This window comes from Amphiura filiformis, unplaced genomic scaffold, assembly GCF_039555335.1.
Source record: "Amphiura filiformis unplaced genomic scaffold, Afil_fr2py scaffold_21, whole genome shotgun sequence".
NCBI lineage: Eukaryota > Metazoa > Echinodermata > Ophiuroidea > Amphilepidida > Amphiuridae > Amphiura > Amphiura filiformis.
In genome coordinates, this window is record NW_027305485.1 from 1,599,925 (window position 1) to 1,672,013 (window position 72,089).

Below are 72,089 nucleotides of genomic sequence, written 5' to 3' on the forward strand. Positions count from 1 at the left end.
ATCAGCAACTGATTTCCTATAGTTTGGTAATGTCAAGTTCAATTTTGTATGTATCAAAACATAGCATTTTTGGACTTTTCGACATACAAATAATTTACCTTGATCGTTTACATGTACAAAAAAATACAATATCACCCAACTTTGCTAAAGCCAGGGTATAATGAATTAAATGTATTTAGCTCAGTAGTAGTGTTATTCTCTAATATAAAGATTGCTATCTTCTGGTACACTATACTTTATCCTTTAGTTGATAAGAATTCTGCAATCTCATTGGTCAAACACCACTTGGATAAAAATTCGTATTACCTGCGTACTTCTCATTAATATACAGGCAGGTAATATTTCCCGTATTACCTGCGTAGTCCTAACACGCACGCGCATGTGAAACATGACTCGCGATATCCTAAACTGGTGCGCATACTTCACGCGCAGCATGGCTACACTGTCAAAAAGCAAGCAAGAAACTGGCCTACCTTTCAGTAAGATTAGGCCTATAAAACTAAATTCCTTTAGCAAAGTTTATGAACAAGTCGGAAGCTAATAGAATTTATGTTCAATAAAGGATAAAATCGTTACCCCCTGCTTGTTCTCACGAAATAGGGCAAATATCTATGGTCTGGTGCCATATTCCATTCAGCCTTTTGCTTCATGGAATACGGCACCAGACCGTAGATATTTTCCTGTATATTGTGAACAAACAGGGTAATAATATCAAGGGCTCAGGGCAAGAGTACCATATTCCAAAATTGCCATTTTGAGAAAAACAATAAAACAACATTATCGTTACTCCATTTTGTGGCACCGAATACAAAAGACCCCCTGCAGAGCCAGTGAAAACTTTATGGAACTCCACTGGAGTTAAGATGTTGTTGCTCTGACACATTCAGTAAGCCTGATTTTCAACTGTGTATCGGGTGAAACTTTACCATATTTACCAAGGTGGAGTTATTTTGTGGCTGTCAAATGGACGGTGTTGCTTGTTACATTTTCATACCAAATTCTCCTTTTTGTCAAAATTGTTTGAGCTGAGCTGTGGTATTCTTAAAATGCAAACATTTCTAGTGGCATTTACTTCACACTATACGATTCTTATAAAATGCGAACATTTGTAGCGACATACTGTAAACGTTCGCCTAATGGCGCTATGGGCTCCCTTGACATAACTGGAATTTTAGACACAAACTAAAAGTGCCCTCCCATAAAAATCTCACCAGCCAATAAGGGCACATACCCTTAATTCCTGTTGGAATTTTTAGAGGAGGCAGCTCTCTATTTGAACATGAAATTTACCCCCAAGGCAAAGGAGCCCAGAGGCGCCATTAGGCGAACGTTTACGGTATACTTCATTATCCTTATTTGTTTTTATCTAGGTGACTACATCCATACTAATCTTGTTTATTTAACTGTCTTTTTACAATTTCAACAGAATTGCTATTCTTGAATTGCAGCATAAAGACCCTGGTAGGTTGGTGGTATCTCGGTAACGGTAGTATTAGGGATTTCAAAGTCTCTCTCACTCCTCTGATAAACTGGATGATTTCCATGATGGTTGTTGGTGCTCAAATTCGACATTCCAATGTGTGTTGAATGATAAGGGCTTTTGTCTTCTGAATGTGAATAGGTCTGGGAATTTGGGCTTGGTTGCCTATTGAAAATAAAATAAGGCCAAAAAAAAAAAAGTTGTTGTGTTGCCCTCAACCGTCCGACCCTAAATCCTGAAAAAATCAGGGTCGCAATTTTTTTTTTTTTTTTTTTTGAATGATGATTTTTACAGATTTGTTCAAAAACTCAATGTTTTTCACTTAAAATTAATATTTTATTGAAAGACTAGTCTTTAATTGATGTCTAACAGGAATCCAGAAGTCAAAATTGACAAATGTCCCCTAATTGAAGAAGCATTATTTAATATTTGAGGGAATTTTAAAACTGAAGGTTTAAAAAAAAAATTTAAAAAAAAAAAAAAATCCGACCGTCCAACCCAAATTTCCCATTTTCCCACTTGAGGGCAACACAACAATTTTTTTTTTTGGCCTAATGATGATATAATAATAATTAGACTAGAATTATTGTTACGGGGAAAATTGAATTAATGAAAAATGCCATTTTTTTGTTCCAAATTAGCAAACCTTAAATGGTCTAGATATATAATGCGAGCATAGCAAGCTGGAAAATTTACATATTTTAATGTTTCTGTACTTTTTAAAGTCTTTTTAGAGTGTGTTACTGAAAAGGTGCCCTGTAAATGTGTGCCAAAAATCACTTGCTCCCCCCTCCTTTTTGACCTGACAAAATCTTTTACCCCCCCCCCCCTTGGCCCAGTGCCCACAAAATCTGCCCCAATTTTACCCTTCACTCATAATTATTGCACAGCCCCTAACTGACTACACCATGCAGTCCCTTGAGCATACATCCATTTTCAAAATTAAAATTCCATGCTGCTACATTTCTGCCCCACACCCCTTTGAAGACTGTCATGCTATTGTGTTAACTTTTTAAAGCTTCTACATAACACAATAGCATGATAATCTTAATTAAAATTACCTTTTACAGAAATGCTTAGTCAGCATGGTCAGCAATAAACCGATGGTTAGGATAAGCAGTGTACCAAGTACTGCAACGGCTATAATGATAGCTAGCCAAGGCATATTATCACCTAAATAAAAAAGGATGATGACAAAAAATAATTAAAGTGGTGGATAGGATTCTGCAATATATATACATGAAGAGCTCTGTTGCAAAAGCCCTCACATCCACCTCTGGCTGAAAATTGAGTTACTGGCATGACATTACAGTGTGGGTAAAAATACACATGTATGTATAATATTAGCATTGAATGTTCTTTTAACCAAAAGGAACTATGTTTGAAAAAAAAAATTCATTGTAATTAACAAAAGTTGTAGCTTCAGAAATGCTCAAAAATGACATTTTGCCATATTTAATTAAAAATTCATAATAAAAAAAGTAAATGAGATATTTCAATTTTTCTTTTACATTTTGAAAGCATTAGTCAAGTTACATAAAGTAGTGTAAACAAAAGCGGTAAATTATTTTGTTGCAAAAGCCCTTACATCCACAAAAGGTGCGATATAAAAGAAATAAAACAATAAATAAGAAGGCTTGAAAATTGTACCAAACCTATTCTTTAGTTCAATACTTTATCCAAACCCAAATTGAATCAAATCAAACAAGTAATACTTGCACAATTAAAAAAAGCTGTTTTTTTTCTTCAAAAAGTCAAAAAGTGGATGTAAGGGCTTTTGCAACAAAGCTCTTCATACTACTGATACTCTCATTTCCATATCTGTTGTTTTATTCTGTGGCTTTAAGGGTAAAACATCTGTATCTAATGTGATATTATACTATTATGTCTGTAGCTGTCTGTCACATATCTAAATGTCTGTCCCCAAAGGGTAGCTATCATGGATATCCTGGCAAAGGAGTGAAAATATTTGAAATTGTTTTTAGAAAAGTGAAGGATAATTCAATAAAATTGTCAAAAAGTTATTTTATATACTAGGGGAGAAAACAGCAGTTACAGTGTCGATAAACAAGAAGCTCAATGAAATGGCTTGTACAAGTAGCTACATGTAGCTACAAGTGTCTGGACAGACTCCTCAACATTAACTAAACTTTTTTACTTTTATTAGGGCTTATCACTTACAGGGTATGTTATGCACAAAATCCTCCTCATGTCATGACACTATCTGCTGCTGGAGAAGGAGGGTTCCAGACACCAAACTGCTCATCCCACCACCACCCATTCAAAGTTGGTGGCAGTTGCAGCAGACTGAGTGAACTGACAGGGCCTGGACAACAGGATGTAGTATAACTTGGGCTTGATAATACTAACATCTTCAAGACTGTGCACGTCTTTAAAAAAAGATTGATGCAGATCAAGCCAGGTAGCAGCAATACCCGACCATAGTCTTCAATCTACACTTTATAAAAATGTAAAAATCTGATTTTCAATGTTTTTCTGATTTAGTGAATCATTAAGGGATCTAAAATGAGCGATTATTGCGTTTCGACAGTATTTTTTGTGGGACATGAGAGCACCTCAGACCTATCAATTGCATTCTGAATACGAAGCATGTCTTTCTGATATCAAATAATTTTCATTTTTGAAAATCACAATATAATACAAATTTTATGACAAATTATAAAAATTTGATATTTTTCAAATTGTTGATATATAACAGTCCTTGAAGTAAATTATATAAATCTAATGACATATTCTTAAAGTGTATGTAGCAGGGAGGAAAAGCCGACGGTCAATTGAAAATTTTGACCTTTCATATTGAAGATATGGATTTTTTTCCCAAAAAGACCTAATTTTTTTTGGGTGTTTTGGGAAAAAATCCATATCTTCAATACGAAAGGTCAAAATTTTCAATTGATCGTCGGCTTTTCATCCCACCTACATACACTTTAAGTATAAATCACCAGATTTATAAAATTTACTTCAAGTACTGTTAAATATCAAAAATATCAATTTTTAATGATTTGCCATAAAATGTGTATTAAATTGCAATTTCAAAAATCAAAAATTTTGATATCAGAATGACATTCTTCGTATTCAGAATGCAATTCGATATGTCTGATGTGCTCTAATGTCCCAAAATAAATACTGTCCAAACGTTCATACCCCAGCCCTTAAGAAAACTTACACTCAGTTGTTTCACATCTTGTTCCAGTAAAACCATCTGGACACTGGCAAGTAAATGTGTTGACTCCATCAACACAGAATCCACCATTGACACAGGTTAAGGGTGAGCAGTCATCTATATCTGTAAAAAATACATAAGTATAGTAAAAACTTTTGATTGAAATAACACTGAGGTGCTAATACGGTACTGTCTGGCCCCAATTTAGGCCCATCTATTTTAAAAAGTAAAGCTTACCCTCATCACATCTTGTTCCAGTAAAACCATCTGCACACTGACAAGTAAATGTGTTATTGACTCCATCAAAACAGACACCACCATTGACACAGGGATTGGGTGAGCATGAGTCATCTATATCTGAAACAAATACATAAATATGAGTAAATAGTAGACACTTTTGAAACAATACTTATACTGTCAGTGTTGTCTGTCACCAATTTAGGCATCCCTATTTTAAAGAATAAAACTTACCTTCAGTTGTTTCACATCTTGTTCCAGGACACTGAGAAGTAAATGTGTTGACTCCATCAACACAGACATTGACATAGGGACTGAGCAGTCATCTATATCTGAAACAAATACATAAATATGAGTAAATAGTAGACACTTTTGAAACAATACTTATACTGTCAGTGTTGTCTGTCACCAATTTAGGCATCCCTATTTTAAAGAATAAAACTTACCTTCAGTTGTTTCACATCTTGTTCCAGGACACTGAGAAGTAAATGTGTTGACTCCATCAACACAGACATTGACATAGGGACTGAGCAGTCATCTATATCTGAAACAAATACATAAATATGAGTAAATAGTAGACACTTTTGAAACAATACGATACTGTCAGTGTTGTCTGTCACCAATTTAGGCATCCCTATTTTAAAGAATAAAACTTACCTTCAGTTGTTTCACATCTTGTTCCAGGACACTGAGAAGTAAATGTGTTGACTCCATCAACACAGACATTGACATAGGGACTGAGCAGTCATCTATATCTGAAACAAAAACATAAAAATAGTAGACACTTTTGAAACAATACGTATACTGTCAGTGTTGTCTGTCACCAATTTAGGCATCCCTATTTTAAAGAATAAAACTTACCTTCAGTTGTTTCACATCTTGTTCCAGGACACTGAGAAGTAAATGTGTTGACTCCATCAACACAGACATTGACATAGGGACTGAGCAGTCATCTATATCTGAAACAAATACATAAATATGAGTAAATAGTAGACACTTTTGAAACAATACTTATACTGTCAGTGTTGTCTGTCACCAATTTAGGCATCCCTATTTTAAAGAATAAAACTTACCTTCAGTTGTTTCACATCTTGTTCCAGGACACTGAGAAGTAAATGTGTTGACTCCATCAACACAGACATTGACATAGGGACTGAGCAGTCATCTATATCTGAAACAAATACATAAATATGAGTAAATAGTAGACACTTTTGAAACAATACTTATACTGTCAGTGTTGTCTGTCACCAATTTAGGCATCCCTATTTTAAAGAATAAAACTTACCTTCAGTTGTTTCACATCTTGTTCCAGGACACTGAGAAGTAAATGTGTTGACTCCATCAACACAGACATTGACATAGGGACTGAGCAGTCATCTATATCTGAAACAAATACATAAAAATAGTAGACATTTTGAAACAATACGTATGCTGTCAGTGTTGTCTGTCACCAATTTAGGCATCCCTATTTTAAAGAATAAAACTTACCTTCAGTTGTTTCACATCTTGTTCCAGGACACTGAGAAGTAAATGTGTTGACTCCATCAACACAGACATTGACATAGGGACTGAGCAGTCATCTATATCTGAAACAAATATATAAATATGAGTAAATAGTAGACATTTTGAAACAATACGTATACTGTCAGTGTTGTCTGTCACCAATTTAGGCATCCCTATTTTAAAGAATAAAACTTACCTTCAGTTGTTTCACATCTTGTTCCAGGACACTGAGAAGTAAATGTGTTGACTCCATCAACACAGACATTGACATAGGGACTGAGCAGTCATCTATATCTGAAACAAATACATAAATATGAGTAAATAGTAGACATTTTGAAACAATACGTATACTGTCAGTGTTGTCTGTCACCAATTTAGGCATCCCTATTTTAAAGAATAAAACTTACCTTCAGTTGTTTCACATCTTGTTCCAGGACACTGAGAAGTAAATGTGTTGACTCCATCAACACAGACATTGACATAGGGACTGAGCAGTCATCTATATCTGAAACAAATACATAAATATGAGTAAATAGTAGACACTTTTGAAACAATACTTATACTGTCAGTGTTGTCTGTCACCAATTTAGGCATCCCTATTTTAAAGAATAAAACTTACCTTCAGTTGTTTCACATCTTGTTCCAGGACACTGAGAAGTAAATGTGTTGACTCCATCAACACAGACATTGACATAGGGACTGAGCAGTCATCTATATCTGAAACAAATACATAAATATGAGTAAATAGTAGACACTTTTGAAACAATACTTATACTGTCAGTGTTGTCTGTCACCAATTTAGGCATCCCTATTTTAAAGAATAAAACTTACCTTCAGTTGTTTCACATCTTGTTCCAGGACACTGAGAAGTAAATGTGTTGACTCCATCAACACAGACATTGACATAGGGACTGAGCAGTCATCTATATCTGAAACAAATACATAAATATGAGTAAATAGTAGACACTTTTGAAACAATACTTATACTGTCAGTGTTGTCTGTCACCAATTTAGGCATCCCTATTTTAAAGAATAAAACTTACCTTCAGTTGTTTCACATCTTGTTCCAGGACACTGAGAAGTAAATGTGTTGACTCCATCAACACAGACATTGACATAGGGACTGAGCAGTCATCTATATCTGAAACAAATACATAAATATGAGTATAATTATAGTAAAAACTTTTGAAAGAATATTTATACTGTCAGTGTTGTCTGTCACCAATTTAAGCATCCCTATTTTAAAGAATAAAACTTACCTTCATCACATCTTCTACCAGTAAAACCATCTGGACCCTGGCAAGTAAATTTGTTGAGTGAACACATATTCTGCCATTTAACACAGGGACTGGGTGAGCAGTTGTCTATATCTGAAACAAATACAGTGACGTTCTCTTTCATTTTGCAAAGTATCAGCAGTCAAATTTAGCTAATTAATTAATAATTAATTAATTAAAGTCATAATGTACGATCTTATAATATGAATTTGGTTAATTTTTTTCAAACCTGATTTTTTTGCATATTTGTAATGTTTACACATGTCACAACTTGCACCTAAATGGAATCAGCCAGATTTGTTGTGTTTGTAGGTAAACAGAGCAAAGTTCGACATAAAGTCATAATTCAAGAAATTATGACTTTATGTCCGCCCATAGAACTGCGTGTTAGACGGCCAAAATAACAAGCAGTGTTTCTTTCACGTTACCTCGTTATTTCAGCTCAAAATGGACAGAAACCATTCCCGATCATTATTACTTGTATTATTTCAGCATTTTGAGTATATGACAAATTTAAAATTTGAAGGAAATTGTACATTAAGCCTTTAAATGTGGCGTATAGTTAACAAAATGGAAATTTGGTTGTTTCCATAGTGGCGTGTAGAGCATATCGGCAAAAGCGAAAAACATTGCATGACATAGTCGCGTACACCTCGCTACATTCCATAGTGACGTATCGGACCTATACGCCACTATGGAATGAAGCCGACGAAAAGTAACACCATAGGGATTACACAGCGAGCGAGGTGGCGTAAGGTAGGCGTTAGGTTAGGGTATTGCATTTTGCGTGTTTTCCATAGTGACGTGACGTATAGTTTTCAACTTTTTGTTTTCAATTTCCCAGTAATAATGTGTCTTTATTTGTTTTGAAAGTTATATAAAGATAAATTCTATTTAGTTTACTACAGAAATTTCACATCAATTACAAGATATAATGAATGTCTGATTTACACTACTCGATTATATATTGGCATTTCTTCAAACCTGATTTTTCTCGAAAAGTTGTTTATTTGCAGTGCCCCACTATACGCCACTATGGAATACAGCCGATGATTTGTCTGGAAATATGCAGTTTGCCACAGAAGTAAATCATTATGGAAATACATGACCCATACACTGGCATTTATGTTCCCTCTATAGTCCCCATTTTGCATTATGTTTTACCATAGTGGCACTCAAAGTCACAGTGGTAATTTTGCAGCATATTTCTGCTGCGGCTAAATGGGCCACTTTCTGCGACACAGTTCCGACATTGTGAACGTGCTTTACCACTGTGACACTCAGTCATGGTAGCATATGTTGTCTCATTGTTGTGCTGCAGCTAAATAGCTCCCTGCACCAAAAAATGTTGAAAACAAAGCCCCAAAGAAAATTAATCATTTGTCTGGAAATATGCAGTTTGCACAAACGTAAATCATTATGGAAATGTGCGACCCATATACTGGCCTTTATGTCCCATCTATACTTCCTGTTTTACATGTGTTTATTATAGTGACATAGTGGATATTTCTGCTGTGGCTAAATGGTCCACTTTCTGTGACAAAGTTTTGAAAACAAAATCACCAAAGAAAACTAATCATTTGGCCAGAAATATGCAGTTTGTCACAAACTCACAATGGTAAATTCATATTGGAAATGTTCAAATGTGTGACAATGTACTGGCCTTAATGTACCCTCTTCATTTCACCACAAGTTTGGTAAAGTGACATCAGTCTAGTAAACAAGTTTGGCAAGCAGAAAATTGCATATCATCACCCTGCTACGATAATTGCTTAACTCACTTTTCAGTCAAATTGAGATATTTGCCTAAATCATGTGTCTATTAACATGTGCACCTGCTGTAATAATGCCATTGACATTGACCAATCATAAAAATCATAAAGGAGATTTTGGGGCGAGTTTTGACAGGTGACAAATGGTGAGTTTGGCATTTTAACACCTGAATTTATGCCTCACTCAGCTGTTTGTCTGAAGATTTAGCTCTGATTTCTGTCAATGAAAGTCTCATGTATCAGTTATAAATCACCCTTATTATTTCTGAGAATTCCTTTACATTTGTCTCATTACGTATGATGCATGCTTGAACAATATATTGTACTTATTTTCAAAATTACAAAAAATGAATAAGGCAATTATCCTAGCAGGGTGACGATATAATATGTGACACGATCTGGTCCATGGAGGCCAAAGGCATTTCCAAAATTAAGTTACTATAATTATTACCTTATTCAAACATAATTACGCTATCATATAGCCTATATTGAAAACAATAATCAAAATTCCAGTTGAGTCAATAATGATTTACTTCATTATATTGTTATACTTACTGTTTTGGCAGAGAGTTCCATCAAATCCAGGGCTGTCACCATGGGGGTGCCAAGCGATCCCTAAAGAAGGAAAGAGAGAAAGGAAGAAAGAGAGAAAGGGAGAGAGAAGGGGAGAGGGGGGGGGGCCAGGGAGGGGGAGGGAGAGCGGAGGGGGAGAGAAAGGGGAAAGTGGGGGAGAAGGAGAGAGTTTTAGATGTGTCTCTCACATCGTGTGAGAGAGGGTGAAAACTACAATAAACCACAATAAGGTGGTCATATATTGGGTATACAAGAATGTTGGCAAGGCGCGTCAAAACGGTGTCGTCCGTGATAAGTGCATGACAGACTCATGATAATTCTGCGTTGAAAAAGTCAATAATGCACACTGATACAGAGCCTAAAATGTACCCCCCCCCCCCAACGTACGGCAAATTGTACATGCATGGGAGCTACCATTGGGGTCCTGGAGACCACAGAATGCATCCAGGATTGCTTTCTAGGCGATGCTGGACACATACAATGAGTGAATGCGAGACATAAGTGCAATGGGTGCTTGGTAGTGTTCAAGGCCTGGGTTTCCAGGGGGGCACTCACATGTTAAGGTGGTACGGGTATGTGCGGCAGTCAAGGGTCCCTTTTTCAGGCTCTCTGGCAGTTCCTTAAGCCCCACATTTGGATCTGCTCCAGTTCTTTGAGCCTCAAATTCTGACAATGTAGCTCTTTTAGCTCAACAGCCTATAATTTGGCCCTAATTTCAGTTCTTCAAGCCCCTATTTTGCCCAAAAATCAGTTCCCAAAGTTTAGCGCTCCGCGCCGCACACAAAAGTGCCCCCGGCTGAAATGACTGACTAGCCCCATATCATATAGGTACATGATGTTAACTTACATACTCTCACCTGATACCAATATTCTGACTTACTTGTAGTATTACTTGTCCCACAGTGAGTCCCAGCAAACCCTGCCAAACACACACATGTAAAATAGCCTCCTTTCTGGGGATGTGTAATACACTCCCCGCCATTCTGACATGGATTCACTGGATCACAACTATTGACAGCTGAATTGGAGAGGAAAAACAATAATTACTTTAGTGGTAAATATACATTGCAAGTACTTTGGCATGAGTATGAGTACTTTCAAGAGTACAAGCACAAGTACAGTAACATATCACAAGTAATAGTAGAGAGGCAACTTTCTAGCTACATAGGGTTCCGGCCGTGCATCATTTTTTGACAAAGTTGCCAGCCGGGTTAGAATTAATCGTTAGAGTCCCCTCTATTTGTTTAATCCGGCTGGCATTTCTAAAAAGTGACGAGAAATGTGTTTTTTGTGACTTTTTTCCCAATTTTTACCCCAAAATGTCAAATCTAAAAGTAGCCATAACTTCAAAAGAAAATTACACAGACATTTGACAGGTCACAGTTTTGGCATTCAATTTCATAGATGCAAACGTTTGTCTTCCGGGTGGACTAGGATTTTTCTAAGCATTTGGTGGGGCTTCATAGCCGTATTAACCTTGTGTTTCTTATAAATTCTCTGGATTCACCATTGCGCATTGAGTATGTGACTGACTACATTTGCACAAACATGTGGCTTATCCTATAGTATATTATCACACGAGAATCCTTGATTTAAAGTGACCAATGAAAATATATTCAGTTCAAAATAACTTATTTATTTCACAATAAACCCCTTGGAACCCAGGCCAACAATTATGTGTTTATCCAATCTATACAGAAACCACCGTTTAGGCATGGGTTTGGTAGGCAATCATTTACACCTAAACAAACAAGTATTTAACCAGGGAAACTTTACTGGGATAAATTATTGGTGCTTCTGTGTGCCTATACTTTGTGACACCCACTTATATCTAAACTGCTTAAAAGGGAAATTTAACAAATGATATGTCTTAATTAGTAATAGGCCTACCTGTGTAAATTTTTAAAAAAACACTTAATATGATCATGTTGATATGATATTAAAATAAACTGGCCTCAATTGATATATGCATGGGTATATTACTGCATTAAATAATAATACTTTATATATCAGAATCACAAGCTGGCAAAACAGTTCTATATATACAAACAGGTTAAATACAACTTACCTGTTGTCATTTCTGCCAATGCACCAATTTCAGTCCTTACGCCACCGATGATAGCATCAACGCCTATCTGATAGTTTGTATTAGCGTTCAAGCCAGTGATAGTCTGTGGAGATCCTGTGGACTGCAGGACTCGTACATCAGATTTATCATCACTTATGATAGATACCAAATAACCAGTTGCTCCGGCAACATTGTTAAAGCTTATATCCATGCTGGTATCTTGTACATTAGAAGATTGAACATTGCCTGCAGTTTCTGTAAAAATTTTTTTTTTAAATAGATTTTGAATTTTATGAATAAAATGATGAAGAAAGAAGTAATATTATTGATTCCAGATTAAGATGTTATTTATAATTGCAGTGTACCAATATTTGTGATACTTGTGGATACCGTAAAAACTTGATAGTTAGTATATGTGCTTACTATTAAGCGCTTTTAAAACATGCAAACATTAACTGTCCTATCCACAAAAGTGTAAAGGGTTTTGAGAAAATCATCGATACCAATAGTTATATACGAACAAGTAAACCTGCCAATTTGTGTCTCAACCCTATTAACTCAGTTGGTAAAGCGCCGGACTTTGGTACAATTTTAAGCACATAACATGTATGCTAACTATCGAGTTTTTATGGTATAAAATGATAATGAACCAATATTCACACCTGAGAAATTGCTTCTTTCAAAGCAAATTCTTCTGATGTGAACACAGTTGGTAAAGCGCCGGACTTTGGTACAATTTCATGTTTTCAAAAGCACTCGATAGTAAGAACATTATGCTAACTTTAATAGTAGATAATAATAGATCGTCAAACATGTGACTGAAAATGTATTGCCCCTCATCACTGTTCATGATGGTCTCCTGTTTTCTTATCTCTATCGCCTCCTTAATCCACCGCTTGTATCTATCTGCCTCTTTACCTTTGACGATCTTCTTGGAAAGAGAACTGGCAACCACGTTGCTAAGCAACCATCAGCTTCAATGGTACACAGAAGTTCGTCACAACAACAATAGTGTAGAAAAAGATGTCTGGTAGACATTGAAACGTCCACAGTGAGTACTGTTTATTGGACTAGAAGTAAGAAAATCCTACTATTATGTTTCATAACAGTCCTGATGAACATGTTCAGTCATATGCTAACTATAGAGTTTTTACGGTATATGACAATGACCCAATATTCACACAAGAGAAATCGCTTCTTTCAATGCAAATTCTTCTGATGTGAACACATGTTTCTTCATTCAATCATCAGTAACTAATGAAGAATGAATCTTTAAGTGATTGCTGAAGCGATTTTGTAGTGTGAACTCGCGCTTGATTTGATTAAGAAAAGTCGTTTGTGTGTGTTTCCAGTTACAGTACTTCATCGCTAGGTAACCACACATGTGTAAGCTTAATTTGATCTTCATGAAATAAGTTAAGTTAGAAATAGGCCAGTAAAAATCAGCCCCAAAATCACCAAAGGTCAAAATAATTGCAACATGAATTCTATTTTCAGAAAATGTTGCTCTTAAGTCTCTATTTTAACATACTCAAAGTCTACCAAAATCAACCTCTGCGAAAGATGTGTAAAATTGACTTTTTCAAAATGGCAGCCAAAATGTCGTAAAATAATAGACAGTTGTGATTTCAATATATATGAGTGTCCATGTGGGAATTGGGTGACATTTTGACCTACAAATGCTCTTATGTCCTAACCGTTTCATAAATATTTATTTGCCTGCGTAGTTTTTGTTCAACATTTCAAAATGGCCGCCAAATACGTTCATTATGGGTTGTGAATACAGACAGGGCAATCAACTTTTCACTATAGAAGCTGAATCAGTATTAAAATAGTACATATAATAAGTTATGATTCACATATGATGTGTATCGGATACTTAAGATAAAATATTTGAATGGTAATTGGATGGACGATGTTAATATAAAATTCAAAAAATTATCCCACAAAGAGCTACAGGGCGATTCTAAAAGACCTATAAATCAGGGGTGATTCGAACAGGTGATTTATTTGTCAGTATGACTGCAATATGACTAACTTATTTTTACTATTCCACTTGAATAATTCTGGGGGCGACGATAGACTTCGCCAGGGTCCGGGTCTCTCCCATAGGCTTAAGGATTGCTGATGTTTGATTATGCGCTGTGATTATCAGGCAGACGGTATCGGTTCAGGCTCGGGTGTGGCTTCGCCTATTAGGGCTGGTGGCCAGCGTTCGAGCTGACACTTCATGCGTTTGAGGAGATACAGCTATACTTCCTCGGCAGTTCCAAGCGTGGCGGCATCCCCAGAGCCTCATAATTCCGGTCCCTCGACAGCTCCACTCCTGCCTCTCCTGGTGGATAAATCAACTCAGTATGACAGCATGACCGTTGCGTTTTACATCAACAGGGAGGGGGCACCAAAAGTCCCAGCTACCAGCATTTGGAGGGAGACATTGTCCCTCCTTCTGTGGTTCAGGTGGTACGGAGCTTCTGGCCGGGGTTGACTCGCCGATTGCTGGTCGGGGGGATCAGTCCTCATCTCTCTTGTCTAATAGAGTGGCACCTCACTCAGCAGTATGCATATATTGGTCCATCTTTCAGAGGTTAGATCGTCCCATCAGAAACATCAGCTTCCGACTTACTTCACCCAGGATTAAGGGCGGTAGGCAGGGACGCCATGCAGGAGAGTTGGGGGGGCATATTTGGTAATGCCTTCCCTCCCATTGCCATGATCCTTCTGGTTCTGTTGAAGGTAGCCAATTCTCGGAACTGATTACTCGTTTTAGCCGCTCCCCTCTGGCCCAAGCAGTGCATGGTGTTTCTCCCGCCTCCTGGACCTTCTCGTGGGAGAACCAGTCAGTCGTCTATGCTGCGTATCTTCTCACAGTTCCGCCACGCCACCGGCACCATGTACAGATGGAGGTGATCCAGAACCTCCACCTGACTGTTTGAGTATTTCCGCCAGTCCGTCCAGACAGCGGGCCATTAATATTCGGTTGCTGTGCTTGCTGAAAGGCAAGGCAACAAACACTCAACTAGACAGAATTACGATTCGCGACTTCGCCGATTATACAAGTCACAGATTTCCTTACCACGGGGATTGTAATGCCTCGTACCGCTTACGCCTACAGGACTGCCATTGTAGCGGTTCATCATGACTGGGGGGAGTCTATGACGGTCTTATCGAGTCCAGCACTTGCCGACCTCATTAAGAGCATGGTGGCAGAAAGACCCCCAGTTCGCTCCCTGGTTCCAGAATGGGACCTCCTGTTGGTGTTGCAGTATCTACCCAAGGCCTTCGAACCCACGGAGGACCTCTCGCTGCAGGACTTGACACTCAAGACCGTGTTCTTGATGGCAGTGGCATGCGGTCGACGTTGTCCAGTTATGTACATGCACTGTCTGTAGACGAGCACCACCTACGGTTTACCACCGGGGTAGTCTCTATTCTTCCTCGGGCGGGCTTCCTGGACAAGAACCAGACCATGTCTGTCCTTTACTCCTTACCCGATGTGCCTCCCTGATCTGGTTCTCATAGCGGGGTATATGCGATGAAACCGTCGCGCCCAGTCAGGGACCTCAGAGGGTACCTTGCGCGTATCAAAGAGATCGTGGGAGGTAAGTTCAGTGTTTCCCCGACTCAGAAGTGAGAGCGAGATACACAAGGGCACAATACTTACCTCTCACGAACTGAGACTGACCCGCGTTTTAGGCGTTCCACCCCTCAAGATTGTCATACGTTCATACGTAGAGGGTCACAAGAAACGTGTGTTGCACACCTACATCGCCTGGTTAATAATTACATTGTACAGCAGAGACACTAACATGAATACACGGGATCGATACACGTGAATGTGCTATGCACGATTTGATATTCAGACGATAAATCTTTGGATACCAGGATAGAAAATGATGAATATCTCCCGTAATTTTTTTTAATTCTAAAGAAGCCATATTTTTTCCTTGCACTTGAACATATGTGTTGAGAGGATATAATAGTCGTTAGCTTGCGTATTGAGAAAGAAGCGTGCGTATTGAGCTCAACAACGGACACAAATTCTGATTATGTGCCAAACTATAGCGCAGCTGCACTCACTCGTGGAGGCAGTCTAAAAGCAGATGACCTCATGGCGTATACATGCTCACGCACACACAGAGAGGTCAATTACCAGGCTATTGTCAGTAGCCTTAGTCGGATGTCCCGCGGCTCATCTCAAAACTATTAAACAAGTCGGAATAAAATGGTCATGCGTGGCTGTGGATTCAACCTACCATGGCGATTGCTGCCATGAAGATATCGGGGCGATGACACTGTGCGTTGGTGGGGCGATATGCCGTTAGGGTTTGGTGATACTGGGTATCCCCGTTCCTCTCGGGGTGTCAAAACCTTTTTCTGTGGTAGGGGTTTCTTGTGTTCCCAAACTACAAGTGCTAATTATTTAATTCCATATTTAGTGATGGAATAATGATCGTTCCAGCTATTTTGGCGGTCATTTTGAAAACTTACAAGTGAAAAAAAGTGATGAATCTTATTTCAGACCCTCTAAGCATGGCTTGAGACATACGAATCGTGTTACTATTACTAATAAGTGACATAGTGAGTCTGTTTTCTATATTTTGTCCATCATTTTAATCATTTTGGAGGCCATTTTGAAAAAAAAAATCGATTTATCCATATTTCAGAGGTTGATTTTGGTAGACTTTTAGTATCTTAATAAGGGCACCTAATAGAAGTGTTTTCCGCAACAAAAATCCATGTTGCAATTTTTTTGACCTTTTCAGCTGATTTTACTGGCCTAAAACCTGACTGCATCTTCATTTGATCCTCATTAAGCATAATGTGAACGCATGCTTCATTAACTGATGACGATTAACTAATCTTCATTGAATGAAGGTACTTTCTTGTGTGAAAGGGGGTCAATAATGGAACTTACTTGTAATGCCCATAGCAGACCCAGCTAAACCTTCTTGTCCATTCACAATAACATCCACAAGTGCCTGATATTCTGTATTAGATGTAAGTCCTGTGAAGGTATACTCCGTTGTATCACCAGGGACTGTCACTGTATGCTGGGAGCCATCACGTCCTACAAGGGTCACCGAATATGACTGCACATTTTGTACAGCATCCCATGTCACCTGCATGCCATGGTCTGTGAGGGCGCCAATCTGTACATTGGCGTCAGTTTCTGTGATGAATCAAAAACCAAACAGAGAACATGAATGAAAATAATGTCATATACTAGAATTTCAAATTCCACATGGACATTTTCAAACGAGGCAATTTACACATAACCTGGACTAAATAATAAAATAAAGAAGTAAATTTTAAAGTACTTTAGTTTGCATTTTATTTCACTGCAGAGTAAGTATGCCCAGGGGCATAGCCAGGGCATCTCCCCCCCCTGAGAAGTCTTGTGCCCCCCAGGGATGCTGGCCACCCTGATATGTAAGATTTTTAGCCCTTTTTTATACTTTTTGCCTCCCTTAAAAGTTGGCTTGCCCTGGCCCCCTTTGCCAACCCTCTGAAAAAGTGCTGGCTACACTACTGTATGCCTGTAGCACACACACCCAGACCCTATACATCTCTTCCACACACCCACCCCACACTTCCAACAGTTTGATTGTTCAGTGCCAAAAGTGAGTAAGTGTAATAGTTACCATGTGTAGATAAGTACAATATAATGTGTGTGTAAATTGAACACTAGAAGTATAATTACGATTAATTAGTTGATAGTCCATTAATAAAAAGCATCGAAGCAGCATCAATGGTCGATCCAAAGATCAAACACATTTGGCTGTGTTGCCTAAGTGGGTGCTAACTGTTGTTGAGTGTCTAAGCAACCAATTATGGCCACTGCAATATTACCACCCACTAATACACCTGCATGGGCAATCTTTTCCTTTAGACCACCCTCGCTATATAGAGACTAAATTATTACTTTTTCATCAAGATTTACTTTTGCATCAAGCTTAAACAGTTGCCAAATACTTTGAAGTCAAGGTTTAATGTATTGGAAGGAGGGCAGGGCTTCGATAAATGAGGGAAATTATGGGGTAAAAACAAGGTTAATACAACTTTTTGAAAACAAGTGAAAACTGCTATTTTGCTAGGAAGTTTGTCTCAAAAAACATTTTCAAAATTATCGGAAAAGCAAGAAACACACCTTCATAAAATCACTTCCGTCACATAAAAAGATGATCAGATCAGTGGAAAGTGGCAAAGAATTTGTATGATGAAATAATGTTGTAAATAAAAATATATCGTGTTTTTCGAGAAATTCGCCATCTTGAATAAATGCAGAATTGCGTCACACAGTAAAATACTGTCAAACGCGCTTGGAAATGCTTGATAGGCGAGCCCAAATCGCTGTGAAAATGAGCGTACATCATGCGCCCGTGCTATGCAAAAGTTTTGGCATTCGCATTACCGGTTTTACATTTAGCTCTTTTACTTCCAAAATTGCGATAAAAAATGGATTTTGGAAGCTTAAAACTTATTCAATGAAATAAAAGGTATGTTTGTATAGCTAAAAACATGTTTAACACTGATGCGAAAGTTTAATTTGATAAATTTGTAGTTTTAACCTTATATAGCTTGGGTGGTCTAAAAGAAAAGATCGCCCCTGCATGATAAATTCCAAAGATATCAGTTCACTTTAGGATGAATTACCTAGAGGAATAAATGTAATATCTGCCAAGTCGCTGAGTGTATCTGGCATCACCTGTGAGAATAACGCAAATCGGTATTCTTCATTTTCTACGAGTCCATCTAGTATGAACCCATTGGTTGTTTTGCTCAATGTTGCCTCATTGTCACCAACATTCTGTCCCTGATAGAACAGGTAGTATTCGTCATAGTTACCATCAACTGGTGGGTCCCATGTGATGATCACCATAGTTGGACTAGTCTGACGGAGGATTACGTTCTGTGGAGGATTAGGTACTGCAAGAAAATGAGGGACACATACAAGAGGAACAGTTATCATAAAAGTGTTCAATAAAAGATTAGTTGCACAATCTTGTCATTTTCTTCTTTGTTATTAATTTGTAATAATTATTTACCATAGAAGTGATGATGTGTCAGGATTAAATACCATAGCAATAGGTTAAAACAATTTTTGAATATATCACACTGCACTAGTACATTCACACGGTACCTCCGCATTGAACCATAGATGTCAAAAAAGAAGGACAAAGACCTGGATCGTAATTCCATAGAATATTCATATCATGCTGATCACACACACCTGTAAGATTATAGTATCTTTGAAAATAGCTGTATTGTATTCAATCTATGATTGCAGACATACACACAGGTGATGAGTGCAATCAGCTTGTGGAGTAGGGCGATATATTTAAAAATTGTTTTAACCTACTGCTATGGTAGTTAATCCTGTTACATCATCACTTCTTCTGTGAATCGGCAGCATCAGTATGTATTACTAAAAACAATAAATCATGTTACACATGCACAACTCAAAACAATACTTACATGTGACCACATCAGTCATTGTTGTCAAGTCAACAACTTCTTGCACACCATTATTTGACACTACCGCATCTATCTGCACATTGTGTGATATGCCTGTACTTAGTCCCATAAATCTATGGAAAGCGGCAGCAGTAGCAGGTACATCAAACATCTGCACTGCAGACCCATCAGCAGGTGTGACGGTCACTCTGTAATGGGTCACTCTCCTACCATCGTTAAATGTAGGTGGTCCATCAGCCCAGCCGATTGTGAATGAATCGGTGGTAATTGTTTCCACAGTAGCAGGAGGGAGTTCTGCAAGAAGAGAATTAAAAAGATGTTTTTCAGAACTCTTAATAGGAGTTTCCTATAGACCACTTGGCATGTGACGTCATTGACCGGCAGTATGCACGCGAATTATGGCAATTTTCATTGTTCTTTGCCCTGAAGTGTGCGTACGCATCGTAGTTTGCTAAGGGCATGTGCATTTTAAATCGCCCGTCACATTTCATACAGTACAAGAAAGCCATTGAACAGTGTGGCGGCTCGTTCAAGCATATCGATAGACGAGTCCCTCGCCTTTGTTGATAAACAGTGATGTCAAGTGGTCTATATAAAAGTGCCTTGGGCTATTCCAGTTGAAATCAATACACCTCCCTATGAACAGACATGACCTTAATCTTCCACACAGGGGGTGTAGATTTCAAATTGAGTCACCCATTCAGGTAACCCCATTTGAAATTCACACTGCCTGTGTGGAAGATTAAGTTCATGTCATCCATAAGGGGTGTATGGAGTACTTGGAATAGGCCATTTCTGGGAAAGGCAGATTGTGAATACTAAGATACTAAAAGATACTATGGATTTCTTAAACCTGTGGGCATAACTGGTTATGTAAGACATCATGAATATATCTCAAGAACCTCAACACCTGTAAGCTGAGGTGATATTTGAATTTTTTTCACAATTTTTGTGAAAATCTCAACATCCGTCACTATGGATTTTACCGTAATGTTAAGATCCATCAGTACGTAAAACACGAAATAAATACAAAAAATAAATGAAATTCCGACTGACATACCTTGTCTAATTACACAGGGTTCTTGAGCACAAGCAAACATTTTTGTTTTTTGCTTAACAAGATCATCTAAACTTTGTGTCTCCTCGATTAAATACACAAGTTTCCATGTTCAAAATTTCAATACGTACAGTGCTGTCCGGTGCAAAAACTGATTGAGGAGCCAATGGCTCCTAACTTTATAAATTTAGGCGCCCAAATTTTGCTCCCAAGTAAAAAAACTGAAGCCCCAACGCACCGTATTCCAACTTTTCTCGAAGTCATTCTGCCACAATGTTTACTACGTTCAATTTTAAGGGGGTTTCTCTGTCACAGCCACATGTTGCGTTGAATGAATTATAGCTGCTGTACTCAATCTACATACTCCATACACAGCATGTACAGTGTAGGCCTATAGATATGTTTTCCAGAAAGTCCCCATTGCGATGTCATGATATTCATAGCCGTACATTTGTACTATTGAACACTATATTATTTGTTTTGCATTTGCTGGCGAATAAAAGCTTCAACAGTTGGTCGCCATTGGCGCCAAGGATTGAAGGTTTAGTCGCATCAGAAAAAATCTAGTCGCCAATGCGCCTAAATTGGTCGCACCGTACAGCACTGAATACGTACGTATGTCATCCTGCTGAAAGACCAGTACTGCTGCCTCACTCTGTATTCCATTCCTCATAGTAAACAATGACAAATCGTACTGAGAAGCATCAGGTACCAAATTATTCACATCAAAGGTAGTTGTACCAGCAGGAAGCTCCATCCTGATATACGGATTGGTTGCTGGATCTCCTCCTAGTGGATATGCCCATACTACATAGTTTTCACGAGGTGTTGCTCCTGCAATGTTACTGATGCGGTATGTGGTAGCTGATGGCTGGGTTACGGTGCCACTTGGTTGTGGGGGTAAACCTGAATTGTAAATTGTACATGTTTTCAATATATCATAGCACATCATAATTTGAGGAAATCAGAAATTTGTAAATGGCACAATGTCTATTTGATCCAATTATTGCGACATAATGAGGGTTGTCAACTCTTCCGCATTCAGCGCGAGACTCACACATTCAGACATTTCTTAGGCTATCATGCCAAAGTAGTAACTCTGATAGGCCTACCAAGGTAGTAAAATCTCACAAAATCTCATGCATCATCAAAGTAAATAGTTGTCCGTACCACCCCCCTACATTCTCGAGTGCCCTAGCTCAAATAAGCATGGGTCAAAAATGCAAAACAGTCAGCAAACAATCCCTCCCACTGTATAACAGTATCTCACGCTGTGCAAGTTAACAACCCTGCACATTACGTTGTGATTTCAGAAAATTGATCGATTTTAATTTGCACATGCAATTTTTATGTCAGTTTGGTCCACTTATTGTGACATAACAAGTTATTAACATGTAATTCATAAGTAGGCCTATGTCTATTAACATTTTGCAATTTAAGACAACCAGAAATTTTAAATTAAACATATGTACCTCATAAGTTCGTCCAGTTATTACACCATAACATGCTGTGATTTGGGGAATTTAAATTGTTGCATGTAATGCATGTAATTCACATGGTTTTTCCCAGTTGGTGCAATATAACATTTTGTGATTGAAGACAATGAGAACTTTCTATTTGGTCTGGTTATTGCAACATAACAAATTGTTATTGCACAATATTACTATATTCAACTTAATTATGGTTAAGTCAATGGGGGGGGTTATTATATAAAAGATGAAATGAAAGTCAAAATAGGGGAATTTACACACCAAAACGTTCAAAATATAGTATGTCCTAATTTCGGCATATCTCACATAAAATCAGAAAATTCAAATTCAGTTTGTCAAATTTGTGTTGTTATCAATATAATACAGGAATACACTTTTTATACATTGGCTATTCAACTGACCAAGTGGTTTTGTCATAACATTAGTTTATTTATACCTTGTTTTTATCTAAATAAACACGTTTATACAACATTTTTTGACTTGTGCCTACTAGATCTACTAATGTGTTCTCTCATTACAAGATGGTTAAAAAGTGATATGAAAAAAGAAACTGTAGGTCTCAAAAACCCCTATCCAATCAAGGGAATGATCCCAGGTTTGGTTAGACAGACTATAATATGCATATGTCTATTTTATCCAGTTATCGTTGCGACATAACAAGTTTGTCTCAAAGCTGATGAGATTTCACACGTACATATTTGGCCACAAGTATCATTCTTTATGCACAAATTGCTATTTCATATGAGCTTCAACTGATTTCAAGGTAAATTGTGCTACTAGTATTTCATGGTCTTCACAAATAAAAAATGAATAAATTGAAAGCTGTCAAAAGATAAACATAGCATGTTTTGAGACAAACAGTTTTATTTGGTGTGATACATACGAGGATTTCCTGGTTCAATCTGGGCAACAATTGCATTTGCAGGCACACCTCCGGTGACAGCAAAAACAGCAATTTGAAACTGGTTGAGATTAATGGGTTCTTCTACAGGCAGTACATAGCTAGTTGCAGTGCCTGGAAGTTCTATGCTGGCTACATGGTTTGGATTAGCATCATATCTGTAAATTACAGATGAACATAAATATGATAATTAAATTTGCGCCGTACGTACACATAGGGGGTGGGGAAATTGCTCCCCCACAGATATTCAGAGATAACATGAGGATGGCAAAGTGTAAAAATGTCATTAAAATGGGACAAACATAGTGCAGTTTTGTCCACGGCAAATTCACTGTGACCTTTTCAACCATAAACCCGCTTAGTGAAGATTCCCAGCAAACACAAAAACGTTTTAAAAACGTTTTAAATAAGTTATATTTTGGCTTTTGGTTTAGGTAAAAACATTTAAATAACATTAAAATGTCGGGTTATATAAAGGTCATGAAAACGTTTTAAAACGTTTTGTATGAAAACACACTGCAAGAATATTTCTAAAATGTTTTCAAAATGGTATTGTAAACTAATTTTGCAAACATTTTTTGCCAAATATTTTGTCAGCACTTGAATAACATTATGTTAAAATATTTGCACCCAGTAAACCCAGAAATGTTCTTAAAATGTTTTTTCAAAACGTTTTAATAACATTTAAATGTCGGGTTATATAAAAGTCATGAAAACGTTTTTAAAACGTTATTGCAAAAATTTTGGGCAAACATTTTTCGCAAAATATTTTTGTATCAAGTTTTCAAAAATGTTTTTGGAATGTTATTAAAACGTTTTTATACCCTTTATATAACCCGACATTTAAACGTTTTCTGTAAAACATTTTGTGTTTGCTGGCAGTAGATTATCATAAAATGTTTATTAATGTTATGAAAACGTTTTATACCCTTGATATACCCTTTATTTAACCCGACATTTAAACGTTTTCTGACAACCTTTTATAACCTTTTGCGAATGATGTCGAAAACGTTTTGTGTTTGCTGGGTTAAACCGAAATATGCACTACTAAACCATTATAGTAATCGATTGTCCAATGCAAATTTCTTACCACGTGATAATATTAATTCAATGAGCGATCGAACTGTCCGCTACGGTCGACTAATCCAATCGATAATGATGCTATTGACATGTACGGGCGGAGCTCCACTGACTGAGTTTTGGGGTATCTTTCACTGGTTTGCTATCATTTACTTATCAAGGCGGTCCCCCGTTATTATAAGGTCTATGCTAATAATTTAAAAATTGACATGTAGAAAATAAACCATACTTGATTGACAGAAAGTACTAAATTTGTACCTATTATGGTTTTGTGGCACCCATCTTCCAAAGGCGACCAATTCAGGGCGGCCCGGTGAAGCTAAATGTGCATTGGATTAACACAGGAGTTTGGATAAGATGTAGATTTCCTTTCTCATACAAATGTATGGTCCCCCGTTATTAAAGCTTGTACCGGGTTAAAAAATTCAGATATTTTGAAAAGAATAAGTAATTGAAACATAGAGCAAGTACTAAAATCATAGCTTTTATACTTTTTCATATATGATGCTAACTAGTTCATCTCATATAGCTACAACCCAGCGCTACCAGTACGGGTCAATTACCTATGTGAGTGCCCCTGTGTTGTGTGCATACATGTAGTTAACAATAACTGCATGATGATATGAGAAAAATCTGGACTAATTGGCAAATAGGATAAAAATTAGCTCTGCTCCCCCAACACTAAAGTAAATATTTCATTTGAAAAGCAGTTGTATTTTTAAATACAACACAAACACATGACCTTGCATACTTAATGAAAACATTAACTAATCATGAGTAAGTTGGCTTCACTTCTGCATTGCACACACCCCATGCATGCGGGCGTTCATCACACTGCACAGTGTGGACAGCGTCTAAATAAATACCTTTTCCCTAAAATGAATCACATCCTAATACTCTGTTGGTGAGCGACGGGCGATTGGTATTTCACTAATAAGAGACCTCGCCTTTCCGAACGCAAGAAAAGGAGCCCTATCTGATTGGCTAGAAACCGATCGCTAGATCGCTCAGTGAGGAGTGTACAAACTCATGTATTCAATTCCATTTGAATCAATATTCTATTATTGACGCAGATAAAGAAAGTTTTATAGCTATTCACTGTGCTGTATTATATTATAGATTTCTGATTTAATATCCTATAGCCAGTGTACAGCACCGTGGTCTTAGCTGAATGGGCTTTCATTTCGTTCTTTTCATAAATAATATTCTCAAACACTTTAATATATCACAATTTTTATGTACGATTAAAAATTTTTACTCTGAAAATGCAGTAAAATATGTCTACACCAAACAGCTATCCCCGCTTATTAGTGTATTACATTTTCAGTTAGTGTATTGGAAACAAATCCTGTGTTTTACCTTTTTCTTGTAAAAGCAACACCATTTGGGATACTGAGCATGCACAGATTGCATAAACGTGTATGAATGGAAACGCTGCGGTATATCATATCGTGTAATTGATATGCTTAGCCTGAGTCGCTCGGCCTATCTCGAACAAAATCGCCATGCGTAGCTTTTGAAGAAAGAGTGGACTCGCCGTACTATCACGGCAATTTTTGACACGAAGATATAGGATGATGACGCTGTGCACTGTATACAGACAATTGTCATGCTGCTGGCAGCGGTGTTCATCAAATGAATTTTTTACTATAAAAGGCTGGCTATGCTGCTCTGTTTAGATGTTTGGAAATCCAATACTATGATTGGCTTGAAATATACAAATATCCTGAAGCATACAGAAAACAAGATTACCTCTTATTTAATTTAGGTAAAAATTTGGGACAACAAAAAAGAAAGGATTACATACACATGTAGCACCAACAGGTACTCAGTTCTTAGTATCTGATGTTCACTTACTTATGTACAGCTGTTGTCTTTATCAACACTTGATGGTAGTGATTGGCAACCAATGCTAGAAGTAGTTCCAACATTGATCTTAGAGTTACCAGTTGGTTTTTCCTCAAGGGATTTTCTTGATCCCTGTTTCCGAAACTCATCAAATGCGAGATAATTGGTACTGTCCTTTGTCTCTATTCATGGTGGTACCCCTCCTCAGTACCAATTATCTCGCATGCAACAGCTGTTGCTGAAATGTACATAAGTGAACATTCTGGATCAGATACTAAGAACCTTCTCAACTGAGTTTACAATACTGATCCTGATGAATCTGTTCAATCATGAACAACAGGTACTATTCTCTCTAATTTAAGCCCTCCCCCACTCCCACCATTTTTGCAACCATTTTTTCAATAAATGCTCTCAAAATACTATACAAAATAGGTATTTCCGAACATACGTTCCACACCAATTGCACGATAGCCATGTGTGCGGCCATTGTTATTAACAGTGTTGACAGTATACTCGGTATTTGTAGAAATTCCTTATTGTTTACGGAGCACCGCAGCACTGCCAGACGGTACTAGTGATGTTTTAATGGGAATTATCACTGTAAGAAAGACCTCTAATAAACATCCCTCTTTTGGAAAATGCAACGCCCAGGCACGTTAATTAAAGAGAATATGGATGCTCTAAACAGTACCACAGACAACAGTGAAATAATCTCAAACAAAGCAAATAAATTATGGAATAAACCTTTCAAAATTAAACTGCAGCTGGACAACAGATTCATCTATATAAAAGAGATCCCTAATGTACACATTGAGTCTGCCACTTGATTTGATTTTCACATGCAACAATATTTCATAAAACCGACCTACCTAAACTGTATGTTTATCGAGTCTGGTACCCCTGAAAGATCTGCAGCAGTCCATGTAAGAGCAAAGTGACCAGGACTTGTAGCTTGGAGCGTAGGTTGTCCAACCCATGTTACTATGGGGAAGATAAACAAGGGAGAAATTTGTGTTGGATTTAAAAACCATCTTAATTTAATAGTTTGTCTCAAAGCCCTTCCCAAGTTGAAAACCTAATGCGTAATGCAGGTTTTTTTTTAGAAACTGGGATGAGCTTTTTGACAAGAATACGCCGGCATTATGCACGGATAGTTTCAGTGTGTTCAAGATGAAGAAGTGGGCTAGTTTTACAATGTCAGATGTGAAATTTTTGTATGGTGAATTTTGGGATAAAAAAAAAAAAACAGTGTAGGAAAAATGAAATTTACTCAATCCTGCAGGAACACCCCACAAAATGCGGGCAATTTTACTAATGCATGCAGGGGCTTGAGACAAACTATTTAATAGAGGGTATCCACTTTATTCGTGTGTGACTTCTAACAAAAGACGCTGATTCCCGTAGTATACCTCATTCAAACCAATTCAATGCACAACCTCGGAGTTACCTGCATGACTTTGGCGGGCTATTTTGAAGCAGTCATGGTTGCACATGCAGGTACTTCTTTTGAAAGTCCTAAACAAGGTATAGCAGTCGCTGATAGGATATGCAACTTAATAGAACACGGATAACCTCTATTAAAATGGCCTTATGCAAAATGTCATAAAATATTTACATGAGTTAATCATACTCGAGTTAATCATTGAGTATAAATGCTAGTTTTACAAATCCATAATTTGCCTACCTTATCACATCATTCTAAATTTACTCAAGTTTGCCCAGCTTATATTGGCAAAAATTATTTGTTTTTTGTTACTGCGCGAGTCAATCAAGTTATCAACTTCCAGGATCAACTTATGCTCATGTAAATTCACTTAAGCATGTGCCAGTCACACATTATGCAACACGCAACTAGAATAAGTGTTGCGCCCAGCAGTGTGCACACCATTCTATATCAATACACGACATTATGAGTTTCATTCTTTTGCCTATTATAAGCCAAACAAAATTGAGTATAAAAATGTTCTAAAGTTTTTCAAAAAAACAGAACAGAGGCACAATTTTGATTCCAACCTTAATGCTCGTTGAAGTGAAAGAGGTTGTAAACAGGTTTGTTTTGATTGTTAATGTATCAAAGCACAATTTCAATATACTTATTTCTGGATCAGAAGTTTATATTGAACACTGGAAGAGCTCCCAGGGTGTAACATACTTGTATGCAACATGAATATACAGGTTTTTCCCAGCGAGATGACAATTATTTGTTTAAGGGGTGTAAAGAGGGCAGGCACTGGTTTGGATACCAGAGGGAGGGTGTCTGTAAGAGACACAGCCACCAGTAAAGGACTTACTCTTCAGATTGTGTACCAAATAAATTAGCAGTTCAGAAATTGCAGGATTTTTCCTAGTCTTGGAAAAAAAATAGGCAAAGCTGGGAATGCAACCCGGGACCTTGCAGGTGTGAAAGACAGTATTTCAAAACTGGTAGATTACAAGTGTATTTCAGTTTTGACGAACACTTTACTGGTATCAAAATATCACATCAGTAAATTTTATAATATCAGAATAATGTTGCTCAAATTCAGAAATTTTACCCCCACAAAAATCAAATTCAGTCTCCTTAAATCCACCATTTTAGGCTAATTCACTACATTATGAGCCCCATAATGTAAACTAATGGAAAGCACTTTTTCGGTCAAACAATTATTTTACACCATCTCTCGACACACACCAATTAATATGCAGACCCTTCCAGACCAGTCTTGGAATTTTGCGAAATGTAGTTGCATATTTCACTGGTCGCAATATCATATGTGCACTTAATGTTAATAGTCTCCTACGCAGCCAGTTTGGGTACGCTCCCTCCACACAATCCCTCCTTGCCAATGACCATGTATATGCCGTTTCTGGTTGGCTAAGAGGGCGACAATGCAAAGTCTATTAGAATGTAACATAGAAACGGTACATCCGGGAACTTGATTGCCATTGGGCTATTCCAGTTGAAATCCACACTCCCCCTGTAGAAGATTTTGGAAATATCTTCCACAAGGGGAATATGAATTTCAAATAGAATGGAACACATTAGGCAGCTCCATATGAATTCCATACACCCTCTGAGAAAGATTCAAACTGAATCTTTCACAGAGGGAGTGTAAGTTTCAAATCGAGTTGGAATGTGCTAATTCTATTTAAAATTCATACTCCCTCTGAGGCAGATATTTCCAAAATCTTCCACAGGGGTAGTGTGGATTTTAAATGGAATAGCCCATTGTGTTGAGAACCTGGGTGAATAATTAGATGGCGAACAGCACGTGGTGGATGATGTCATGAGTAAAGTGTTAGCCAATCATAATGAACTCATTCGTTATCATTGGCAAACTGTTTGTGTGGAGGGAGTGGAACCAAACTGGCTGCTTTGGAGACTATTAATGTAGAGTGTACACACATGGGAGCTTGGGGGCTTGTCAGGACGCTTGCAGCGCAACCGTGAAAAAAGCATTGACTTCACTACTTTTCCTTGTTCTTTATCTTCAATTCTGTTTTTCTTTTCAATCCATATTATAGATCAGCATGTTTATCTTCTTTATATACCGTAGGCTTTTTAATCTGGTTCAGCATTTTGCTTGAGCCTGGTCCCATCAGGACTCGAGTGTTTCCACACACAGCAACCATATCAATATATTATTTGTGGCCGTACACAGCGAATAACCCGTAAATTCCTCCCCTGGTCAATTTGTTTTATTTTGTGTTTAGAAAATATACATCAAAAGCTTTAAAATGGTATATTATTTGACTTCAAACGATATCCAGAAGCGGGGTTATGGTTTGTTGAACTTTGCTCCTTCAACAAAATGGTAGCTTTTTTCGTTTCTACGTGCGTCTCTTTTTTCGACATTGCTGGCAATAAATATCAAACAGTCATCATAATTGGCGGTCATTTCAAGTCAACGAAGTTCAAGAAAGTTCTCTCATTGTTAATTGTTGGTTATACATACCTAAACAAAATACAATGCCTGGTAACCTGCCACTTGAACAGGATTTAGCCAAAGCAAACAAAGACCAGAGCTATTAAAAATTCTATAGCCATCTGAGGTAGAAGCTTTCTTCAACAATAGGATTATTGATTGGTGTTTGACTATAAAAATGAGATAGATGTCGCGCCAGCTAGAGGTACCGATGAATACGACCTTCATACACATTTTACACTGTAACTCAGAATACAATTTAAGGAATTTACGGCTCATTCATGCTGTATGGTCACATTTGTCTTCAACTGACAGTGTCTACAAGGGCACATACAAGCAAACAAAAATGAAGCAAAATAAAAACTATTAAAAACTATAAACTTACCTTGTTGTGCCAAGCTGATCTGAATAAAACATAAATAGGCAAGTAAAACAGGCAGCAGTAGGCTCTTCCTTTTGATGTAATACATTGCCATATTTTGATCTGCTTATGTTGTCATAAATGACTACCACAAAGTTGTCATAGAGAGACCCCACTTCCTTTTATCAGCATTTACCTATGCAGTCATCAAACATTTTCTTTGGTATAAATAATGTATTGAGAGTTGCTACTATTTATATATGGTAGATCATGGTCCTAGATGACACCTTTTAGTTCATTTTTCCAGCCCAAAGAAGCACCCACATATGGTGCTTTTACTGAATTGTGTCAGAACCACAGAGTACTACAGAGAGCGTACCACCATCTCCGCATCATCTGATAATGAGGGCAGATTGTTCCATAAAATGTGACAGGCGGGACTGCTACGCAATAACCGCATGTTTTCATAATCGCGAAAGCATGCAACGCTCTACGCAAAGGCACGCAGCGCTGGCATGATTGTTTGACACGGCACGATCGAACAATCGGCCTTCATGAATATGCGAGAACTCGCCGTATACAATACACGGGACTTTGACTGGTGGTACGTACTCTGTAGTACTCCGTGGTCAGAACTCTACCAATGGTCTAAATTCAGATCTCTACCAAAGGTCTATCAGTGACTTCACTGTCATGAATCCAGGCCCACAGTCCCAGCCCAAATCAACAAAAGTTCCAATTTTATTTAAATATGCCCCAGAGGTTGTAATTACAATGTATTAAAAAAAATTGTGATATGAAGAGAACGCTTGCTTTAAGTGAAAATTTTCACAAACATATCATAAAAAAGTCCAATTTTGAGGGGTGAATGCCAATTTTTTATTTTTTTATTTTTGAAGTCCCTGCAAGCCATAATAAATCCTGTTTAATGTAGCAGTGGCCCACCTTTAAACATCCAGCCATTTAACTTAGCCCAATGATGTGGCATAACATGGCAATCCTGCATTATTCTGCTTGGGAATTTAACATCATTGGTAATCATCATGAAATCCCCGTGACAAGTCATGCAATTTTACATTGAAACTTATTTGTCTTGTCAGTGATTCTCACACTTAGTCTTAATATATATTAACCATAGGCATAGTGATGATAGTGAAGTCAACTATACACATGACAAACATTAGGAAATATACAGCAAGGTGAACTCTAATCACAATGGGACTGGGCTATTCCAGTTGAAATCCATACACCCTCTATAAAAGACATGGTCTTAATCTCCCAATTTCGAATGGAGTCACCCATTTAGGTAACCCCATTTGAAATTCACACTCCCTTCGTCAAAGATTAAGGTCAAGTCTTCCATAGGGGTGTATGGATTTCAACTGGAACAGCCCAATATATGCGACATGACCAAGGGAAATGAGCCTAATATCAGAAATAATAAATTTTAACTTTTTTGCATCATTTTAACTTTTTTTGCCCTTCAAAATGCCATGTGTTGATGCAACCCCCCCTGAAAATTGAATTTATGGTTACCAAGTTACAAGCAATTCATCAGTTGCTGAAAACAATACAAAACTAAAGAGTTTGAAAACCTTTTTAAACAGTAACTCATAATCAATATTAGCGACATCAGACACTCATTACGATCGGGTCAATTTGGGGAAAAGGAGGCAATTTTGAAAATTGAGTTAATATCACCATCAACTTGCCTAGTAACCAAGCATACTTATTTGGAAATCCTTACATCCCAGCACCCTTGATTACAAAGTTATCAGCTTATTTTAGACCAATTTTCTTATGTATTTAACTGCTTTTTGCTACCAATATTTGCCCGTTACTCAATTTCTCAAATACAAATTTGGCCAGACTACACTATTATTTGTTTTGGTTGACAGGGGTGTGAAGTTGTTTCCAGCATATTGTACTAATAGAAACAATGCCTTCTTCCTTCTATTGTGCAATCAACTAAAACTAACTTCATCAAAACATTTGGAACAAACCCAAATAAACAATTGTGACCCACTCAAGCAAAATGAATGCACAAAACATCATGAAAAGTTCCACAAAGTTTAACTTCCACAAACATCATGAAAAGTAGTTACCGTAACCACCCGGGTATAAAGCTCACCCCCTATTTTTCAAAACATTCTGGGAACAAGGGTGCACTCAGGTATAAGCCCAGTACTAAATTTTGGTCAAGTTCTTAAATCAAATCAATGCTTTGCTCTCATATTTAAGAACAAATATAAAAAATATCAGTTGATAATTAACATGCATGCCACACTTACAAATTTAAGAAATTGACATAGATGATAGAAATTACTGGTACATACAAATTGGGGGGGTGATTGTTCTTATTTTTAAATTCAAACACTAGCCCTTCCTCGGTTATAAGCCCACCCCCATTTTTGAAATGAAATCTGCCATCTTTATCTTATACCCGAGTGGTTACGGTATTTTCAAAGTTCTGCTTTTATATGATAAAGATCCTTTCACCTTTAAAGCCATATTGTAACATGAATTTCACAGTACTCCACACAAGGCCATATAAAGTCTGCACAAAAAAGTAACGCAGCTGTTATAAATACGCCTATAGCTTCAGAACTAATAATTGATTTTGCAATGTTTCAGCATGGAGGGAGGGATGATTTATTTGCGCGCATTTTGATACCCTATTTGTCCATATTTGTTCAATAATAACAGCACAGTGCTCAGTGTTTTGAAGGAAAAATACCCGAATTAAAAAGTTGCAGCTACTTGTATTGATTTCAAGTCGACGCAAAGATAATGGATGGTTTTATGTGCCACAATGCTTGCGTAATGACCATTGATCGCTTAAAACAGCAACTTTTAAATTCAGGTATTTTACATTTAAACCACTGCTGCGTTGTTAATGTTGAACAACATTTGACAAATGGGGTATCAAAATGTGTGTGAATGGATCAGCATTCTTTCTATGTTGAAATATTGTGAAAACAATTATTGGTTCTAAAGATATAGGCGTATTTATAACAGCTGTGTTACTATTTGTGCAGACTTTAGTACAATTAACACAGAATCAAAATAAAAATTATATTTGGCAATTTTGTTTAAATTCTGAGAGAATAAAATTTATTGTTCAAAGTATAACATTAAGCAATAACAACAACAATATAATTGATTTGCACCTTTTGGCAAAAAAATTGGGCTATTCCAGTTGAAATCCATACACCCCTATGGAAGACATAACATTAATCTCTCACACAAGGAGTATGAATTTCAAAATGGGGTTACCTGAATGAGTGACTCCATTTGAAATTCACACCCTCTGTGTGAGAGACTAAGGACAATCTTCCGTAGGGTGTGTATGGATTTCAATTGGAACAGCCCAATGTACAAGTGTTTATCTTGCACCAAATCTCATATGTGACCATCCAGCACAACTGAGCCCTGAAGTTGCCAATCATCATTTTTGAGATATTCAACCAAAATATTCTGCTTGAAATTAGCTTTAAAATGATGTATATCATGTCTATAGTACTTGACATTTAAGTAGTGAAAAATCAATAAAACAGTCAATAAATCCTTTGTTTCCTATTGTTTATTGTTAAGTTCAACGGAGCATATCTCAATAGTGGCACTGGCGACATCCAGGCTCAGTTGTGGTGAATGGTCACATATTCACTACACCAAAATTACAACATACATTTTGTACAGTGTCAGATTGAATACTGGTTACTGTATTTGACCTAATTAAAGGCCTAAAATTGTTTGATTGGCATAATATAAAAAAAAATTAAGGTAGGTCGGATGGCATTTTTTTTAAACACACATTTTAAGCTGTAAATTGCGAATGATAAAGGCCTTGGAACTTTTTTGTTTCTATTTTTTAAATTTAAATTTCTTTAGGGTCAGGCCTATTTTTAAGGTCGGTCGGGCTACACCAATCAAACAATTTTTTAGGCCTAATGATTAATTTAAGCACAAGATGCTTGAATGTTAGTCTGGGGGTGGGCATTTAGCATAATGCAACCCATTTCCCAAACTTAACATAATCTCAATGAAAAAAAGAGAGCATTTCAAAAGTGACACAATTTTCAGACTTTTTGCTCAAAACACGCTTGTTATGAGCACAATAAGTGAGTGCTGATTTATCAAGCTGTTATGAGCCCATTACAAAAGCCAACAGGAATTTGGCTCTTTTTTACATTCATATTGGTATAACTTTGGAGAATAAAGTCCCATCATTCCAAACAAGGTATTAAAATAAGAAGAACAAAACTTGCCATCTATTGTTACTTTATTTGGTAATTTAGGTTTAGTGCCTTTATATATTAAAAGGGCATTTCGTGATCCGCAGCCTCATCCCCACACTTTTCTCAAAAACAGTTGAGATTTTTATACCACTGGAAACCTCTGGCTACATAATGTTTATGTACCAATAATTTCTAGCAGATTAATTCGTTTAGCAAAAATATTGTCAAATTTGAATTTCGTTCTGGTATACCAGAATGAAATTACAACAGTGGCCTATGGAGCAGTGTAATACACATAATCATGCATAACTCTGAAATGCAATATCGCAATCAACTGATATTTTGGGAGTAAGCTTTTTTCGTGGATTTCTACTGAAAAATGCCATAAAAAGAGGATGCTAGGATCACGAAATCCTCCTTTAAGATATTGTTTTTGTTTTAAGTGTACAGATACTCTTTGTGAGCAGTATAGTTTAAATAGTGCAATGTGTACAGTTCATTCCATCAACAAATCACAAGCTTAAAATTTCCTTAAACACAGTTTCTATTTGAAATAGACTTAAAGAGTAAGCCCGCCAGAGCAGTTCTTCTGTGTTGAACCAAACCTGCCTGGTTATCAAATTAATCAGTGACAAGTCTATCTCTGAATTTGACAGGTGCTAATTGATGCAATGACATTAAAACATCAATTAGCACCTGTCAAATTCAGAGATAAAATTATTACTGATTAATTTGATAACCAGGCAGGTTTGGTTCACCCCAGAAGAACTGCTCTGGCAGGACTTCTCTTTAAGGGTACAACTTCACTATGCTATTCACCTAATGGGCTAATCCAGTTGAAAATCATGCACTCACATGGAAAACTCTCACGCAGGGTGTGTGAATTTCAAATGGGGTTACCTGAATGGGTGACTCCATTTGAAATCTACACTCCCTGTGTGGAAGTTACATGTATGTCTTACATAGTGGTATATGTATTTAAACTGGAACAGCTTAATGCATTATATTAAATAGAGTGACTCAACAGTTTCATTTTAAAGTACTTTTATTTTAATTAGTTTCAATGCAATGATACAATGGCTTTCTCTTTCAAATAAAAACTTTATAATCCCCTTCCATCACTGGTCTGTTAACCATTTATATATTTTTCATCAAATGATTAAATGAAATTAGGCACTACCAGAAACATTTCCTTTGTGGATCTTGGAACTCCATTGCACCATTAAATATCATGTGTTGAATTTGCAAAATTGCAGGCAACACTTTGGTCTGGGGTGGACATTTTAATCATGGGCTTTACATGGAATGCAGAGTGTCCTGTGCCCATTAAGGGCACTATAACCCCCATTTTTAGAAATAAGAAATTAAAAAAAATTGAAATTTGCTATTTTTTTTGGAATTTTCAGAGTATGTAGCATGAACCAGGTGCATAGCAAGGTGACAACAGGTGCAGTTACGATCCCCAAAAGCGGAGTGAGCAAAGTTGCAAAAAAGAGGGACTTCCATGAGCACCCCGCGAGCAACGCGCCTAGCATGAACATGTAGAAATATAGTCAAGTAGTTGCCCTACCTGCTCTTCTCTGAAAAAAATTAAGTCCTCAACCTCGGATAATGAAACCTAGCTGGCAATTTAAATTAGACATCACTTTGAGAGAACTGTCAGCAGAAGAGAACTTCATCAAATTAAAAAACCTGTAAGTGAGCTTCACATCACTCGCTCCCTGACAATACTGACCATTCAAAGCCAAAATGGCTGAGCTCTATGATAAATGGTTGTTTAGTGGTCCCATAGAAAAAGAGACTAGCTATGGCAATAGAAAGTGTCCATCGAAATCGCTATTTCTACGGTGGATCAAGGATTCTGGTCTTCAATATGTAAAAGCTTCAAAAATACTTCAAAAAAGTGGGATAATACTGTTTTTAACTTTGTACTTCCTCCCTTTCTAATCTAAGCAATCTTATGGATCTAGCACAATCATTTGTTGCACAACTGTGTCAGCCGTCTTCCATCAGCTTATTAAATTACAACAGCGGGAGTGGCGATAGAGGTCAAAATACAAGTGAAGCAGAAGAAAGCATGATTTTCAAGGATTTACAACAACACAAAAATCATAATGCGGCTCTCCATGTGGCACATATTAACGAAAGTGACAGCTCCACACCACTCCCCAAATTTGGTCAAAATTCTACTTTCTAAGGTCAACTTCCAATTTTCAAGGACTTTCAAGGACCTTGTGCAAATTTCCAAGACTTTCAAGGCCTTGAAAAGGTGTTTTCAAATTCAAGGACTTTCAAGGACTCTCAAGGACCACAGGAACCCTGCAGGAAGATGGGAGGAAGATGTTAAAGGAAGTGGAGGTTGAACACAGCAACACAGAGAAGGACCAATCTCACAAAAAGGAAGCGAAAATGAGGATGATGCAGAGGAGACGGATATCCAGTGTGATAAACAGGGAATGGAGAGTTGAAATAAAGTAGAGATATGAAGTCATTTACCCACACAGGAGAGTCAGAAGAACAAATTCAACAGCACCCGGAAAGAACTTACAATAATCAGGGGGTGTTTGAAGTGTTTTTTCCACTGTAAAGCACTTTTGATACATGCACCGCTTCCGTACTGCATGCCTAAATACTACCAATGCCATGGTCAACCTGCCAGCAAAAACAAGATGTGTGAATATTACAGAGAGGAAATGCCTCATTTCTATCAGAAGGAGCACAACAAATGGTAGCCTGCAGAAGAATGTCCTGGAAATGAAGAAACAGACCCTGCTGGTGAACACCAAATCTGGAAGGGCACACATCAAGAGAATTATCAATATTGATGAGAAGATTCTAACGGAAACTCCCCTCTTACCCAGATGTATTAGGATGCAGCTAATATGATAAAAGAAAATAGTCTGGGCACGATAGGCAGATGAATGTCTTCAACAGGCGCTTAAATGTTATTCAAATCTACATTCATGGCAAGGCCTACTTAGCTGCAGGTACATTACATCCTGATATTGAATCATTCCTTTGCATGGTTGAGGAATTCAGTGACACCAGGCAGATCTGTAACAAACGTGTTGCAAACATACAGAGATGTCCATGTAATGCATTCACAGAAATCAGATAGAGATATCCTTGATGCTCTTATGGCAAAAATTATCAGTGACAAGTTTGTTGCCAACAATTCACTATTTGTGCAAAGCAGACATGGTGTTGCGAACAGGTAGACAGGCTGCCACAGATGGTACTCGAGTACCACAACCTGAAAAGAGAGTGTGAAGTAGTCACAAATGATATGACTGGGTCCGGGAGCAGCAGCCCAAGATGTCAAAAAGAATGGTGGAGCAAAAAAACTCAAAAAAGCCTTAAGTTTCATTAAACAAGGCAAAGGCCAGTTTAATGGCTGGGTAATCCCTCTGGCCATGTGTCTTTCAACCGGAAAGTCACGCTTGCAGTATGTGGACATCCTACAAGCCCTTAAGCGCGAGGTTGTGGCCCAAACGGGTCAGCAATGGGCACCTCAAAAGGTTATAACCGACTTTGAAGCAGGACTCGTAGGGGCTCTAAGAGCAGAGCTCCAACAAGCAAGGGTGCTACTTCCATTTCTGCTCGTCCTTGTACAGAAAGGTTCAAGAGCTCGGTTTATCGGGACAGTACCAGGCAGACATGAGGCTGAAAACGTGCATTCGAAAGTTCATGGGACTCGGTTTTCTGCCCCTCCTTACAGTCAGACAGCAGTTTGCGTAAGTAAACAATATTTGTTATAAGTAGGTATATTCAGACGAATACCCAGACTTGGCAGCAATTATAGACATGGCATTCACTAATGGTGTCAAAATAGACCCAAGACTGACAGAGGGCACACTATGCAGAGCAGCTGACTGTGTGATGATCATGCGCTAAAGAGATGGTCATATGATATGTTAATGGCACCACCTAGTTTTTCAATTTCACTCTCAGCTTGCTATTTAAATGAGGAGGATGCAGAGGAGACGGATATTCAGTGTGATAAACAGGGAATGGAGAGTTGAAATAAAGTAGAGATATAAAGTCATAACAATCATACAGGAGAGTCAGAAGAGCAAATTCAACAGCACCCGGAAAGAACTTATAATAATCAAAGGGGGTGTTTGAAGAGGATATTTTCACTGTAAAGCACTTTTGATACATGCACCGCTTCCTTACTGCTTGTCTAAATACTATCAACGCCATGGTCAACCTGCCAGCGAAAACAAGATGTGTGATTACAGGGCGGAAATGCCTTCCCTTTTTAAGTTTTGATGGACAGCTCATTTCTATCAGTAGGAGCATAACAAGTGGTAGCCTGCAGAAGAATGACCTGGACATGAAGAAACAGACCCTGCTGGTGAACACCAAATCTGAAAGGGCACACATCAAGAGAATGATCAATATTGATGAGAAGATTCTAACGGAAACTCCCCTCTTATCTACTCTATCAGGATGTAGCTAATATGATAAAAGAAAATAGTCTGGGTGCGATAGGCAGAAGAATGTCTTCAGCAGGTGCTTAAATGTTACTCAAATCTACATTCATGACAAGGCCTACTTAGCTGAAGGTACAATAAATCCTGATATTGAATCATTCCTTTGCATGGTTGAGGATTTCAGTGACACCAGGCAGATCTGTAACAAACTTGTTGAAAGTAAGTTGCAAAAAACATACAGGGATGTCCATGTATTGCATTCACAGAAATCAGAAAGCTCTTATATGGCAACAATTATCAGTGACAAGTTTGTTGCCAACAATTCACTATTTGTGCAAAGCAGACATGGTATTGCGAACAGGTAGATAGATAGGCTGCCACACATGGTACTCGAGTACCACAACCTGTAAAGAGAGTGTGAAGTAGTCAGAAATGATATGCCTGGGGAGCACTCAAAAAGAATGGTCGAGTAAAAAAACTCGAAAAAGCCTTAAGTTTCATTAAACAAGGCAAAGGACGACGTCTCAAGTCCGACGAATACCCAGACTTGGCAGCAATTATAGAGATGGCATTCAGTAATGGTGTTGAAATAGACCCAAGACTGACAGAGGGCACACTATGCAGAGCAGCTAACCTTGCGATGATCATGCACTGAGCAAAAGAGATGGTCATATGATATGTTAATGGCACCACCTAGTTTTTCAATTTCACTCTCAGCTTGCTACTTATACGCACAAAACCTCTGGGCAAACACTCAACAAGCTAAACATCACCACTGTGATCACCCAGGAATTGTCACAAAAAGCAGTTCAGCATGAAGTGATAAAAATCCATAATCTGAAAATGCTACCCACAAAGGGTGCACTGACACAACCACAAAAAGTCATCTTACGCCAGCTGATAAGGAACAGAGAAAATGAAATCGATGAAGATGGATGCATCATTATACGGCACACAGGCTCCGGAGGGAAGGCGAAGCATTTTTTGTGTGCCAAAACTTCAAATAAGAAGTGATGATGCAGTGAAAAGAACTAAAGACAAACGGTCACAATTGATTGAAAGAATGTTGCGACACCATTGCATGTTGAGGCCAATAAAAGTAACAACCATGTACAGGAACAAAGAGTGAACAATATTAAACGTGACATTGCTGGATATGCAGCAGCTGCCAAACAGCTGGACTGAAGGTTATCGGCGAGTTTAGTCGCTCCATTGTGGCGGGTTCTAAAGCGGGTCATCAGGGACAAAGTGGGTTGGGATGTATTTGGAGCGTTGAGAAATTGTGGGAAGAAACTAAAGCTAAAGAGATGGTCATATGATATGTTAATGGCACCACCTAGTTTTTCAATTTCACTCTCAGCTTGCTACTTAAATGAGGAGGATGCAGAGGAGACGGATATTCAGTGTGATAAACAGGGAATGGAGAGTTGAAATAAAGTAGAGATATAAAGTCATAACAATCATACAGGAGAGTCAGAAGAGCAAATTCAACAGCTTCCGGAAAGAACTTATAATAATCAAAGGGGGTGTTTGAAGAGGATATTTTCACTGTAAAGCACTTTTGATACATGCCCCATTTCCTTACTGCATGCCTAAATACTACCAACGCCATGGTCAACCTTCCAGCAAAAACAAGATGTGTGAACATTACAGGGCGGAAATGCCTCCCCTTGTAAGTTTCGATGGACAGCTCATTTCTATCTCAGTAGGAGCACAACAAGTGGTAAGCCCGCAGAAGAATGTCTCGGAAATAAAGAAACAGACCCAAGCTGGTGAATACCAAATCTGAAAGGGCACACATGGATGCATCATTATACGGCACACAGGCTCCGGAGGGAAGGCGAAGCATTTTTTGTGTGCCAAAACTTCAAATAAGAAGTGATGATGCAGTGAAAAAGAACTAAAGACAAACGGTCACAATTGATTGAAAGAATGTTGCGACACCATTGCATGTTGAGGCCAATAAAAGTAACAACCATGTACAGGAACAAAGAGTGAACAATATTAAACGTGACATTGCTGGATATGCAGCAGCTGCCGAAACAGCTGGACTGAAGGTTATCGGCGAGTTTAGTCGTTCCATTGTGGCGGGTTCTAAAGCGGGTCATCAGGGACAAAGTGGGTTGGGATGTATTTGGAGCGTTGAGAAATTGTGGGAAGAAACAATACAAATGGAGTATAAGTATGAGTGTGGCACAGTTACATTTTGTACATCTTGTTCGTGTCAGTGACATTAATGAAGTCGTACAGCAATTGGTAAATGCATTATGCAAGGCAAACCAATTGAGATATTTCGACAATTTAGAACACGATAACCTATGGTTACATGTAGCTTGTGATAAAGGAGGAAAAACCACAAAATAGACATTCGTACACATGGGACTGCCCTGGACCAAATAAAGCACATTAGAAATGTACTTTATCTGTACTTTATGGGTACTTTAACTGTACTTTCTGGGTAATTAGTACATATAAAGTGTACTTTAAATGTGCTTATTTTTCATATCCTGGAAAAACTGTGTACTTTAAAGGTACTTTAAATGTGCTTTATAGGACTTTAATTATACTTTATGAATATTTTGATAAATATGGGAAATTTTTTGTGCTTTAACTATACTTTATTTGGACTTTGTTTTTTTCCCAGTGTCAGTGAGTATACTTTAATTGTGTTTATTTTGGACTTAACCAAATTTTGAACATCAGTGTGTACTTTAAATATACTTCATCAGTACTTTATGTATACTTTACCTGGATTGGTTTTCCCTGGTGGTATTGTCAGCATGTCAATAAATCAGGTATGGCAGATACACCATATCAGCCCTACTGAAGTTTCAAATTTCATACCTGAAATGCCACTCAATCATGTATAGTGGCACCAAACCTGAGTTGGCGATAAGGGTTCTACTTCTCAAGAACAAGCAATCATATTTAATTTTTGACAAAGAGAGGATTCTTCTCATGGATGCGATGTACCTAACCAAAGACATTATCATAGAGCAAAGGCAAATGCAGTTGGATGAAAACTATGCAATCAGGAGAAGAGTATAACCTGGATATGATGACCCACTCCACACTTCGTGTCCTACGGTAGCGGACGATGTGGTCCTACTCAGCAAGGATAAAAAATGCACCCAAAAGCTGCTGGATATAGTTGAGGAATATACGCGAACGCGATCCACATATACCGGAAGTGACCTAACGACCTCTGACACATATCGCGGGAAATGCCAAACATCGGAAGCCATTTTTATTCCTCGCTTTGTTTTCACCGTGCCGCTGTATATCATCGTGATCGACTTATCATGACCACTTTAATTCAATTTTGTATCCCGTTTGCTACTTCTACAGAAACTACGCAAGTACTCGATCGTCAACACCTGCTCGGCAACCAGACAAGAAATAAGAAATATCGACATAAGAAATATGACTGGTAGAGGAGTGACTTTCACCTTGCTGGAGTCAGAAACTGGAGAAAGGGACGACCTCTGGGACTTGATGGGACTCTGTAGAGGGGGGAAAGAACTGATCAAACCATCCCACACAGGGGATACCCTGACACTGTTACTGTCACTGGACAAGGAGGAGGATGCAGATGAATGGAGCACCAGCATTACCAGTCATGAATGCTGTGTGTAAGTAAGAGACAGCTGCAAATTTCGTGTCGTCCATGTTGGATCCACTTAGTCTCCGTGGTAACGGCACTAAGTTACTTCCGGGTCGTTCTAAGATCCGGGTATGTGAATTCGCTCCACTTACGTCATAACCCACTTTTGATGTAGGTTACCGTGGTAGTGTGAACACGAACTCAATGTGGATTCGTTGTGGATGGACACCACTTCACTACCTAGGTATGAACCCACATTGTGTAATGTGAGAGCTAACCTCAGCAACAAATGAAGATCAGATGAAGGAGTTACCAACAGTGATGTTGGATGAGCTGGGCAAATTGACAGGAATAAGTTCAGGTGGAGGATTCTCAACTTACAGCTGAAGTAACTCGCCTAAAACAGGCTCTCAACCACAGCTAGCAGCATATCCCCTAGCCACCACATCAGGGGTTGGATGTACGCTGGATATCCATTAACAATTAAGTCAGTGCATGCAAATGATACCAATAAATGACAATGCAAAAGATTATCAAAAGTTACCAGCAGCAACACTAGTATAACTCAAGAACTGAAGAAAGCAGCATCAGAATACAGGCAAACATGCTGCCCATTCAGCACAACGGACATACCAGCTGGAATTCATGAAATGTCACAAGGAAACATGTTCACACTATAAACTTCCAGGCCTGTTTGCGCTAAGAACTTTGTAGCATTCATTAGATCATGCGGTGGATTGTTGCCATGGACACAAGCATCTAATGACCACCCAGGACACTATAAGACAATGGCAAACCTTGCCATGTCAGCTGGTGCGTTCGCTCTGCTAGATCTCGATGAAGGACTGTCTTCTTTGCATTTAGATGCTAGATATGTACTAGGATGCCGCAAGATATTTCAGAGCAAGGCAGATCAAGACAAACACAATAGACTAAAGGTTCCACAATGAAAAAGGTTTGTGTATGAAGAAATACAAGACCAGCTGCAAAGTGCATGATTTGGCCTTGAGTTAATCACAAGTCTATTGCTATCTCTGCCCTAGACTTGTGGTTAAGACTGACAGCCTGGACAAGCAGCAAGTTTTTAGGCTCAAGTACTAGTGTAACTAGTTTCAAGACTAGTGACCATCTGAACACTCCTATAATGCGATTATGTGCTTAATGAAAACTCAAAGCATGCAGGTAGACTGGCATGTTTTGCTCACACATTTCAGTTAGTAGTTGGTGATGGTCTGAAGGAAACCAGGTGCTTACGGAAGGCGCTATGCAAAGTAAGCCGGCTATCTACCTTGCTGCACACCAGCACATCTTTTAAAGAAGTCTTTGAGAACGCATTCAGTGGAATGTGTGTATTTGAGTGCAACAAGTGTGGCAATTAGGAACCACATATACATGTAGTGGTGTGTGATGGTACGTACATCCTTAGGATTTCGCAAATATCTCATGGCCTCACTCAATGAAGAAACGGGTTGTGGTGATCCCATCTATGGAACCAGACATACAGATAGAGTTTTCATACCCAATCCCAAAATTTTATTGTTGAAGAATGCATGAGTGAAGGGCTGCTAGCTAACCTACTGACATTACTGCGTCTTTGCACATAGGTCAACCACGGTAAGAGCATATGGAGGAGCAACAGCAGCAATTTTACAGCTACTTGTCGTTGAATTCACAAGGTTTGTATGTGTGTTACAAAACTAATTTTCAAGATATCTTCCTCCAAATTTCTATATAAAATATAGGTAAAAAGAAAAGTATATACACACTGCATATCCCAGCAAACACAAAACGTTTTCAACATCATTCGCAAAAGGTAAGAAAAGGTTGACAGAGGGGTATAAATCGTATTTCATCAAAACATTTGTTGATAACCTACTGCAAATATTCTAACATGTTATTTGTATGTTGACAAAATATTTGGCAAAACATGTTTGCAAAAGATATTTTACAATAACATTTCTAAAATATTTTAACATTTTTGTTGTAGTGTTTTCATACAAGACATTTAGAGATGTTTTCATAACCTTTAACTTATTACCGGATATTTAATGTTATTAAAAGTTTTTTATCTAAACCAAAATTCAAACTATAGGCCTTTTGACCCATGTGGAGGTCAAGTTGTAATCTTTGAACTTTTTGCTTATAACTCCAGAAGAGTATGTCACAGATAGGTAAAAGTATACTTTGTCTGGATCGCCATGACAAGAGGAATAATTTGGTGAACTTTTCAACAGCAATAAATTGGATAGAGCCCTACCACAACAAGCTTCTGTGGCAAAAATGAGTTTGGCAGCTGGACCAATATCTTCTAAGTTAATACAATGTACATGTATATCTTTTTTTGCACATAGATCAACCACGGCAACAATGCTATGATGAACTACGATTTCCAACACAGGAGACAGAGCCTATTGCAAGCCTCTAATATCTTCTAAGTTAATACAATGTACATGTATATCTTTTTTTGCACATAGATCAACCACAGCAACAACGCTATGACGAGCTACGATTTCCAACACAGGAGACAGAGCCTATTGCAAGTCTCTAATATCTTCTAAGTTAATACAATGTACATGTATATCTTTTTTTGCACATAGATCAACCACAGCAACAACGCTATGACGAGCTACGATTTCCAACACAGGAGACAGAGCCTATTGCAAGTCTCTAATATCTTTTAAGTTAATACAATGTACATGTATATCTTTTTTTGCACATACATTGTAGATCAACCACGGCAACAACGCTATGATGAACTACGATTTCCAACACAGGAGACAGAGCCTATTGCAAGTCTCTAATATCTTCTAAGTTAATACAATGTACATGTATATCTTTTTTTGCACATAGATGATAGATCAACCACAGCAACAACGCTATGATGAACTACGATTTCCAACACAGGAGACGGAGCCAATTGCAAGTCTCTAATATCTTCTAAGTTAATACAATGTACATGTATATCTTTTTTTGCACATAGATCAACCACAGCAACAACGCTATGATGAACTACGATAACAGAGCCAATTGCAAGTCTCTAATATCTTCTAAGTTAATACAATGTACATGTATATCTTTTTTTGCACATAGATCAACCACGGCAACAACGCTATGATGAACTACGATTTCCAACACAGGAGACGGAGCCTATTGCAAGTCTCTAATATCTTCTAAGTTAATACAATGTACATGTATATCTTTTTTTGCACATAGATCAACCACGGCAACAACGCTATGATGAACTACGATTTCCAACACAGGAGACAGAGCCTATTGCAAGCCTCTAATATCTTCTAAGTTAATACAATGTACATGTATATCTTTTTTGCACATAGATCAACCACAGCAACAACGCTATGACGAGCTACGATTTCCAACACAGGAGACAGAGCCTATTGCAAGTCTCTAATATCTTCTAAGTTAATACAATGTACATGTATATCTTTTTTTGCACATAGATCAACCACAGCAACAACGCTATGACGAGCTACGATTTCCAACACAGGAGACAGAGCCTATTGCAAGTCTCTAATATCTTCTAAGTTAATACAATGTACATGTATATCTTTTTTTGCACATAGATCAACCACAGCAACAACGCTATGACGAGCTACGATTTCCAACACAGGAGACAGAGCCTATTGCAAGTCTCTAATATCTTTTAAGTTAATACAATGTACATGTATATCTTTTTTTGCACATAGATCAACCACGGCAACAACGCTATGATGAACTACGATTTCCAACACAGGAGACAGAGCCTATTGCAAGTCTCTAATATCTTCTAAGTTAATACAATGTACATGTATATCTTTTTTTGCACATAGATCAACCACGGCAACAACGCTATGGTGAACTACGATTTCCAACACAGGAGACAGAGCCTATTGCAAGTCTCTAATATCTTCTAAGTTAATACAATGTACATGTATATCTTTTTTTGCACATAGATCAACCACAGCAACAACGCTATGATGAACTACGATTTCCAACACAGGAGACGGAGCCAATTGCAAGTCTCTAATATCTTCTAAGTTAATACAATGTACATGTATATCTTTTTTTGCACATAGATCAACCACAGCAACAACGCTATGATGAACTACGATTTCCAACACAGGAGACGGAGCCAATTGCAAGTCTCTAATATCTTCTAAGTTAATACAATGTACATGTATATCTTTTTTTGCACATAGATCAACCACAGCAACAACGCTATGATGAACTACGATTTCCAACACAGGAGACGGAGCCAATTGCAAGTCTCTAATATCTTCTAAGTTAATACAATGTACATGTATATCTTTTTTTGCACATAGATCAACCACGGCAACAACGCTATGATGAACTACGATTTCCAACACAGGAGACGGAGCCTATTGCAAGTCTCTAATATCTTCTAAGTTAATACAATGTACATGTATATCTTTTTTTGCACATAGATCAACTACGGCAACAACGCTATGATGAACTACGATTTCCAACACAGGAGACAGAGCCTATTGCAAGTCTCTAATATCTTCTAAGTTAATACAATGTACATGTATATCTTTTTTTGCACATAGATCAACCACGGCAACAACGCTATGATGAACTACGATTTCCAACACAGGAGACGGAGCCAATTGCAACTCTGTAGTTCCGGTACCGTGAGGTATGTATATCCATAGATATGGTATATCTATGGTATATCACTGATGATGATGAGCATATCATGTGTTTGCAAGACTTTCTACAAGTAAATGGTTCATTTTCAAGTAAATACATTGAGAAAATGGAACAGGTGGAGAGGCATTTTCCTCTACTGTTTGACTTTATGGAGGCAACTCAAACAAATGGCAGTATCCACAGTGGTGTGAAGAAAGCTAGTTCTTAAGTAATTGACAATGCCAGGAAGTCTGCGCCTTCAGCGATGTTTAAGGATGCTGGTTTCTTCCCAGCCCTACAAAAGAGGTAAGCAATATAATTCAAGTTCTGGCCAAAAAGGGGAGCTGTTGAAGCTTACAGAATATTTGTGCATGACCCAATTTCATCGAATTGAAATTCCTGAACCTACCTTCAATGCAAATGAATGGGCGTGTGGAAATTTTAAAGTCTAAACCTGAAAGCCCCCCCCCCCCAGCTAGAGAACTGGTATGGTAAGTATCGCCAATCAAGACAACTAGTATGGTCAGCTGTGCCAACCAAGACGGCCCCCTTAGCTACACAACTGGTATGGTCAGCAGCACCAACCAAGAGAAAAAGTCTAATCCCTGCACTTTGGTTCAGAAAAAGTTGTGCCATACACAGGCCCAATACAGAAAACAAAGCTATGGACATCTGTCACTGTCGCCAAGAATCTTCACTCTCTACTGCCCGGCCTATGGTGTATGTTATGGCTTTCATGTAATGACCAAACATGGAAGTCCAGCAATCCCATTTGACATCTTTAAAAGTAGGTTTGACAGAGCTCCAGGTGTTATCATATATGATAATGCATGCAGGCTGCATGTAAGTTTTATATTTTGCTAATAATATTTCAACAGTACCGCATCTAATAAGTCGATTTTTGAGAAAAAAAAAATTATTATTATGATGAATGAATACATTCAGTTGAAATTATAAAGCTCTTTATCAAAAGTAATGCATTCAATAAGCAGTCATGACAAAGGTTTCTACCAGTCTCAATGAAAGTACAGTTATATTTCGCATGCAACATATCTTGGGATATTTAATAACGGCTCACTTATTGAACCATTCTGAAAATCAACTATTTGAATTCCATTTTGATCTAGTCTTGCTTGGGACTAAATTTAGGCAAAGTTGAAGGAAAAGTACGAGGAGCATATAGATTAATTAAAAGACTATTCAAGGTCCATGAGATGAATGCTGCTAGCTGAATCAAAGGAGAAGTCTATTGATCCCAAACACACAGGAAAGCATATCACTGCTGCATTTGATCTTCAGCAGGTCATCTACTTCCAAGTCTAATAGTAATAGGTCAGAGATATTTTACAAGAGAAGTCTTTCCAATTACAATTTCACAATCTATGATATCGGAAGCAGGGATGGGTTTTGTTATTTATTATATGAGGGAACATCGCAGAGGGGAGCCATGGAAATCACATCTAACCTATTTTCATTCCTGGAACAAAAGGACAGAGAAGGTGCAGTTGAACTGTAGAGTTCTTTTGTGATGGCAGTCCTGGCCAAAATATTTTTCCAACGATGTTAGTATACTTCATCCAAAACTCTAAATCCATCAAATCAGTGACCCTACATTTTTTTGAAACCAGCCATGGTCAAAGTGAGGGGAATTTGATGCATAGCGCAATTCAGAAGCAAATAGATTCGCTTCCTGTACTAAAGACCCTTAATATGTGCATGTTTAATTATTTTATTTTATTATTTTTTAAATTAATTTGATATCAATGTTCTCATTAGGACATTAACCACAAATTAGCACAAATGAAGCAATATTTTCTTTTTTAATTCCTTGTGATTAATAAACATGATCGAAATGTGTGTTTTGTTTAATGACTATAACAACAGATGATCTGCATGCAGAGGAACTGAAAGTAGCAGGGTCCCACAAAGAAAAATGATATCAGAAAACTCTTGAACAACTTCAAGATGATTTATGAGCTGACATAGTGAAGGTCAATCAAGTAAATGTGAGTATAAAGCAGCAGCCGGACAATCCCAAGGATATTAACGCTATTGCCGTTTCCGGTAAGTGGAATTGGACATGGAAAGAGATGGGGACTATACCAAAAAGGACACAAGGCATTGATGCTCTTCAGTTCTTGGCAGATGACGGCCTAGCTAAGGTTACAGGTAAGGTAACCGACACTTCATAAGTTGATACAGAAGGTTCCGTCAGTAAAACAGACAGACAAAGAAGGCCATGCATAGGAACGTACAAATTGGCTAAAAAACAGCTGCGGGCAATAGAAATTGGATGGCTCCATGAAGGACAGCAAGTACCCAAGCAGACGATTGAAAAATATGCTAATACCAGTGTAGTGTCATTATAGATCATGCCACTAACATGATAAAGAGAATCATTAGAGGAAACCCAAATTTGAGTATGAATACAGTGCAATCAATGCACCATGGAGAACCCAACCTACATGTATGCAGGAGTCCTCATTGACAGCTAAAGACACCGTGCAGGATCAAGATCAATAATGTATGCAGAAGTCCTCAGTGACAGCTAAAGACACCATGCAGGATCAAGATCAATAACGTATGCAGGAGTCCTCAGTGACAGCTAAAGACACCATGCAGGATCAAGATCAAATAACGTATGCAGAAGTCCTCAGTGACAGCTAAGGACACCGTGCAGGATCAAGATCAATAACATATGCAGGAGTCCTCAGTGACAGCTAAAGACACCATGCAGGATCAAGATCAAATAACGTATGCAGGAGTCCTCAGTGACAGCTAAAGACACCATGCAGGATCAAGATCAATAACGTATGCAGGAGTCCTCAGTAGAGCGACAGCTAAAGACACCAAGCTGACGATTGAAAAAGATGCCAATGCCAGTGTCATAGATCATGCCACTAACATGTTTTTTTCATGATAGGATCAAAGAGGGACATCAAGCTGGAAAATGGTGATTTGGATCCTTGTGACTTTAGTATGAATTAATCTGTGGGGAAACTTATGAAAAGGAGAAGCCCAGTAGCATCTGAAGATGATATCTATACTGTATAGTGGAAAAGATTATTGGCAGTATGTATTCTGTTGTGGAATTTGTAGTTAGAACAACACGGTTCCAAGCGGTACAGATGGTTCCATCATTTTGGGTGAAAACATGTGATGACTGCAAAAAAGCATGTTTCTGGCCGGAGAGAGCAGAATACGAGCAGTCCCCTTCACCAATTTCGAGGGCAATAAAAAACCAGCTCAAACCAACAATAAAGTGGCAGCTTTATGAAATAAATGAAGTGCTTTGTAAAACAGCTTAGTTCTTTGTATTAAGGGAAGGGGTATGAACGTTTGGACAGTATTTATTGTGGGACATTAGAGCACATTAGACATATCGAATTGCATTCTGAATACGAAGAATGTCCTTCTGATATCAAATAATTTTGATTTTTGAAATTCGCAATGTAATACACATTTTATGGCAAATCATTAAAATTGATATTTTTGATATTTAACAGTACTTGAAGTAAACTTTATAAATCTGATGATTTATACTTAAAGTGTATGTAGGTGGGATGAAATGCGACGATCAATTGAAAATTTTGACCTTTTTCAGATTGAAGATATGGATTTTTCCCCAAAACACCAAAACAAAATAGGTCTTTTTGGGAAAAAAATCCATATCTTCAATATAAAAGGTCACAATTTTCATTTGATCGTCGGCTTTTCCTCCCAGCTACATACACTTTAAGAATATATCATTAGGTTTATAAAATTTATTTCGAGGACTGTTATATATCAAAAATTTGAAAAATATCAAATTTTAATAATTTGTCATAAAATTTGTATTATATCGTGAATTTCAAAAATGAAAATTATTTGATATCAGAAAGACATGCTTCATATTCAGAATGCAATTCGATACGTCTGAGGTGCTCTCATGTCCCACAAAAATACTGTCGAAATGCCATAAACGCTCATTCTAGATCCCTTAATCTCAACTTGATGAAATCATGTGAAACAGAGAAATTACATCATTTGAAAATGGAGCAATATACACCTGATACTAGGGTGGTTTATGAATTATTAGCAAGGGGGTTGGTTCTGAAATCATTAAACTTGTATTAAAGCATGTTGCCGGTATAGATTGTGGTAGGCTTAAAGCCTACATGTATCAGGTGTATGGCCTTTGAGCAAGCTCCGTTATCAAAATATGTTGCTAAAGATGCAACTGAACAGAGTCAAACACCAGTCATATTCCAGACCGACGGAGCCAGTAACAATCACAAAATGTATGTAATGCTGGCAGCAACAGAAAGTGGGACACAAACGGATTAGACATGGATGGTTCCATGAAGGACAGCAATGCAAGCAAACCATTGAAAATGCCAATGCCAGTGTCATTTACAATGTAGATCATGATGCCACGAACATGAAAAAAAAAGTCTCTATGCGTTAAGGGCTGGGGTATGAACGTTTGGACAGTATTTATTTTGGGACATTAGAGCACATCAGACATATCGAATTGCATTCTGAATACGAAGAATGTCATTCTGATATCAATTAATTTTGATTTTTTGAAATTTGCAATTTAATACACATTTTATGGCAAATCATTAAAAATTGATATTTTTGATATTTACCAGCACTTGAAGTAAACTTTATAAATCTGATGATTTATACTTAAAGTGTATGTAGGTGGGATGAAAGTTTACAATCAATTGAAAATTTTGACCTTTCAGATTGAAGATATGGATTTTTTTCCCAAAACACCAAAAAAAAATTAGGTCCTTTTGGAAAAAAATCCATTTCTTCAATATGAAAGGTCAAAATTTTCAATTGACCGTCGGCTTTTTCTCCCTGCTATATACACTTTAAGAGTATATCATTAGATTTATATAATTTACTTCGAGGACTGTTATATATCAATAATTTGACAAATATCAATTTTTTATAATTTGTCATAAAATTTGTATTATATTGTGATTTTCAAAAAATGAAAATTATTTGGTATCAGAAAGAGATGCTTCAGATTCAGAATGCAATTCGATAGGTCTGAGGTGCTCTCATGTCCCACAAAAATACTGTCGAAACTCAATAAACGCTCATTTTAGATCCCTTAAGGGATATCAAATTAGGGAAGGAAGGGTGGCGTGATCAATGTGGGGGATTTTTGGCGGACAGCAATGGGTTTAATCGTTATTATCATTAAGATCACAATCTTCGGGCCTTTGTTTGAGAGATTGGACGTCAAGTGTTGGCCGTTTATTCATGGCCAAATCGATGAGGACATCAACATCCATCTACCATCCATCAATCAAATATTGTCATCAACCTATTTGATCGTAGTGTATTTGTTATGCGTGTGACGACCTCTCGCGGTAGATTGCAAACATGCTTTTGTTGAATGCATTTGAGTAGACCGCCATTATTGTGAATTAGTAAAATGATCAAAGAAAAAAGGGTGGAATCACTGATCAATATGCATGATTACAATGTTCAAACACCCCTTACTGTAAATAGATTATCCCATCAAAAGTTTCAAGTCATTAGGAATATTCGGCTGGACCTTGATATCTTGCTGTAAATTGGTCAAAATTGAATAAAAGTATACAAGGAAGAATATTTTTTCATCGCTTTACTAATAATTTATGTTAGGTCTGACCGTGTTTAGCAACTTTTCTTTCATGACTTTTTGCAAAAGTGAAAACTTTTCGAAATATATCCTAATAACCGGGTGTCTAAGTTATTTGGACAGACAATAGAAATCTATGAAAGATAACATACTAATATCGCAGGATCTTATGACTAAAACAGTATACTTATTCAGATTACATTCAAATTCAGTACATTGAATGTTTGGTACAGATTGAACTCAAATAATGATTAAAGTTTTATTTTAACTTTGAAAAAAAAAACAAAAAAAAACATCCATCTACCAACTTCAAAATTGCTGGACAAGGAAATAATCAAATTACCCAATGGACAAACAAGGAAAATCAACACTATCAAGGAGCACGAACATGTCAAATTTAATAATGACTTAAAGGATGGCCCACAGGGATTCAGGGATACAGCCAGGAGTTTCCAAGTGGCCAGAAAGTTTATTATGGAATTGAAGAAGGCGTTTCGAAGTCCTGCACGGGTTCACCGCTTCAATCTAGGTAGGTTTGTGTTCAGTTTTGGACCTAGGTCTTTTTGACCTTGCATACAAGAAAAAGAGGTCAGTGTTTTCGTACTTAAATGACAACATCACGGACATGGATATAATGCTTTGGGATAATTGGGACATTTTCAAGCAAGAGGATGTAACCACTTTCATAACTGAAGAGAATGTGTGGTTGTCAAGTGATGACACCATTCACATCACTTTGAAAACCTCAACATTTGTCAGGCAGCGGGGAGCAAATTACACAGACATTCAGAGTGCTTACATAAAACAGTAGGTATAAATTTGAATTTGAATGTTGCTAAAGATGCAATTGAACAGAGTCAAACACCAGTAATATCCCACACCAACGGAACCAGTAACAAACACAAAACATATGTAACAATGCTGGCAGCAATCTCCTCATAAATTTCCTTTTATTTTCCTTTTTAGAAAACACCATTGCCATGGCATTCACCAGGAAGGGTGATTATGGAAGTTTATTATGGAATTGAAGAAGGCGTTTCGAAGTCCTGCACGGGTTCACCGCTTCAATCTAGGTTTATGTTCAGTTTCGGACCTAGGTCTTTTTGACCTTGCATACAAGAAAAAGAGGTTGGTGTTTTCGTACTTAAATGACAGTATCGCAGACATGGATATAATGCTTTGGGATAATTGGGACATTTTCAAGCAAGAGGATGTAACCACTTTCATAACTGTAGTGAATGTGTGGTTGTCAAGTGATGACACCATTCACATCACTTTGAAAACCTCAACATTTGTCGGGGAGCTGGGAGCAAATTACAGAGACACTCAGAGTGCTTACATAAAACAGTAGGTATAAATTTGAATTTGAATGTTGCTAAAGATGCAATTGAACAGAGTCAAACACCAGTAATATCCCACACCAACAGAACCAGTAACAAACACAAAACATATGTAACAATGCTGGCAGCAATCTCCTCATAAATTTCCTTTTATTTTCCTTTTTAGAAAACACCATTGCCATGGCAATCACCAGGAAGGGTGATTATGGAAGTTTATTATGGAATTGAAGAAGGCGTTTCGAAGTCCTGCACGGGTTCACCGCTTCTATCTAGGTTTGTATTCAGTTTCGGACCTAGGTCTTTTTGACCTTGCATACAAGAAAAAGAGGTCGGTGTTTTCGTACTTAAATGACAACATCGCAGACATGGATATAATGCTTTGGAATAATTGGGACATTTTCAAGCAAGATGATGTAACCACTTTCATAACTGAAGTGAATGTGTGGTTGTCAAGTGATGACACCATTCACATCACTTTGAAAACCTCAACATTTGTCAGGGAGCTGGGAGCAAATTACAGAGACATTCAGAGTGCTTACATAAAACAGTAGGTATAAATTTGAATTTGAATGTTGCTAAAGATGCAATTGAACAGAGTCAAACACCAGTAATATCCCACACCAACGGAACCAGTAACAAACACGAAACATATGTAACAATGCTGGCAGCAACTCTCCTCATAAATTTCCTTTTATTTTCCTTTTTAGAAAACACCATTGCCATGGCAATCACCAGGAAGGGTGATTATGGAAGTTTATTATGGAATTGAAGAAGGCGTTTGAAGTCCTGCACGGGTTCACCGCTTCAATCTAGGTTTGTGTTCAGTTTCGACCTAGGTCTTTTGACCTTGCATACAAGAAAAAAAGAGGTCGGTGTTTTCGTACTTAAATGACAACATCGCAGACATGGATATAATGCTTTGGGATAATTGGGACATTTTCAAGCAAGATGATGTAACCACTTTCATAACTGAAGTGAATGTGTGGTTGTCAAGTGATGACACCATTCACATCACTTTGAAAACCTCAACATTTGTCGGGGAGCTGGGAGCAAATTACAGAGACACTCAAGAGTGCTTACATAAAACAGTATAAATTTGAATTTGAATGTTGCTAAAGATGCAATTGAACTGAGTCAAACACCAGTAATATCCCACACCAACGGAACCAGTAACAAACACAAAACATATGTAACAATGCTGGCAGCAATCTCCTCATAAATTTCCTTTTATTTTCCTTTTTAGAAAACACCATTGCCATGGCAATCACCAGGAAGGGTGATTATGGAAGTTTATTATGGAATTGAAGAAGGCGTTTCGAAGTCCTGCACGGGTTCACCGCTTCAATCTAGGTTTGTGTTCAGTTTCGGACCTAGGTCTTTTTGACCTTGCATACAAGAAAAAGAGGTCGGTGTTTTCGTACTTAAATGACAACATCGCAGACATGGATATAATGCTTTGGGATAATTGGGACATTTTCAAGCAAGAGGATGTAACCACTTTCATAACTGAAGTGAATGTGTGGTTGTCAAGTGATGACACCATTCACATCACTTTGAAAACCTCAACATTTGTCGTGGAGCTGGGAGCAAATTACAGCGAATGTACCTACCAGATCAAATTCAACGTACCACCAGTTGGATTCCCCGTTGAAAGTAGACTTCAATTCCCTGTGTGAGGTGTGTGATACAGACTTCAGCATGCAGCTCCATCACGACGTGAATGGGAACAACTCACAGAGCTGTGCTTGGAGCCCTTTTCAGAAGCAACCAGTGTGACTCAAGGTAAAAGATCCCATGATTGTAATGGCTCCAGTGTATATTTTATTACGGCATGTAAAATATACTTTGAATCCTCATTCTCAGATATTGCAGAAACTGCAAAATTACGAATTATGATGGACAGTGTGAGCAGTGAGCATATAGTGCATTTGGATTTCATGAAAGAGTGAAATCAGTGCATGCTCCAGAGTGTATTGACTCGACGAACTGGCATGTTTATTGTTTACACAATAGACCCAGTACAAAGATCTTTCATTTTTCAATTGTCGACAATGAAAATTCTTGATGATACCAGTCCTAGAACAATCGTAAGAATATTTCCATGAGGTGAAGTATGGACTGTTCCATTCAATATTTGTTTTATATAGTTCCACAGTTAGGCCTACCAACCTGAAGGGCACGTTTACGGGCAAGTTTTGAAAAAGAATGTCCTATGGGCCTGACATTCTAATATAAAAAATTTGTTTTCTGTGATCTTTTAGCAGAAAACTATTCAATCAACCATAGATGACGACACAAACTGGTTGTTCGATCAGGACAGAGAGGAACATGAATAGTTGAATATGGATTGGCTTTTTGCCGATGCCAATGCAATCGCACAACTACCAACACGACGTCGCGCTAAGAACAATGATGTTGACTGTGGGCCAAAACGCAGCCAGGCTGCAAAAATGCCCAGAAGTACCAGAAAGGTTGGAAGGAATGATAACAGCTGTAGGCTTCGCAGCCCAGAGATTGAGAGCGGTGCCAACAGGACAAAGTGGCATGACATTATCGGAAATGAGGGACGGGTTGAAAGACAAAGTTGTCCAGGCGTAGCGGCCACGTTCCCAAGATTGGGTAATTTCATCAATACTATTCACATAATATATTGGGTCACGTCAGTCCGTGCCAAATCACCTAGTGTTCTAGCCAACATCTAAGATGTTGCTGAAAATCACAAATATGATAGCCCTATTATAGGCCAAACTAAACATATTCCAAATAGTAAGTCAATTGTGGACAATTGTTGCTGTATGCAAGGGGGAGAAGAAGACTCCACCATGCAAATGACTGATTAAACCAATCGCGCAACTCGAAACCGAGATGCAAGTACGGTTAAATGCAGACCATGCAGATGACTACTCTGACAATTCAATTGAAAAGAGTGTAACCGCCTTTAAAGAAAAGTAAACCTGTGTCAAAACCTCAATTTCAAGAAACTAAGAATTTTAGAGGACTTTTCAATAGAAGTGTATCGCCAGTGAATCAAGACCACCACTTTACATAATTCTCGAATACATGGCAAGAGGCACACTGCAACAAGTTCTTATACGCAGTCGCAAATCATGTGATGCGCAAACCAGTGAATGAGATACCCAATCACCGAGTCTAAGTTTGTCTCAGAATCAGTTAATGATATTTGCAGAGCAGGCTGCAAATGGGATGGATTACATCACTTCCAAGATGAATATATTACATTATATAATGTAATAAATTATAAATAAAACATAATAAAGTTTTAAATTAATAGTCACAATTTGGATTTGTTATTGTGGCTATTTTGCTGCAAACCTGACCTACAAGCATGTTTTATTAATTTCTATGTAAATTGTTTTCTTTCTTTTTTTGTCCACATACAAAGACAATACAGATGAGTCAAACGAAGACAATGAAGATGAGTCGGGTAAAGACAATGAAGATGAGTCAGGTATGTTTTGTATTGACTGATTAAATTGCTACAAGTCCTCAGACTTTTCTGTAGTTATAGTAGTACGTAACAGAACACCAATTGATGACATGATGAGTATACTCTTCATTGGAATAAATTAAATGATAGGTGGTTCAACTATATGGCAACATTCACCTTAATCATAACTTTCATTCAACCGATGAAAATGTCATGATGGATGCGAGCTGTCTATTATGTAATTTTCAACCAATCGCCGTCTTTTCTTATTGTTAGCCCATCACCTAAACGTAATTAAGACCAATACAAAATTAATATATATCAAGCAACATGTAATGTGGAACAGTTTTGAATATTGTTCATAATTATGTGATGTGTTATTGGTTTACCATATTTCATATTATATTTGACAGATAACCCGTATGGGGTCTAGAATAAAGGTGTTCGCATTAATTCTGAGGGGTTCGTATTACCAGGCAATCGAGACCATTTCAAAGTCCAAAAAGGGGAAAAATCTATACAGTTATATCTCCAGGCAACCATCTGCAGGGAAACCAATGCAAATTGCAAAAGGTCAACAACCTTACGCGGACCAATGACGGTAGAGAAAGTGAACAAGTTTCAGTGGGCCGAGGTTATTAAGGAGGCCGAGCGAAACATGCCTCTGCTGATGTGCCTTATTCGCGAGGCATTCAGCCAATACGCAAAAAGGAAAACGTTCGACTTGTAAGTTGACATAACAACCAGGACAAATTCAGATGTCACCTCAAAGCAGAGATGTCGGTGACAAGGAATTTAGTAGATTTCTAAATTGGCTTACACTAGAAGGCATACCCACTGAAGATAGATGGATTCAAAGTCTACAGTGCAGATTAAGGAAATTTTGTCTTCACCAGCAGACAGATGATTTATGGATCGCTCCTGCAGGAATTTTAAGCTAACAAAAACACTGTATATGAGACAGCTCTTGCGATGCCACATGGGGTTTTCCCATTAAGTGGAAAAGGAGACTTGCCGTAAAGCACTTATGGAACTATTCAAGAAGAAGTTCATCGACTCTCGTCTCTTCGTGTCTAACAACTTCTCAAAGAAGGTTCAACAGCTGCGCAAAGATAAGTTGCCAGAACTTAAATGTCTCCGGACGGAAGGAAAGGAAGCAGTTTATCAAATTCAAAAGGGATCAAACAAAACAGGAAAGATCAGAAAAAAAAGGAAAGGTTGGACTTCCTCAGGGAATGTTGGAAAAAAGACACAATGGGTCAGGCACATTAGACAATGTATAATCATAATAATACCCCTCACACACACAATACAAGCATATGTTATACCGTAAAACCCCGTCTATAAGCATATAGAGTGCTTCTGATAAAAGCTAAATTAATCTAGGCGGCATTATGCAATTAGAGCAAATAAATTATAGATCCAAGCACATGCAAACAAGTATTATTGTAAGACCAATCTATTGTATTGGCATATATACGAATGTGTCGTATTAATTTAACTTTCATCAAAAACACTATATATGCTTGTAGACGGGGTTTTACGGTATATATATAGGTCACAAATTTGTCTCAAAAGAAAATATGAGTTAAGCTATGAGTTAACAATTACGTTTGATAGTTTTCTTTTTGGATATATGGGATAAATAAATGCATCTTTTATGTTTGAGAATATTACATTTCTTTGCTTTTTTCTCTGTAAGGTGCAAATTGCAGAAAACGATGTCATGGCAGATGTCGTACAAAGGTGTAGAAGAAAATTCATGATAGCTCAAGGTATTCAGCACTACCTGCTTAAGACTCTGTGTGGCCCTGTGATGGGTCAGGAATCACTCAAACTCTCACAGTGAAGGGAAGGGACATATGTTGCATTTTTGGAGCTACCCTGTTTGTTAATGTTGACCTATCTCAGAGAGTTCTTCAGTTGAGTCAGATGAACAAATTAAAAGCTTGTTAGATATCCATATTTTGCAGTTTGTGGTTCTTTGTAGCCCTGCAGGGGCAATCTAGTTGGATATCCTAATTTTGTGGTTTGTGGTTCTTTGTAGCCCTGCTCATCCACCAGTCTCCCCTGCTCCTGCTGGTCAGCCTCCAGCCTTTCCTGAACTCAACAGAGACAACATCTCATATAATATACCAGTAGCATTGGAAGAGGATGACGCTGTTGTGGATGAGGATTTGGAAGGCTCTAACGTCAACCCCATGATACCATGATACAGTTCGAAAGTCGTCATCTCAGTGTGGGGGTGACAAGCTGGTAGTTTTCTTTTTGGATATATGGGATAAATAAATGCATCTTTTATGTTTGAGAATATTACATTTCTTTGCTTTTTTCTCTGTAAGGTGCAAATTGCAGAAAACGATGTCATGGCAGATGTCGTACAAAGGTGTAGAAGAAAATTCATGATAGCTCAAGGTATTCAGCACTACCTGCTTAAGACTCTGTGTGGCCCTGTGATGGGCCAGGAATCACTCAAACTCTCACAGTGAAGGGAAGGGACACATGTTGCATTTTTGTCGGGTAAGATTAATTTTTTCATGTCTTAAACAATCTTACTATATTGGACACAGTCTTTATCTTAGAATATATCCTTTCATTGGTATGTGCGGAATAACATGCTGAAATGAAATGGATCAAATCACATTTGTGGCTTTGATGGTACTATTTTGTAACCTTTCACTTTTTTTTATGGCAGGCGCCGTGTTGTTTGCAACCAAAAATCGTGTCAATTCTAGACTCCTCGCATCAAATACTCCTCATAAGAAGGCCGTAGGAATGGAGAGGATATTATACCCGGGTCTGAGCAGTGGGGCAAACTAAACTAAACAACAGAATGCAGGTTCTGGTTGAGCGTAATCTTGTATCTTTTAAAAAATTGGATGGACTGACGTGTTGTTTGCAACCAAAACTCAGATAAATTCTAGACTCCTCGCATCAAATACTCCTCATAAGAAGGCCGTAGGAATGGAGAGGGATATTATACCTGGGTCGGAGCAGTGGGGCAAACTACACAACAGAATGCAGGTTCTGGTTGAGCGTAATCTTGTATCTTTTAAAAAATTGGATGGAATGACGAGGAGAAGGAGAAAAAACAGAAGTTCGAAAAAAGTTGTAAGGTGAAGTTTGTGAATGAGGAGACTGTAGTGTTAGTCGTGGCAGGTAAGCCACGCAAATACTCTGTGTTGAAATACATCAAGCAGTGTTACTTTTACTTAAGACTGTTGAATTATATCAGTCTCAGATATAAAAAAAAACATTTCAAATTAGCTATCAGTACAGCAAATTGAGCTTACTAATTAGTATTACAAGGAAACAGGGGCTATATGCTTCCATATGTTAAAGTATGTACGTGGACATGATAGCCAAACGGGCTGCTTTCCACAACAAATCCTTCAACATGGGGGTTGGGGTAGTTTTTCACAGAAAATCCTTAGACGTGGGTTCATGTTTAAAAGAAAATAACCATAAAAGAACATTTTTGAGTTATAAACTACAACTGGACGTCATACGTACCCCTGCCCTCAACACACACCCTTCAAATTTAATTAAAAAACTAAAACACAACAAAGAGTATACAGAAGATGGAGGTGATTCTGTATTCTTCTCATTTTCTCCATACAGACAATACTTTGTCACCTGTTACACCACCTTCCAATGTTCTTACAACACTTTGGACCAATTCATTCATACTGGATGTTTTACTTTGGGTGCCAGATCCATCATCACATTTCTCAGCTGCACAATAGTAGACATCCAGAAGCTGCAATGATCAATTCCTATGGGGTAAGATTATTTGCATGTTAATGATATATGCCTATCCAATCAATATAATTTTTTATCCTTCAGTTGATAAGAATTCTGCAATCTCATTGGTTAAACACCACTTGGATAAAAATCCCTATTACCTGCCCGTATTACCTGTGTATTCCTAACACGCCACAGCATCTGTGTAAGAAGATTCAAGCGCAATATCATAAGCCTCGTGTTGCATACTTCACGCTGCGATATCATAAGCCTCATATTGCATACTTCACGCGCGGCATGGCTGCACTGTTCAAGCAAGGAAGAAACTGGCCTACTTTTCAGCAAGGTTATCAAATTAAATTGCTTCAACAAAGGTTACACACAAATCGGAAGAAAATAAAATTCATATTCACTAAAGGATAAAATAGTTACCCCTTGTTTGTTCTCACAAAATACAGCACCAGACCGTAGATATTTTCCCGTATTTCGTGAACAAACAGGGGGCAGCTAATAGTATTATTTGTTCGGGCCTAAAGCATGTGTAGGCTGTTGGTTCCCTGAGGATGCAAAGCACCAAATCATTTTGCCTCAGAAGCATCACATCACCGACCTTATTATCACGCACACACATCGGAAGACCAACCAGCAGGGAAGAAATCATGTCTTAGCTGATCTTCGCAGAAGATATTGGGTTCTGAAAGCAGGAGTAATCGTAAAGAGTTTGCTGAAGAAGTGTGTTATTTGCAAGAAAGTGCAAGCCCGGCTTTGTAACCAGAAGATGGCAGATTTGCTCGCCTGCACAAAATAGATCAATGTGCTCAAAAGAGATCAACGTGCTCAAAATAGATCGACATGCTCAAAAGAGATCAACATGCTCAAAGTGTGTCCCTGCTTTGGCTAATAAATTTTGTTGCCAAACTTGCCAGAGCACAAATAAAAATACCAGGCAACATTATCAAAATTACTCAGGGAGCACCAAGAAACAAATGGAATTTTTGATTATATCAGTTTGGCAATTTTAACTAACTAAATCATAGCCAAGACCAAATGGCTCGGTTCTCTTGAAACCTGGTTAAATCTTGCTTTGAAAAAAAATGAGACCTGGTGGATCCAAATTGTCTCATAAATCAATTTTTTTCAGTATTATCAACCACAAATTGAAAAATCAAATTTGGAAAAACACATCACCCAAATTAAGGTGATGCGCACAGTGCTGCAAATGACACAGTGGGTTTACCAAGTATTTACAATGGAAAGTTCCTTCTCACAAGAAGTATCAAAAGTCTTTGGCTAAACTGGCACTGGTATCAAATGTCTGTTTCATTGCCGCTATTAATAGCAAATGTCTCTGTTTGAAGTTCAATCATAACCACAGGCATGCAGCCAAGCCCAATATTTCATACAGAGTAATGGTTCCAGCTAGTCTTGTTGGAGATATAGGGCTTGGACCAGTAGTTCCAGCTGGTCTTGTTGGAGATGTAGGGCTTGGACCAGCAGTTCCAGCTGGTCTTGTTGGAGATGTAGGGCTTGGACCAGCAGTTCCAGCTGGTCTTGTTGGAGATGTAGGGCATGGACCAGCAGTTCCAGCTGGTCTTGTTGGAGATGTAAGGCTTGGACCAGCAGTTCCAGCTGGTCTTGTTGGAGATGTAGGGCTTGGACCAGCAGTTCCAGCTGGTCTTGTTGGAGATGTAGGGCTTGGACCAGCAGTTCCAGCTGGTCTTGTTGGAGATGTAGGGCTTGGACCAGCAGTTCCAGCTGGTCTTGTTGGAGATGTAGGGCTTGGACCAGCAGTTCAAGCTGGTCTTTTTGGAGAAGTAGGGCTTGAACCAGCAGTTGCAGATAGTCATGTTGGTGGCGGTGGAAATAGTAACCAGCTTAGGCCCTTCCCCCTGGCAAAATATTGGGGGGATTTATCCATCCCCTCGATGTAAAGTTGTACAAATTCCGAAATTCAGCCTTCCCCCGCAAAGCTCGCATTTAGCAATTTAGGGAAATTAACTATGAACACCATAATGTTAACTCATCGAAAGCACTTTTCTTTTGTCCAATACTGTACAAAGGTGCACTTTAATACTTTTCACGATTTACCAAATGAGCAAATCATTATTATTACTTAATTTCTCTCGTTATGTTTTTGCAGAACACACTGGCATTGGAAACCTTGAGGACTTTCCCACATCTGGCTGTTGAAGAGCAAATTCCAAGAAGCAGTGAATCCGGAGTGGCAAAACCCAATTATCTGATTAATTCGAAGCCATTTCTGATGTCAGGGGTGAATAAAGTGCTATGCTTCAGTATAAACATTTTAAGATTGTGTAAAGGTAATCAGTTATACATTAACACTTTAAGAACATCATTTCCTTATGAGTTTAGACATCAATAGATTTATTGTCTTGACACCAAACCTGACCGCTATATGTTTACTAAATATATAGGAATACAGGGGCCTCAGTACCAACATCATTTCATTTTCATACATGAGACCAGTGTTTAAGCAGTCTTTATAGTTTGTTTACATACATACATACATACATGGTGATACCCTGTGTATTAAAAACTTCAGAAATGGACTCAGCACAAAATTCTAGTCCAGAAAACATGTATAATGTTATGATAACATGAACTTCATTTTCCCCCCACTTTGGCAGTAAAACTGTCCTCAAACCCCGAACCCTGTCGTAGATATTTTCCCGTATTTCCTGAACAAACAGGGGGTAGCTAATAGTATTATTTGTTCGGGCTTAAATCAAATAATGTATAGGCTGTTGGTTCCCTGAAGATGCAAAGCACCAAATCATTTTGCCTCAGAAGCATCACGTCACCGACCTTATTATCACTCACACACATCGGAAGATCAACCACCAGGGAAGAAATCATGTCTTAGCTGATCTTCACAGAAGATATTGGGTTCTGAAAGCAGGAGTAATCGTAAAGAGTTTGCTGAAGAAGTGTGTTATTTGCAAGAAAGTGCAAGCCCGGCTTTGTAACCAGAAGATGGCAGATTTGCTCGCCTGCACAAAATAGATCAATGTGCTCAAAAGAGATCAACGTGCTCAAAATAGATCGACATGCTCAAAAGAGATCAACATGCTCAAAGTGTGTCCCTGCTTTGGCTAATAAATTTTGTTGCCAAACTTGCCAGAGCACAAATAAAAATACCAGGCAACATTATCAAAATTACTCAGGGAGCACCAAGAAACAAATGGAATTTTTGATTATATCAGTTTGGCAATTTTAACTAACTAAATCATAGCCAAGACCAAATGGCTCGGTTCTCTTGAAACCTGGTTAAATCTTGCTTTGAAAAAAAATGAGACCTGGTGGATCCAAATTGTCTCATAAATCAATTTTTTCAGTATTATCAACCACAAATTGAAAAATCAAATTTGGAAAAACACATCACCCAAATTAAGGTGATGCGCACAGTGCTGCAAATGACACAGTGGGTTTACCAAGTATTTACAATGGAAAGTTCCTTCTCACAAGAAGTATCAAAAGTCTTTGGCTAAACTGGCACTGGTATCAAATGTCTGTTTCATTGCCGCTATTAATAGCAAATGTCTCTGTTTGAAGTTCAATCATAACCACAGGCATGCAGCCAAGCCCAATATTTCATACAGAGTAATGGTTCCAGCTAGTCTTGTTGGAGATATAGGGCTTGGACCAGTAGTTCCAGCTGGTCTTGTTGGAGATGTAGGGCTTGGACCAGCAGTTCCAGCTGGTCTTGTTGGAGATGTAGGGCTTGGACCAGCAGTTCCAGCTGGTCTTGTTGGAGATGTAGGGCATGGACCAGCAGTTCCAGCTGGTCTTGTTGGAGATGTAGGGCTTGGACCAGCAGTTCCAGCTGGTCTTGTTGGAGATGTAGGGCTTGGACCAGCAGTTCCAGCTGGTCTTGTTGGAGATGTAGGGCTTGGACCAGCAGTTCCAGCTGGTCTTGTTGGAGATGTAGAGCTTGGACCAGCAGTTCCAGCTGGTCTTGTTGGAGATGTAGGGCTTGGACCAGCAGTTCAAGCTGGTCTTTTTGGAGAAGTAGGGCTTGAACCAGCAGTTGCAGATAGTCATGTTGGTGGCGGTGGAAATAGTAACCAGCTTAGGCCCTTCCCCTGGCAAAATATTGGGGGGATTTATCCATCCCTCGATGTAAAGTTGTACAAATTCAAAATTCAGCCTTCCCCATAAGCTCGCATTTAGCAATTTAGGAAATTAACTATGAACACCATAATGTTAACTCATCGAAAGCACTTTTCTTTTGTCCAATACTGTACATAGGTGCACTTTAATACTTTTCACGATTTACCAAATGAGCAAATCATTATTATTACTTAATTTCTCTCGTTATGTTTTTGCAGAACACACTGGCATTGGAAACCTTGAGGACTTTCCCACATCTGGCTGTTGAAGAGCAAATTCCAAGAAGCAGTGAATCCGGAGTGGCAAAACCCAATTATCTGATTAATTCGAAGCCATTTCTGATGTCAGGGGTGAATAAAGTGCTATGCTTCAGTATAAACATTTTAAGATTGTGTAAAGGTAATCAGTTATACATTAACACTTTAAGAACATCATTTCCTTATGAGTTTAGACATCAATAGATTTATTGTCTTGACACCAAACCTGACCGCTATATGTTTACTAAATATATAGGAATACAGGGCCTCAGTACCAACATCATTTCATTTTCATACATGAGACCAGTGTTTAAGCAGTCTTTATAGTTTGTTTACATACATACATACATACATGGTGATACCCTGTGTATTAAAAACTTCAGAAATGGACTCAGCACAAAATTCTAGTCCAGAAAACATGTATAATGTTATGATAACATGAACTTCATTTTCCCCCCACTTTGGCAGTAAAACTGTCCTCAAACCCCGAACCCTGTCGTAGATATTTTCTCGTATTTCCTGAACAAACAGGGGGTAGCTAATAGTATTATTTGTTCGGGCTTAAATCAAATAATGTATAGGCTGTTGGTTCCCTGAAGATGCAAAGCACCAAATCATTTTGCCTCAGAAGCATCACGTCACCGACCTTATTATCGCTCACACACATCGGAAGATCAACCACCAGGGAAGAAATCATGTCTTAGCTGATCTTCACAGAAGATATTGGGTTCTGAAAGCAGGAGTAATCGTAAAGAGTTTGCTGAAGAAGTGTGTTATTTGCAAGAAAGTGCAAGCCCGGCTTTGTAACCAGAAGATGGCAGATTTGCTCGCCTGCACAAAATAGATCAATGTGCTCAAAAGAGATCAACGTGCTCAAAATAGATCGACATGCTCAAAAGAGATCAACATGCTCAAAGTGTGTCCCTGCTTTGGCTAATAAATTTTGTTGCCAAACTTGCCAGAGCACAAATAAAAATACCAGGCAACATTATCAAAATTACTCAGGGAGCACCAAGAAACAAATGGAATTTTTGATTATATCAGTTTGGCAATTTTAACTAACTAAATCATAGCCAAGACCAAATGGCTCGGTTCTCTTGAAACCTGGTTAAATCTTGCTTTGAAAAAAAATGAGACCTGGTGGATCCAAATTGTCTCATAAATCAATTTTTTTCAGTATTATCAACCACAAATTGAAAAATCAAATTTGGAAAAACACATCACCCAAATTAAGGTGATGCGCACAGTGCTGCAAATGACACAGTGGGTTTACCAAGTATTTACAATGGAAAGTTCCTTCTCACAAGAAGTATCAAAAGTCTTTGGCTAAACTGGCACTGGTATCAAATGTCTGTTTCATTGCCGCTATTAATAGCAAATGTCTCTGTTTGAAGTTCAATCATAACCACAGGCATGCAGCCAAGCCCAATATTTCATACAGAGTAATGGTTCCAGCTAGTCTTGTTGGAGATATAGGGCTTGGACCAGTAGTTCCAGCTGGTCTTGTTGGAGATGTAGGGCTTGGACCAGCAGTTCCAGCTGGTCTTGTTGGAGATGTAGGGCTTGGACCAGCAGTTCCAGCTGGTCTTGTTGGAGATGTAGGGCATGGACCAGCAGTTCCAGCTGGTCTTGTTGGAGATGTAGGGCTTGGACCAGCAGTTCCAGCTGGTCTTGTTGGAGATGTAGGGCTTGGACCAGCAGTTCCAGCTGGTCTTGTTGGAGATGTAGGGCTTGGACCAGCAGTTCCAGCTGGTCTTGTTGGAGATGTAGGGCTTGGACCAGCAGTTCCAGCTGGTCTTGTTGGAGATGTAGGGCTTGGACCAGCAGTTCAAGCTGGTCTTTTGGAGAAGTAGGGCTTGAACCAGCAGTTGCAGATAGTCATGTTGGTGGCGGTGGAAATAGTAACCAGCTTAGGCCCTTCCCCCTGGCAAAATATTGGGGGGGATTTATCCATCCCCTCGATGTAAAGTTGTACAAATTCCGAAATTCAGCCTTCCCCCGCAAAGCTCGCATTTAGCAATTTAGGGAAATTAACTATGAACACCATAATGTTAACTCATCGAAAGCACTTTTCTTTTGTCCAATACTGTACATAGGTGCACTTTAATACTTTTCACGATTTACCAAATGAGCAAATCATTATTATTACTTAATTTCTCTCGTTATGTTTTTTGCAGAACACACTGGCATTGGAAACCTTGAGGACTTTCCCACATCTGGCTGTTGAAGAGCAAATTCCAAGAAGCAGTGAATCCGGAGTGGCAAAACCCAATTATCTGATTAATTCGAAGCCATTTCTGATGTCAGGGGTGAATAAAGTGCTATGCTTCAGTATAAACATTTTAAGATTGTGTAAAGGTAATCAGTTATACATTAACACTTTAAGAACATCATTTCCTTATGAGTTTAGACATCAATAGATTTATTGTCTTGACACCAAACCTGACCGCTATATGTTTACTAAATATATAGGAATACAGGGCCTCAGTACCAACATCATTTCATTTTCATACATGAGACCAGTGTTTAAGCAGTCTTTATAGTTTGTTTACATACATACATACATACATGGTGATACCCTGTGTATTAAAAACTTCAGAAATGGACTCAGCACAAAATTCTAGTCCAGAAAACATGTACAGTGTGGGCCAAAAACAACTTTACCCAATTTCAGAGGGTGGTTGCTCGAATTGTAGAAGAGCTATTCATAATATGGTTACATATTCTAAATGTATATATTTCTAAAAGTATGCGATGAAGAAATAAAAGCAAAAGAAGCTCAATTAACAAAATGGTGCTAGTTTTACGTCCGAGGGTCAAAAATCACTTTGTCCACACGTAATTCAATGGTAATTCGATTGCTAAGAGTACGGCATACATATGCGTTAGGCATACATGTAATTGGTTAACACGTTTGGCTTATCTTTAAAAAGTGATGATTGTTTTACATGCATGAAAGAAATACAATCGATTTTAACTCCCATTTACTTGTCATGTACTTGAACTTCACTCCTGTTATTGACCAACAATTAGCATAAAAATTACACAATTACAAAGGTTTTATCTGGCGCAATTTTTGAATTTTAAAATAGGCCTTCGTGCATTTTATGACTGCGTGGCTCAAGTTATTTCTGAATAGGTTTGCAAGGTGTCAAGATAAGGCAATTCACAACACAAGAGATGACTTTTATGGCAGAGGTTTACTTAATTAAGAACAGAAAGCTTTTTGGTAGCGCAGCGTCAATTTCGGATTCGTTTCCCGAACGTAAGATCCCACCGAAACCTACCATAACTCTGCATACGAACAACTTTCACAACCTCGGAAGTGTGATGAATAGATGCAAAGCACGGAGCGGACGTCCAAGAACTGGTCGGTCAGCTGCAAATATTGCAGCGGTTCAAAGGGAACTTGCAGCTAACCCCAGAGTCTGTTGTCAACGCAACAATTTGCCGAACATACCACGAACGCAATTAAGTTCAATAACTTCAAACGTTCGTAGTGACAACAAAATCAGGTCTGAGGATACAATTGCTTTGCGCATAGTTGAAGACTGTTTATCTTTGCAGCGTAAAAGCTGCATATCATGACGAAATATCATAGCTTGACATTTAAATTGTTCATGTTTGATTTATTTGATTGTGTTATATAAAATTGCTGAACAAATTTGTGCGTATACTGAGTGGTTCTTATTCTTTAGTGAACTCGCCATTGCAAGTGATGCGACGCGACAACTAACAGGCCTTCGCGTGGACAAAGTTGATTTTGACTCTTTGATTTAAAACTAGCGTCACGTTTTTAATTTAATACATTTTTGAATACTTTTTTCACCAAATACTCTAAAGAAAATGTTCTTGACGAATATGTGAAAACAATTCGCAGCAGACTTTTTAATTTTGAGATATGAACCTTTCAAATTGGGTAAAGTTGTTTTTGGCCCACACTGTATAATGTTATGATAACATGAACTTCATTTTCCCCCCACTTTGGCAGTAAAACTGTCCTCAAACCCCGAACCCTGTCGTAGATATTTTCCCGTATTTCCTGAACAAACAGGGGGTAGCTAATAGTATTATTTGTTCGGGCTTAAATCAAATAATGTATAGGCTGTTGGTTCCCTGAAGATGCAAAGCACCAAATCATTTTGCCTCAGAAGCATCACGTCACCGACCTTATTATCACTCACACACATCGGAAGATCAACCACCAGGGAAGAAATCATGTCTTAGCTGATCTTCACAGAAGATATTGGGTTCTGAAAGCAGGAGTAATCGTAAAGAGTTTGCTGAAGAAGTGTGTTATTTGCAAGAAAGTTCAAGCCCAGCTTTGTTAAGCAGAAGATGGCAGATTTACCCGCCAGCCTCCTCCAAGCAGATGAACCAGCATTTACACTAACAGGTGTCAACTACTTCGGTCCCTTTCAGATCAAGCAAGGGAGATCGACCAGAAAGCAGTATGGAGTAATAGTTACTTGTCTAGCTAGTCCTGGCCTGCAGTGCATATTGAAGTAGCAGAAAGTTTAGACACCAGTTCCTGCATAAACCCAATTAGCCGTTTTATAAGTAAGAGAATTGCTATTGGACAATTGGGTTTACCAAGCATTTACAATGGAAAGTTCCTTCTCATGAGAAGTCTCAAAAGTCTTTGGCTAAACTGGCACGTAGCAAATGCCTATTTCTCTGGCGCTATTAATAGCAAATGTCTGTTTGCAGTTCAATCATCACCCCAGGCATGGTCCAAGCCCAATATTTCATACAGAGTAATGGTTCCAGCTAGTCTTGTTAGAGATATAGGGCTTGGACCAGCAGTCATGCAGCTGGTCTTGTTGGAGATGTAGGGCTTGGGCCAGCAGTTCAAGCTAGTCTTTTTGGAGAAGTAGGGCTTGTACCAGCAGTTGGTGGCAGTGGAAATAGTGACCAGCTTAGGCCAGTAGTGACTGCAGGTTGTGTCAAGGAAGTTCCAAATCATGGCCAGCTTGGGGCAGTACAAATGTTTGATCGTGACACAGAGGAGCATATGCAGTATTGGTATCATAGACCTAAGTCACCAAGTGTAGCTGAACCCAGTTCACCGAGCACAAGCCAAGAGACTACTGCAGTCTGCTTTGTTAAAGCAGGGACACACAGGTTTTGGTATTCTAGAATGTTTAAGCTGCAATAATTTCAGTGTAATTTGATTTGTGGAACTAGCAGCGAATTGTTTGGTCTATGCAGCTTTCTTAATTTTATAAGGTTTTCACAATTGCGATAATTAGTGATACCATATTAGTTCATTTGCCACATAGCTGTGCAAGTTTAAGAGTGTCACAATCGTTATATGGTCTCATGTGCACTTGATTACTTAGACCACAAATCATATTTTGTGCAAGGTATGGCTTATGTTTACCAGAACGGGATTCCAAACTACAGTGTAAAAGGCCTTGTTTCAATTGGTCTATGCAAATTGTTTTTTGCATTTTTCCTCCTTTGCACTAAATTTGGCACCCGTTATGGTACATGAATTCATGATTATAATTTATTTTTCAATTCAATATGATATGATATGCATCATTCCAATTTGTGCAATGAGTTCGTGTAAAACCATTTTACTGCGTTTGAGTACTTTTGTTCATATTATTTGTTTGATCAATCATATTCAATTTAATTATGATTTCTTTAACACATGTTCAAACAAATGTGTTTGAAGTTTATTTTGAATCATATTTTGTGCAAGGTATTGTTTATGTTTACCAGAACGGGATTCCTAATTACAGTGTGAATGCCCTTGCTTCAATATTGGTCTATGCAAATTTTTGCATTTTTCCTCCTTTGCACTAAATTTGGCACCCCGTTATGGTACATGTATTCATGATTATGATTTATTTTTCCAATCAATATGATATGCATCATTCCATTTTGTTCAATGAGTTCGTGTAAAACCAGTTTACTGCGTTTGAGTACTTTTGTTCATATTATTTGTTTGATCAATCATATTCAATCTAATTGTGATTTCTTTAACACATGTTCAAATCAAATGTGTTTGAAGTTTATTTTAAATCATATTTTGTGCAAGGTATTGCTTATGTTTACCAGAACGGGATTCCTTATTACAGTGTAAAAGGCCTTGTTTCAATTGGTCTATGCAAATTGTTTTTTGCATTTTCCTCCTTTTATTGCATTTTCCTCCTTTGCACTAAATTTGGCACACGCGTTATGGTACATGAATTCATGATTATGATTTTTTTTTCCATTCAATATGCTATGCATCATTCCATTTTATGCAATGAGTTCGTGTAAAACCACGTTACTGCGTTTGAATTCTTTTGTTCATATTATTTGTTTGATCAATCATATTCAATCTAATTGTGATTTCTTTAACACATGTTCAAATCAAATGTGTTTGAAGTTTATTTTGAATCATATTGTGCAA

General features: G+C 38.0%; 1 protein-coding gene across 1 annotated transcript; it reads right to left on the bottom strand.

Annotated features, from left to right (window-relative positions):
• Nucleotides 1-228: 228 nt before the first annotated feature.
• On the bottom strand, nucleotides 229-30,445 carry LOC140143357 (fibronectin-like). The gene is made up of 12 exons (XM_072165213.1): nucleotides 30,240-30,445; nucleotides 26,819-26,930; nucleotides 23,004-23,179; nucleotides 21,246-21,536; nucleotides 19,574-19,867; nucleotides 18,752-19,024; nucleotides 17,013-17,267; nucleotides 12,095-12,349; nucleotides 4,902-5,021; nucleotides 4,668-4,787; nucleotides 2,542-2,653; nucleotides 229-1,645 (listed from the first exon to the last, which is right to left on the bottom strand). The coding sequence occupies exons 1-12, from the start codon at nucleotides 30,328-30,330 to the stop codon at nucleotides 1,432-1,434; spliced, it is 2,313 nt and encodes a 770-aa protein (XP_072021314.1). The 5' UTR covers nucleotides 30,331-30,445; the 3' UTR covers nucleotides 229-1,431.
• Nucleotides 30,446-72,089: the final 41,644 nt, after the last annotated feature.

Bases quoted from the DNA above. Each gene is read 5' to 3' on its own strand.
- LOC140143357 (XM_072165213.1), bottom strand. From the start codon at position 30,330: ATGGCAATGTATTACATCAAAAGGAAGAGCCTACTGCTGCCTGTTTTA. The intron at 21,537-23,003 runs GTATGTATCACA...TTTACAATTCAG, and splicing joins GATTGAACCAGGAAATCCTC to GTTTACCCCCACAACCAAGT. The intron at 4,788-4,901 runs GTAAGCTTTACT...TATTTTTTACAG, and splicing joins TGGAACAAGATGTGATGAGG to ATATAGATGACTGCTCACCC.